Source organism: Centruroides vittatus, unplaced genomic scaffold (assembly GCF_030686945.1).
Source record: "Centruroides vittatus isolate TY-2023 unplaced genomic scaffold, ASM3068694v2 contig_602, whole genome shotgun sequence".
NCBI lineage: Eukaryota > Metazoa > Arthropoda > Arachnida > Scorpiones > Buthidae > Centruroides > Centruroides vittatus.
In genome coordinates, this window is record NW_027122368.1 from 300,239 (window position 1) to 361,990 (window position 61,752).

A 61,752-nucleotide genomic window follows, 5' to 3' on the forward strand; every position below is an offset into this window, starting at 1 on the left:
TCAAGATGGCAAGAAAAGGGTAATTGCTTATGCATCCCGGACACTTGCCAAGGCAGAAAAGAATTATTCGACCACAGAAAGGGAGTGTATCGCTGTGATATGGGCGATCCGCAAATTCCGTCCGTATCTCTTCGGTTAACCATTTATTGTGGTAACAGATCATCACGCATAATGCTGGCTAGCCGGACTGAAGGACCCATCGGGAAGACTCGCTAGATGGGCTTTAAGACTTCGCGAATACGATGTATAAAAGCGGACAAAAACATAAAGACGCAGACTGCCTTTCGAGGAATCCAGTAGATGTCGACACTTCTGTAGAGACTGGTATAGTTGCCACACTCACAAATATTGCCGTCAATCAGAGAAATGATCCTAAGCTGGCAGAAGTAATTCGTGCTCTCGAAAGGTCTGAGCCCATCAAAGAACCCAACGGCGTTCTTTGTAAGAAAAATTACGATCTGACCGAGAAAAAATGAAACTTCTCCGAAACATTCGTCGTTGATTATCAGTAATCCCTAAGCACTTGCGTCTGGACATTCTGCAACGTTTTTACGATGCTCCTACCACTGGCCACTTAGGGTTCGCTAAAACTTACGACAGAATCAGAAAGCGATTTTTTTGGCCAAGGCTGTACCGCACAAGAAGACACTATGTCTCCCATTGTCAAGAATGTCAGTACCACAGAAGCCACCCGGTCGCCTTATTTCCATCCCACCAGCTATAGCGCTCTTTTATCGAATTGGTATAGATTTACTTGGTCTGCTCCCAAAATCCCTAACAGGAAATAAATGGATTGTGGTCTGCACCGATTAGTTAACACGATATGCCACCATCAGGGCTTTACCGACAGCCGAGGCTCGAGAAATAGCTAGATTTGTTGTCGACAAAAGTCTGTTGAAGCATGGAGCCCCAAGGTTCTCCATGCTTCAACAGGCTCCAATCACCGATCGAGAAAAAGTTTTCCAATTAAGACTTGTGTCTGAACTTATTCAATGCTGCCAGGTAACACACAGCATGACGACCGCGTACCATCCACAAGCAAATGGATTAAGTGAACGCTATAACAAGACTTTAATAGATATGATGTCTATGTATGTCGATGTTGAGCAGAAAGACGGGCTCGGTGTTACCATTTGTAACTTTCGCGTAAAATACTGCGAAGCAGGACGTTACCGGATTCTCTCTATTCTTTTTACTCCACGGACGCGAAGTCGAGACAACCATTCCCATATCAATCCGAAGATCAACCCGACAATTACCTGGGGCACTTAGTCACGACCGCCGAAGAGTCGAGACAGTTACTCGACTCTTCGGTCATAGGTCGCTTACGTACATTAACGTTAACGTTTGAAAGAGGGGCACTTCTGATGTCACTCAAAGGTACAGCAGAAAGATCGAAGACGTTACGACGCTATGCACCGAACCGTGTCATATCGGCCTGGCGATCAGTGGCGACCTTAGGGGGTGGCGAGCGGGGCAATCGCCCGGGGCCTCGCTCAACAACTCGAGTAGAAAAAAGTTGATATTTAAAACTTTTTATTTTATCCTTAGCTATTAGTTATAAGCCGCAAACATCATTTTTAAATCCCTGCGTACATCTTTTAAGACATTCATGTACCTTAGTTTATCATTACTAATTTGTCGTCTTTATGACTCTTAACTTTTATAAATCTTCTAATATAATATTTTAACATTCCAAATTTATTTATTTATAACTTTTGCATTTCTCGTCAATCATCAGAAATATCTATTTTCAATTCACGTACTTTGCACAAAGGACGAGGGCCTCACAAAGATCTGCTGCCCGGTGATCTTGTGTGGATATTTACGCCTGTGCGCAAGATGGGTCTGTCCGAAAATCTCCTTAACCGATACTTTGGCTCATTATGTTTTCCCTATCGTAATTTATAACTTTTCTGGTGCTCCTTCGGTTAAAATATATGTAAAGTTGCTTCTAAATAACGAAGTTAAACCAATTTCCTTATAACGATTATTTTTAACTTGTAAAGATCATCGATCTATAAAAGTCAATTACGCTCTTTGGGTCGAGTTCAAATTTAGGTTTAATTTCGAGTATCTATTTGTAAGCCCTTTGTAAAACCGCAGCCCGGGTGTGAGAAATATTGGTGATTGGCTTTTAAAACCATCGTGTAATCTACCTCCAAGTGGTTAAAGGCATTACATCTTGTAAATTCTGACACCAATCTAAGAAACACGGAAAGAATTGATAAAAGAATTAGCTCAGGTGTAGTTTGTAGGTAACGAATCTATAATAGAAAATAACGAGGCGATAAAGTACACGTAGTATCCGACTTAATTTTATCAAAGTTAAAGACACGTTTATTCACGTAATTTAAATTTATAGCAATACGCGTTTCTTTATTTGTCGCCAAACAAGTCTTATTGATTGTAACTGCTGTTATACAAATAGAAAGGTATAAAAGAACTGTTGATGTTATTTAAAAAAACGCATAAATTCGAGATTTGTTTACATATATTTGCTTTAACGAATAAAGCATTTGCTAAATTCAGAATTGTCTTCCCTTCCAGTTTCTTTGACACGTGCCGAACATAGTTTTGAACAAAAGAGTTTCGATATTCAAAAATAAGCGAAACGATCGAAGTCAAAACAATGACACTTCTACACATTATTTCTTAGTTATAAAAAATCATTAAAAAATATACGCGTAACTCTTTCTCGTCAACATTTAAATAACCATTTACTTTCAATTTCAATGCTTTTTACCATTGTGCTGGTAAGCAGAAAACTTCATTACTTTTCTCCGAATCGAGCACGCGATGCCTTCTATTTGTTATTTCATTTTTATACGAATTTATTTTAATAACAATTAACTTATGCACGGTTCCTTTTACATATATAAATAATTGCTTCCTTGCGGGCAATTATTTCGCCGGACCGTCATTGAGCGTGCCTTCGTTTCTGCTAAAAATTTCTATTTACTAATTACTAACGTTTTAAATTGTATCCAGGATATTTCTTTGTAAGTAATTACAATTTACTACAGTTCGAAGAATTCGAAGGAGTTTTATGAATTTTACCTGGAAATTATCATACCACAAAGAGATTGTAAAGTTATTAATAATTCAATAAAATACTGGGAACGAGACGGAGAAACGATCTTAATTGAGGTAAAATATGGCGTTGTAAATGTTACTTTAAAATTCGTGTATTGCGAATCGAAAGGGCACGCGGAGTATACAATTTCCATACATAATGTTAATTGTATCGACGATGCATTTGTTGCCATTTAGACTGACATTGGGATCAGAAGGAGAGTCATTCGCCCTAGAAGACTTCTATATAATTTTTAGTGGAATGTAGGAGAGGTTTAAAGATACTTCTCGCACCGACCACCAAGGTCACTTCTGTATTGTATAAATAGTAAGGATGGTCAAACCGTACTTTATTATACGAAAGATGACCGTCCCGGCGCTTATCTTATGCTTTATCGCTAATCGAGTCACGAGCCAGTGTAAGTGGTTCGATAACGTACTTTAATCATATTCTCGAGTTACGGTGTCTAAAGTTTGGCGTAATTGCTTACCACTGTCCTTAACTGTTCACCAACACTAACTAGTAAAATACTTAATGTCTAGTAGAAGGTAGCGAATATTTGCGTTTTCAAATTTTTGCAGATTGTGGTCAAAATATGGAATTTCGCAACAGAATCGTCGGAGGCGGACACGCCGTTTATGGCGAAGTACCTTGGCAAGTAAGTGCTCTATTGTCGTTCGTATTTCTCATTTAAAGTTCGGTCCAATGGTTTTGGAATAGGAAAAGTACAACTCTTGGCTACGAAGTTTATATTCAAATTTTTACAACTAACAGTTTCTTTTGTTCCACGACTTCATTCACTACGGACAACTGGAAATAACTGGAAACAGTTCGCAATTGTGATTAGTGAGAATTATCGCATGTTTTTATAACTATCGTAAAGGTTAAGTTGCTTTTATATGGATGAAACTTATGTCGAGAATGGCATTTTAAGAAAAAATTTCAGTATAATTACATTTATGATGATATTAAAGCGTATTAATTCTGAAATCGCGTTGGAAATGACTTTTTTGGTCTTCCAGCATACAAAATAAAAAGACTAATTAAAACGAACCGACGGTAAACTTTGTCACAAGTTAAAAATTGTTCTCTTTGGCGGTTAAGGTATCGATCTTCCGCCCTGGAGAACGGGGTTCGAGTCGCCTACCTCGGCAATATTTTCGGGGGTGTTCTAGCCATTGGAGGATCCGGCCAGACTAACGTCACCAAGAGAAAGAATCCTTTCGTACCCCTCCCTCGGTCGAGGAGATAAAATTGTAAGCTTCGTCTTTTAACGGGAATAAATTCCGCACGTTTTATAACTGGCAACAACGAAAGCATTTGCCCCAATAAAATCTAAAGCGCAGTGGTGTCTACAGAAAATATTCTTTGTTAAAGTTTAGATACGTGAATTGCTGCCAGTTATCCTTCTACCGATTTACGAAGTGGAAGTAAAATAAAAATAATTACCGTCTCGGGTTTACAGTTTATAAATGTGTATACATTAATCTTTTCCATTATAAAAAAAAAATAATTAAAATTAGGTGTCCCTGCGTTTGAATCACCCAATTCGCGGTGTCGTCGATCACTTTTGTGGAGCCGTCCTCATTAATAGAAGATGGATCTTGACTGCGGCCCATTGTTTCGTCAGGTAAGAAACATTTCTCCGGTGTTTACACTACTCTACAGGAACTTTGCGAATCTTGCGCTGTTCTTTCAGTTCGAAAACAAATCTCCTGAGACCCGCTTATTGGAAGGCGAGATTGGGAGAGCACAAGTTGAAAAATAAGGATCGATACCAAAAACTTTACGAAATAGAAAAAATCTTTTATCATCGACGTTTCAGCGGTTACAATTACGATATAGGGATGATGAAATTTAAAAAGGCCGTTGTCTTTAACGATTACATAAGACCCGTTTGCCTCCCCACCACCGGCATGAATTTTGTAGGAGAATATTGTAAAGCATCCGGCTGGGGAAGAGTGGAATCGAGTAAGTGTTCATCTCCACCATCTTGTCTATTTTTCTAATCGTTTAATAATAACGTTTCTTGCAGATGCTAAATTGGCTAACACGCTACAAGTAGTTCATATTAAAGTATTCGGGTGGACGATATGTCGCAGCGCCTACTCGTCCACGTACAGAATCTCAGTTTCTAATAAGCACGTCTGCGCGGGAACTTTACAAGGCGGTAAAGGAACGTGCAAGGTTAGTGAAAGTTAATTCAATCGTCTAGAATTAAGAGCGATTCGATTGACATTTTTTCTTTTAGGGAGACTCGGGCGGTCCCCTCACCTGCGTGAAAAATCACAGGCATTACTTGATCGGATTGACGTCTTTCGGCTCCAACTGCGCCAAACCCAACTTTCCAGACGTCTATACAAACGTTGCCGTTTACCTGAACTGGATTCGAAGTATAATGTCTGGAAATCCGTAAATTTTTTACGATTTAACTTTAATGTTATTTATTTAATGCGGTCCCTATCCCCCGCATAAAAACAGGTTCTGACTGCTATATCGAATTCGACTAATGTAGACGAATGTCACGCAATAGAATAAATCTCGTCTTCTCACAAAACGTGTGTTTAAATTACACTTTTTAGACTAGAGCATGGCGCCAGGTTGGAAAAATCTTAAGAACTCCTTGCCGTAATTACGTCTTTTTGCAGATCGCGCATCACCCCACAAAAATGTACCTAACGTCGATAAAAACCTTCATCCGGAATCCATCCGCCGAAATTTCTTTTGCTAAGTCATTACGTCTATGGAATATATCGCTACTTGAGTTATTTGCTGAGGGCGGAGCATTATTCGTTGGTAGATTTTCCAAGAATTTCGCAGGCCAAAAAAAGTTTATTGTTTTTGGTCCGGAAACCGAAACGAGTTTTATAAATCGATATTGTTCGAAAAGATGGTCTCAAGTCCGTGGCTAACGGGTCGTGTCCCCCTTCAAACTGTCGGCTGGTATTTCAAAACCATCTGAACGATTACTTATTATAATCAGCTTTCATTTAAGCTACATCCACCAGATCCTAAAACGTAAAACGCCGGACGTTAGACTGGGCAGTTCGATCTGAGGTCAGATGAGTCGCCCGGTCGATTCTGATCAACGATCGTAGCTTTCCGCGATATATTCGATGAGAGACGTTACTAGGGGCGCCCGTACATTAGGCACTTGGGGCACACGTGCCCGTTCTTTTCTTCTTGGTTGCTCTTTTCCCAAACAACAGAGAATTCGTGACTTCTAGCCTATTCTGCGAATATGTTCGTTTAATTAAGTTACGGCAACGAAACACTTGGGCGATCTGCCAAGGGAGGTCTTTTTAAGGGAAACTGGCCCCTATTTAGGCGTTACAGACGTGGAGAAAAACCCGGAAAACTCCACGTGGCCAGCCCGTCCGAGCGAGGGCCGAACCCACGACCGAACTCCTAGTGTTCCCTTCCGTCCCAGAAAGTGATATTTGGCGCTTATAGTAAGCGTAGGTTATTTTGTATTCATTGCAGTATATTGTCAAAGTCTAGTCGTATGTCATCGGGTTTAATTTTAGGCATTCGATGATTTGTGCAGATGATTTCTTGTTAGGCTATTATTGGAGAGGATTTTTCCCGATGCTGGCGGATTTCGAACATTCATCGAGGCGGTGTATAATTGGTGTGTGTTTGGTTTAAGCAGTATCGGTGGTGCTGATTTTTCGAGTGTAAAGAAAGTGGTTTGTTAACAGTGAGTTAGCACGATTGATGAGGACGTTGGCAAATTTCAGCGTATTGTTACTTTAGTGAAGTGCCGATGGCATATAACCAGCGGCGGCCTTAATGATTGCGAGGCTCCGGGCGGCAGATCTTTGCGAGGCCCTCATCCTTTGTGCAAAGTATGTGAATTGAAAATAGATATTTCTGATGATTGACGAGAAATGCAAAAGTTATAAATAAATAAATTTGGAATGTTAAAATATTATATTAGAAGATTTATAAAAGTTAAGAGTCATAAAGACGACAAATTAGTAATGATGATAAACTAAGGTACGGTACATAAATGCCTTAAAAGATGTACGCAGGGTTTTAAAAATGATGTTTGCGGCTTATAACTAATAGCTAAGGATAAAATAAAAAGTTTTAAATATCAACTTTTTTCTACTCGAGTTGTTGCGCGAGGCCCCTGCAAGAGCGAGGCCCCGGGCGATTGCCCCGCTCGCCACCCCCTAAGGCTGCCACTGCATATAACACTCACTTTTTAACTTTTGCTTAACTTAGTCTGAATTTTGATTCAGATTATACGCGGCTCTTCTCCCATTATTACACCTAGAAACAAACACTCTAGCAACGAGTTGAGTGACTTCCCGGCTTTTAAGAGATTTTATTTTAAAAATAACATTTGTATTATTAATCAAAATAAATAAGAGATGGCGCCACACACAATTTTAGTTATGAGATTAAAAATATATGAACTTTTTATAACGCAATTATTATAAAATAGCAAAATACTTTATTTTGTAGATAGATAGCATTTACAGTGTTTTATAAAACGCATAACAAGTAAAATCCTCATTGAATCTGACTTCTCGCGAGATATGACACGTGACCACCATCTATCTCTCCATCCCCTTGACTTTTTCAATCAAAATTTAATAGCGCCAATGATCCTTATATACAAGTTACTGTGCCAAATTTCGTGTCTCGATCTTCACCCCGACCTAAGATATTAAGACACGAAATTTGGCACAGTAGCTTGTGTATAAGGGTCATTGGCGCTATTAAATTTTGATTGGAAAAGTCAAGAGGATGGAGAGATAGATGGTGGTCACGTGTCATATCTCGCGAGAAGTCAGACTTAATGAGGATTTTACTTGTCATTAGCATTTGCATTGTTTTATAAAACTCATCTCTAACCTGAAAATTAAGTCTTTTGCTATTTAATTAAACATTTAAATTATTGTAAAACTTTTTATAACGAAATCTTATAACAGATGGCGCAACACACAATAGATAGGTTTGTTTTGGGAGTTATGAGTTATTAAGATACAATCTAATTGTACGTGATGGATTTTTACTTCCAGTTATGGAATAGATATGCTAGGTCGAAATGTGTGTCTTGGTACTTTAAAATAGGTTCAAACCTGGTAACTTAAAATAACTTTGGAATTTACCTACGTGACGTAAGTTACCAGCCATTTTGTTGTGGTCATACAACGAACATACGAGTATTTATTTTTATAAGCCGCGTTTTAATAGTAAACTGTAGCCGCGTGCGTATCCTTTTATTTAATCGAATATTTCTGAAAAGAATAATCTTTTAATGTCAGAAGTTCGTTCTCGAATACCAAATCTTATCCGAAAATATTTTTCAATTAAGTAATTCGTATTAATAAATTCAATGGTCAGGTCATTTATGTATAAAAATAAAAAAACAGGAAACGACAAACGGTTTCATATCGAGCCCTTTCCACACAAAACGGTAAATCTACGTTTTATTAGAAACTACTCTCGTCTTTATGCGTAGACGATAACCAGGTTAACATCGTTTGCGTATTGAGGTGGACGAGGAATCTGTAATAAAAGGCGGAGTTGACCGAAAAACCGTCTGTGTTCCCGAGGTGTGTGAAAAAGATGCAGTGTGAAAACGTTTCTATTTCTTTTTTAAATATTTTTATAAATAATTCATTTGTATACAGATCTTGTTGGTTTCTAAAATTTCACACTTATATGTCGCGTTTCACTTATTTACTACCGATTAAATCTTATTTTATTAAAAAAAACTAACGATAACAGCACGATTATTTCATTGTTATAAATGATTTGTAACTATTGGTAATAACAATCAATAGTGACTAAATACATTTTTTCAGCGCAAAAGTAACTACAGAAAATTTTATCTTATATACCTTTTAATTATTACGAGTGGTAAAAGTGAAGAAACTCAATGGGCATTTGTGTACTCCATCGAGTTATACAATCTGAAAAATCTAAAAATGTACTGGCGCCGCCAGATTTTCCACCCAACCGGTAAACTAGAAATAACGAGTTAAATAATATTCCAGCCAAATATTCCTCGCAAACCCTTTCTCGATATCAATGGCAGATTTACTAATTTTCCGCGGGTTTTTATAACAAAATTTCGTCGCGTTAAACAAATGCGATATTTCTTTCCGCCGGAATTCCGCCAATATTCAGATTGCTGTATTTAGCTTAAGTACACGAAATATGTAGATCTACAAATTCGACCGAGAACGTAAACAGAGGCGTTATGGCACGAGCCTACGGCCGAGCAATCCGAATTTCATTCCCGTTAATATTAACAAAGATAACTTGGCTTATCCCGAGATTTTAAATCGTTCGATGTAAGTAGTAGATAGGAACGAATTATCGCCTTGTCTTAGAATAAGATAAAAATCGATTTATTCCTAATTACACTCCTTGGGTTTTTCTTACAAAGTACAAATCTCGATGCGTAGCAAATGTATATTGTGGCACGTAAATCGCTTAAGTAATGAAGAACTGTACAAAATACTCCGGGCTACATAAATCGAATGCCCTTTTATATAAACAGTTGGAGGAAATGATAATTTTACTTCTACCCGACAACGTTGGCGAGTAAACCCCTTGAAATTTTTCATTGGACTCGATCAAATTCCGCGCAATTCTTACTCTAGGTAAAGAATTGTTTTGTTTTCGAACGCGTTAAACGATGATTAGCCAAACATTAGTGTTTCGTGGGTTAGACAGAAGTGTAATGGATTCGTCTTCCCTGGAATTCTCCAGATTCTTTACTATTTTCTATATTAGTCTACTGCCTATTCAAATTTGAGGTATAAAATCTTCCTGCCGCCTTTTTTCTTCCCGGGACGATTATCGTAAGTGTTACGTTCGGTTTCTAATTACGAGAATCGAAAGTAAAACTAAGAATAAGCTAGTATTAATTTGGCCCCGTGAAAATGAATATCGTGTAAATTTTCAACGTATGTATCTGTAGATCCAGTCGACGTATTCGGATATTCTCGTATAAATGCCCGGGAGATTGGCTCTGGCGCATCCGACGCCCCAGGAAACCAGACCTATTAATACCGCTCTATTGTCCTTCTTTGTAACTAATGGACCGCCGGAATCACCCTAAATAATAAACTTAGTCTTTTAATGTGCGACTTTTACCAAATTCAATTTCTTAATCGTTAGTTGTTCTTACCTGACAAGAATCTTTACCGCCTTCTTTATATCCGGCGCATAACATAGTCGAATAAATAGTCTCTCTTCTTCCGACTTTCTTGTACATATCTTGACATTCTTTTAAAGAATAAATGTTTACCTCTACCTTCTGTAGTTCGCTGGGTGCGTTTCTGTTGCCTGAAATGAAAACATTTCTTGAAAATAGGCCTAGTCTATACGTAGATATGGCCTTTACATCATCTTCGTAAACCAATTATTACCGTATTGAATTCTTCCCCATCCGGTGACCGTAGCTTTCTGACCCGCAAATTCATCGCCTTTCTCTGGCAAACAGGCTGGAATTATGTGTTTCCTGTAAACAACTGGATGGCTCAGTTCGAGAAGGGCGATGTCGTGCCTGTACGTTGATGGATGATAACCGGGATTGACTATTTTTCTTCGAACCGGATACTCTTCGTGGGGGAGCGATTCGCTGGTTTGTCTGATATTATGTTCTCCTAATCGTACTTTCAGGTTTGAGGTGTGACTTCTGTAAAGTACAGTTTCTACTTCAAACATTAGATATTGCTCGGCATTGATTAGGATACCGACATATTTTCGACGCGTAAGAAATGGCAAACTTGACATTAAAGAAATTCAATATTATGAATAAACGATGCAGTGTTTTTTGCCGTAGGAGATCGAGCGGAGAAGTAGCTGGAGATTGTAGACAAAGCATCAGGGGAAAGTGTATAACCTAGTGCAGTGCAGTGAAACTCTTCAGGCCACAGAACATTTCAGAGGAGCCACAGGCCAAAAGTATACTTTGGGCAGCCGGAGCCATAGTCAAAATAAAATATTAAAATTACATAAAAACGATTAAATTTCAATAAGTAAATTATTAAGATATTATGTTTAACCTCTTAACGTAACTTTTAAAAACATCTTCCTACACTTATTTAACAGCAAAAATGTGAAAAACTTATAAAAAAATTCTTTAAAAATATTAAACTTGCAAAGTTACATCGACTGCTAAGGGATCAATCCTGACCTGGTTGAGAAACCCTGGCATACACTGAAATTTCAATTTAGTGCCACCATTTCTTCGCCTCTAAAATTGGAGTAAAATCGAGTGTGGAGCTAAACGTAAGTATTTAAAGAAGTAACCATTATATATAGGAATATCGTATGTACTGTACAACTGTACACACGTTTTGAATTTGAAGGTTGAAAGTTACGCGTTTTAATTAACATTAGAGAGGTCGCGTCCGACGTTTCCAACGCGAGAACGTGTACGTCGGACGTTCAACGCCGCCTCTCTGTAAGCCTAGAAGTTTGACAATAACGTTTGGAACGTCAGTGGAATCATGCTCGACGTTCCAAACGCCATTGTCAAACTTCTAGGCTTACGGGAACCATTGTCAACTTCTAGGCTGAACGTCCGACGTACACGTTCTCGCGTTGAAAACGTCGGACGCGACCTCTCTAATAACAATGTCGTTTGCAACGCAGAATCGTACATTTGATAGCTGACACAGGGACCGTTTATTATAAAAGTGGTGTAAGTCCATTTTTAATTAAAAATCCATTCTGTAATATTTTAAAAAGCAGTGAAATTTTTAAGGTTTAGATTTTAATTTTTTCCCGAGCTACTATCATGGGGGCCACAAAAAAGTATTAAGCTTAAAAGGGCGACGGGTCAAAAATCCAGTTGGGAAACACTGACTATTGTACTGATTATACGATCTGTCAAACGCAAATTAATTGCACGGACACTCGCACCTGATGCTTTGTCTACCATCACTCCCGCTCCCTGCACGATCTCCTATGCCACGTGACTTACGAAAAACACTATAATGAAGAGATCCAAAATATTGTAAATTTCCTTTTAAAACGTTTCGAATACATTTGAAGTTTTTTTAAAGCTATTTAATGAGAATTTATCAACTTTGAAATAGAAGAACGTAGGAACGATTATTTGCATTTTACCCTACCTGTAGACGCAATGAGCAGCAGTTACGACCCATTTTTTGTGTATCAAAGCTCCTCCACACGCTATCTTCCTACTAAGCAGTGACTGTTTTACTATCGCAACCTGTGTAAATAAATAAATGAATGAAAGAATCGTTAGCGTTACCTTTAAATAACGTTTTACATTTTAGATATACGTGAGAATTACCTGCCACGGTTGTTGTCCGAACTTGGCATTCGATCCTCCGACTATTTTCGAATTCCTTACGTATATTTTGCCACATTCTAAATAATAATTATTAAGAGAGTGCAATTATACGTCGGAAATAATGGATTTCTTTAAAATTTATTGAAATTTTTACCAGGGTCATCCACTAAACCGACTCGAGAGGGCTCCGCATTATTTGGTACGCAACAACTCCAGAACATCCCTCCACTGCAAGTATCCAACGGTTTCTTACCCTGAATCCAACAAGAAAGTGACGAGCCGCATTGGTAATTATTGCCTTGGTAAGTGCAGCTACGTGGGAGTGCTTGATAAAATAAAATTTTCCAATTGATTTTTTGAAAAATGAATAGGGATATTTACCGCCGAAAAAATCCAAAGTTATAAATACCTACTGAAGAAATACTGTGCTATGTTCAACAGATTTTGTGCCGTCTGATAATCGAATAATTTGGGATTTTGCGGAGAGGTGACGGTCGTTCTTTTCGGAGACGACCACGACCACCCGTTTTGCGCAAACGCCAGGTCCAGGAGGATGACTAGAATCAAAACGACACACGAGGACATCCTGAAAATATTCGACGGGATAAAAATATTTACATCGTCATCCACAACTTTTAAAGTATTATTAGTAATAGCGAATATACTGTTTAATCACATATGAAGGTAAATGTATTTTAAAATGTAAAACCTAGATTTATTTAAACCAGGGTTGTCCAACCTTTTCTTCTAATGGGCCAAATTAGAAATTTAGGTATAGTGATTCGGAGTAAGATGGTAATCGGGGGAAGATGCCTAATTTTTGTTATTTTCAAACGGTGACGTCAGATACTGTCACGTGTTTGTAGGATGGATCGTTGGGCCAATATTGAGTGCGGAAAGCTAAAGTTGGCTTACCGTTACCATTTTCTATATCCGAGAAGAATAAAAGCGAGATAAGAAGGAAGTTTCCTGTTGTGAAATGTTTCCAGAGTAATTTTAAAACTAAAAGTTAATATAGAATTTATTAAAAATTGCGAAAAACAATTAATGCGTGATTTAGTTAAGGTTCTAAAGTTTCCATTGTCAGATACCGCCGATCCCGATCTGACATGCTAGAACACATGAATCCACTAGGCATCTTACCCCGACAAATGGAAAAGATGCCACGTTTTTCTTGGGATAACATGCCTATTTTAAATAAATTTTTGTTTTTTCGTTTTATTGCAAGATATGCACAGAAGTTATATAAGAACTTCTCAAAAAGGTTCCTGGACTGAAGAATGCTTCCAGCTAGCTATAGAGCCCGTTAGAATAGGCTTAATTCTTATACTGTATAAAGTATTTTGTACTAAATATGTAATCAATTTAATTTGGTTAAGATATTCGAAAATTAATTTTATGCAATTATACTTGTTTTCTCATCATAATCCTTTAGACATTTCACCCGGATTGGGGTGAGATGCCTAAAATGCCAGACAGAGAAAAAGTCGTCATTGCAAACACAATACAATTATTTTTGATATACTCCAAAGTTTCATTTGAAAACATACTCAAGAATATGATATTTTCGTTAGAATCCCCAAAACCCAAATTATCGCTATAATTTCCTTCATAAGCAAAATGTTAGGCATCTTCCCCCGATCCACTCTATATTCAGCGGGCCACAAAGGTACAGTCTTCCTTTTATAATATTGTCAAATATCTGTTTTTATGGTACTAGCGTTAATTCTGTTAGTTAAATAGGAATCACTCACCTTATTCCTTCCAGTAGTTTTGATGTTTTTCATGCACAAAAAGAATTGTTCACAACAATATGTACAGTACTATTATAAGCCTACGTGCATAACGGTTTTCTAGATAAGTTGACAATTTCATCAAATTCATTGAAAGAATGAACTTTATAAAATTCTAGAAGGGAATGTTCTCTATGATAAGTTTTCAAAAATTCCCTGTTTTAAAGTTCAATGAGTTCTAGCTGGTAGTCGGACGGTGCTTCCATATAATTAAATGAAAATGAATCACTAAACAATTTTAATTTAATTATGTGGAAGCACATGGTGCTCCTTAATGCAGGGGCACCATTCTCTTCACATAAACTTTACTATATTCTTCAAAGTTTATAGGAAATTCTTCTTTTCCTTTTAATAAACTCCGAAAATGCACAATTTCACTATCTTTCAATTGTTATCAAACATTCTAACTTCTTAGTAGAATCTATTATTCGCTCAAACATTGTGTAGATAACTGATCTTTTTCTTGTAAATGCAAATTAAGTTTAGACAACATTTCAGTGATATCTACTAAGAAGGCAAGATCATTCAAGCATTCTTCATTTTCTAAAATGTCTACATTTTGCTTCTTTCTTTGCTCTTTTATTTCAGCTAACACTAATTGAAATCATTTCAAAATTGCTGCTTTACCGAGCCAACTGACTTTCGAGAAATAACGTCTTCATACTCACTCCAAGTATGCTTTGAACTACCATGTTCGAGCCCCGAGATCTGATAAAACTCACAACTTTCACAAGATGTGTCATCAACTGATTTATATTTAACTTTTGAGTACATAATTGCTGTTGATGAATCAAGCAATGGTAGTTAAGTATATCATAATCAACCGATTCTTTGAATAAAGTAATAAATCCATTATTTTTACAATTAATGCAGAAGCACTATCAGTTGTAATCGAATAAATTTTATTTCTATCAATATTGAACTTTTCAATGGCAAAACTAAAGTGTTCAAGTATGTCCCTGCCAGTTGTTGCCAGTCCCCATAGGTTCAACATTTCTTCAATTACATTAAAATTGACATCGGTACTTTCATCCAATGCTAAACTGTAACGAACACATTTAGATAATTGGGTGTACTCGTGTACTCACAATACCGTCAGCTATGTCATCATTTCTACCAATCGTCTGGTGTGAGATACTCGTTTCATTGAATAGGTTCACTTTCTCGGGACAATATTCATTAAAAGCGATTACAATACATTCTTTATTAATTCACCATCTACCAGTGGCTTATCTTCTGAGCCAAATTTTCAGCTATTAAATAGCTAACTTTTGTAACGCCTGATAAAAGGTACACATTTCTTTATTACTAACAACATCACTTCATTACAAAAATCTTTGAATCCGAAACAAATCAAAATGACAGACCACGCCACCTACTTTTTTTTATTGGTAAGTTACAAATTATGTCACCAATTACGTCATTACGACATCGAAGTGTATCCGGTGAAACGATAATAATTTTTACGACTTACTTTACCAAAATAAATGAAAATATACCTAAAAAAATTTAGGGTACATTGAGCCGCGGGTTGGACATCCCTGCTTTAAACTTCCCACCTAGATAATTTATTATGAAATATTATTCCAAGGCGATATTTCGACTTGCAATTTAATTCACAATCAGCAAACTTCAAATATAGAATACTGTAGAACACAGAAATAGTCATTTCTAGTATTTACGGTTATGCTTTGTGACATTTTTGTACGCATTGTTTTACCAATGACCAATTACCCAAAGTATGAATTTTCTTTCAAGTATTTTGTGCCGTTTTCTGCTATAATAAACCAATACGGATACCGACATGTGTAATTCGATGACATTAACGGTTCGAAGTATAACTGTAATTATTAATGTAATAAATTGGAACATTTAGGGCTTAGCAATTGCTTCTCTGTTTCTATTTAATTACCAATATTAGGCCTACACAAATGCATCTTCCGCAGCTCTCCTTATCTTTCTTTGTTTCGTAATCTTTATTTATTTAATTGCAAACTTGTATAATTTAATTACGATTTTTAAGTAATTTAATTTATTTTACTCCTTTCTTTTATGTTAATAAATAACCTAAGCTGGAACGTACGACGAAACACTCGAGTTTATAAAACTTCCGGTCCAATTCATTACTAAAAAATCCAGCAACGAGCTGCTTAACTTTTCCGGCGACATTTAAAGCTGCGTGTGTAGCGCCATCTCTTAAGATATTTTAGTAAAAGATATAAAAAGTTTTTTGATTATTATAAAATAGCAAAAATACTTAATTTTGAAGGTAAGAACGAGTTTTATAAAAATAAATAAATAAATGTAAACGCTAAAAACGAGTAAAACCGTCACGAAGTCCGATTCCACTCGAGATACGACACACGACCCGTTATCTCCGCACTCCGTCGAATTTTAACCACCAAAATTTAATAGCATCAATACCTCTAATACAGAAACCTCCCTAGAAAATTTCAGAAAGTTTTGACAAAAAGTTCAGGAGTTAAGCTTCAAAGAAGGTAAACAAAATCGTGCCCTCCCCCACACTAACGTCCATACACGCAGGAAAAAAAAAAAAAACCCCAAAATTTCTGCATTTCTCGATGATTAAAGGTCCTCCGAGTCCAGGAATGTAAATATCTTACGGGACCATTTTGTTTTACCGATGACCATACTTTCCCCGCGTATGCCTTTTCGCCTATATAATAGCCGGGAAAGTAATAAATAAACGACAAGCGATGTAAATTGTCAATTGCAGAAATGAATAGACCCGTCCTTATACCATGGCCAAAACGTACCTTTGCGTTTGACTCGTCCATAAGGAAAATCGTGTCGTATCGTCGAATTTAGGTCTTTACCAACCCGGATTCATTCCCATCGTATCCAGGAAATCTCGAGTTACGTCAAATTCCTTACCACAAACAATTCGTCATTAAATTAAACAAAGAAATTAAAGAAATGTTAACTTGTATTGTCAATCGGAGAATTTCTGGCCTGGAATTAAACCGTGTAAGATAATTGGAAATTATATTAATCCTTAAAATTAACTTACTTAATTAATTTTATAGCGAATCCTAAATACGTAACATTTTGAATAATACGGTAAGTAATTGGTAATTTGATAAGGCTCGACGTCCTCTAAATTATTAGATGCATTATACTTATTTTGAAATTTCCATTTGAATTAAATTTATTTTTACTTTCCCGGCTGTGTTATAGATAACAGAGGGAAAGTATGGCCATGGCTAAAAAAATGATCTCTCCAGATTTTTACATTTTTGGACTCGGGGATCTTGAAACGTCGAAAAACGCAAAGAAATTCAGGAGGTTTTCTGTATGTATGGCTGCTAGTGTGTGTTTATGTATATCTGTGTATACGTGTGTATAGGTGTGTGTGGGGAGCACGATTTTATTCACTCTCTTTGAAGCCTTTTGTGAAAATTTTCTGACATTTTGCAGAAAGATTTCAGTATTAGGGAATGGATGATATTAAAGTTTGGCGGTTAAAGGTCGAGGGGTGGGAAGATAGAGAGAGTCGCGTGTCGTACGTCGAGTGGAATCGGACGTAAGATTTTATTCTTTATTAGCATTTCAATTTTTTAAAAACGCGTCTCTACCTTCAAATTTAAGGTTTTAGCCATTTTGTGATAATTAATAATGTAAGAGGTGTTTAAATAAAATCTCGCAACGGATGGCGCCAACTCTTGCCGGGAAACTTACGCACCTGTGCTGAATTTTTATACTTTTCGCATATTAGAAATTGAATTCTGCAAGGAATTGTAATCAGTTAACCTAACTACAATCAAGCGTAAATGTCGATTAATAACACTGATAACAGGAGACATTTCTATTATCCGAAGTTTATTCGCGTGTAAATCAAAGATTATTAGATGCATCGATTAAATCAACCTATAATAATTAACGACTCGTACCCTGCCGAAATTCGAAATCTCTACGATTCAATTCATAGTGGAAAGTCCAAATAATTTGAGAAATTATAAGTAATTCGAAGCGCTTAAAAACATCAAAGACCTTTTATTAACAAAGTAGGCTAATATCGAACTTCCGTGGCAAAGATAATTCGAGAGGAGCAAAATATTGCAATTACTGAAGTTAAAGAAACCGTAATTTCAAAACTCGTATAAATTATTAAAGGATAATTAACTCGCGACCGGATATTAGTTTGTGGGTAGAAAACAGAATTTATTTTCTTTATAATAAAATCCCCTGGATGACCCAACAATATCTACCTGAAAATATCACCAATTTAGTTTGTGCACGGTCTTAACTTCGTTACTTGAAATAAATAACCGTAATTGAGATCAAAAAACTATTAAATTCAGTTTTAAATTTTCGTGTAACACACGACTGTTACATTCAGTTTACGGTTTACAAGTGTTTAATTTAAAACTCAACTTTGGGTTTATAGTCCATAGAATACAATTAATCATAAAAGTATGTATCTAAATTAAACGTCCACTGGCCCATTTTTATTATTATTATTATTTTTTTTTTAATGCACAACATATCTAGGGATTAATGACGCGAAACTTCATTTATACAGGAAACGTTAAGGCAAAATGTCGTTTTCTTACGTAAACATTTTTATTACCTAAAAAAAATGGCATACCGAAACAGGCTATTTACGCTTTATGCGGGAAAACGACCGTAATCGCCCGACGTTTTCTAACTAAATTTATTATTTTCGGGTACTTTTATTATATTGATAAATTGGAAGAGCGAAGACGATTGTTACATCGATATCCACGTTTCTATATTTGGAGATGCGAAGAAGATACCACAATTAAACGGTGCAGTGACCGTTAACGCCAGTTTAAAGCTTCGTCCCGTCGAGGGACTTTAAACGGGTTACGAGATAAGAGTGGCTGTCAGTGTGCGACAAAATCTCTGCAGGAGGTAATGCGGAAGTTCGTGACCTCCAATGCTTCCTTTATTATTAAATATGGCGACTCTACCCGCTTTAGCTAAAGTTAACGCGGGGGGGGGCCCCCCCCACGTCCGACACACGTGTGACGAAATGCACTTTTTCACACGGGCTGTTTTTCAAAACATGCAGCGTTACGTAACCACATCGATGGCAGCTTTGGGTATAATGCCCGCGAGTAAGACAAATCACCACCCGCATACTCGTATCAAAAAAATCAAACCGACGAAACCAATCATTAAAGAGAATTTAAACGAAAAATAAATACTTTTTTTTTAAATTTTGTAATTATTAAACCATTTTTTGAACTAATACAACAGAAAGTAAAGCATTTAAAGAATTACAAAGTTTTGGAGCAGCTTCCCGTAATGAATAGAGAAATATTATACAAACCTTGAACTACCCGGAGATCCCGTGTCCTAAAGTAGTCGAAGAAGATTAAGAAATGGCAAAATAATGCTTAGTACCTACACAGATATCCAGTCTACTGACCTTATTCTATATCTGGGTGAATGGACTTTCTATCAGGTCAAAGATTTTTGAGTTTCCTAGGGATTCCCTGCAGGAAAAAATTAATTTATAATAAGAATACAATACAAAACTTACTTGCGATAAACCCGTAACCTAATTCTGCAACTAAACGAATGTCCGAGAATGGTTCGGCGGATGTTAAAACCGTAATAAAATTTCTTTAACGGCCGTCGTTAATGGCGACGGTAATATTCTAAACGTTACAAATATATAAACGGCGACATTTTCCTATTTTTTTACTCGTTATACCGGCCACCCATCTTTAATTTTTAACTAAGATTAAATCGTTGTCGGTATTAAAAACGAAAATCATTGGTCGCCGAATTTGCTTTATAGCTTTAAAACAGTATTTAATCACTGGATTTGTGGCGGTTTCGTTGGAAAGTTTTAGATAACAGGACACAACATCCGATTGTTGCAGTGTGTTTTGAAAGAACCGCACGCGTCCGTTACTATTGCGATGTTGTGTAGGAGGGACGAATTAAAATTAGAGCAAATATAAATCTTTTCCTTCTTTCTCGCCGGAATTGAATCTATAAAGTGTAAAAGGAAAGATAGAAACCGCCAAATCTTTCCCTAAGTAGAACATTTCTGGACGCCATTCCTATTTAAGGTTATTTCGATGTATCGCTCGGTAAAAGCGTGGGCCAAATCTTTATTTCCTTTATTTCTACCGTGTGTAAAATTTGCGGGAAAAGACTGTATAAGCTACTTAAATGCTTTGCATTCGCCACACAATGTTTCTGGAAGTAGAACAATTGATAAATTGTTATCAATTGTCAATTGTTCTACTTCCAGAAACATTGAATTACATCTTACTCTGTCGCCAATGAATTGGAAATCGTCACTTTCGAAGATGTTTAACTAATCTCGAAGTGACGTAAGACCATTCGCTCGTTTATTCGTCACCGGTGTTGACTTTTAAAGAGCCGACGTATTAGGCCTTTCGACCGACATTCGATAAGCAATTGGTTACTTTTGATACTTGTAATACTGCTAAACAGTTGCAACGGTAGTTTTAACAGAGGATAATTATAAAAACTATTTACATAAAATTTTTCTCTTATTTTTAACTATTCAATCCTATTACATCATTTATATTGACTTCGATGCTAATTAATTTTCCACATGGTGAAAAAATCATATATTTTTTGGATTGTCTTTTAATAATAATTTGATTTAATATATTTAATTATATTTTAAATCATTTAAAGAATTATTAAGAACTAAAATTATATGCACTATATATATGATATACAGTTTTGTATTCAATTAACGGGATATTTATAGGTCTTATTGCGTATCGAGGACTTTACCACAGACTCAATTGAGTTGCAGTTTTACAGGAAATAAGCAAACAATATTAATTTGCATTTTTGTGGCAGAACGACATCCGAGTATGTAAGAGGAAATGGCGCATCCTTGTATGTTAATATAACATGTATTAATTTACCTGGTTATGGCAACGCTACCACATTAAAGTTCGCCATGTTGGTAGAAGAGATTGTAAATTACCCACCTTTGTCCCTTCTGAAATTGGTAATAAACCGATGAGTTTTCGGCGTAGGGAAATAATAAAAATAAAACTAGAATTTCTTTCCGAATTTATTAATTTACCGTAACATAATTTTGTAAAATTACTAAAAATTAACGTACACAACTGGCAACACTTAATTACAAAGGCGCGTTGGAATATTTTCCTTTAGGCAGATCAGAGAATATCGACAACCCAAAATGGTTTGCAGCTAAAACGAAAGTTAGAAATAACGACGAATTTGAAATGTTGCACGTAAACTGTATCATTTTGCAATAAAACTTTTCTCAATTTCAAAATGTCGGCGTTATTAATATGCGCAGAAACTTAAGTTGCGCACATACAGCCTATATACAACCGATAATTTCTACTTTAAGCGGAACAAAATCCAATTAATTATCGATTAAATCGTAATAAATCGATTATTTCTTTATCGATAAGCTTATCTACCAGTAAAATATTCCAAATAATTGTTAACTAGTGTAACTAGTCGTGCGTTCAAATTTTCAGGAAATTACCAGCTGACTCGTCCTCATTTATAATCTCTTTCCAGTTTACAAAATTGTTTACATTTTTTCGTACGCTCAATAAAACAATTTATTACGGCTTTCGTTGAATACGTAATGTGTTACTTTGCATCATTTGTATTAATTACACCGAGCCGAGTAATTAATTAATTTTTACTTTAACTCGTGTTAAGAGCCAATGAAAGTTAAAGCTCTAAACGTAAGAGCCAGCTAATGAGACTCGAGGCCAATAGACTACACGTCACTACCGACGTACCCTAACACGCATATTCGTACACATAAATATTACGTTCTGTACGTAACGTTGCGTACAGAGCCTAACGTTAGAGTAAGTACTGTACTGTACATATTAGAATAGAATTATACATTTAACGTACGCGTATCCCACTTTAACTTTTATATGTAAACTTCGATAACAGGAAATGGATGACTTCAATTTGAATGAATTTCGTAAGGCGTTTTAGGCATCACACCAGTTATCGAGACTTTAAATACTCTTTATTTTATTACAGTTTTAAAAGTCACACTAGACAAATCGAGTGAGTTATCAGTCACCAATCGCAGGCGTTACTTGACCTTTCAAACTCTTATTTATTCCGTACAGTACATTTAAGAGGATCAATTATTATAAATAATAGTAATCTTACATAATAATACAGAAATATAACGGTCCTTACAACCAGAAAAAATTCATATTAATTACTTCTAACACGTAAACATATTTGTACCTGGTGACATAGTTTTATAATTGTTTTTGTATATTTATACACAGTAGTTAGCATTGATACCAGTTTTGTTTGTCAAACACGTATAAAGATGTTCGGTCGTCCTACTTTATGACCTTATATCTGTGTTTTATAAGAAACTCTGTGGCTAAATATACCTTATAAACATTCATTTTCTTGGTTTAAATATAACCCCAACGCTATTTTAATATCGCCGTGTTAATTAAATACGTCGATAATTGAAATTTCTGTACAGTTTTGCATATTGCAATAGTTACAAAATATAAACTTTTCCTACAATTTAACAAGTTTTTATTAATTAATCATTTAGGAATCAGATTAATTAACATTTTCAGCGTTTAAATATAATTGATTATATTTTACTTAATTAGGATCCTTTCTGCAGATGAAATATGAATGATTACGGAATGGAATTTTTCTTCTTTTCCCAGAAATGCTATCAAATGTTTTTATTTTTACCACGCTCGGAATGCCTAATTTCGTAATGTTTCATTTTATTGTAAAGAAAAAAAAAACACCCGAACAATTTTTCGACATTTATCTTACTTAAATATATTAATTATACGATTTTAATTAATGTATTTAACAGAAACACTTAAATTAACAAGTGGAATTAATTTTTTTTTGCATTAATTTCTCTATTTTATACTCCAATTGTCGCACCGTGATTACAATTAACTTTTTGTGCTAATTACTTAGGATTCATTTCTAATTAAATTTTTCCACTAAATTATAAAAAAGAAAGAAAAGCGAGGAAAAAACGTGTACTTACATGTCGTTGGGCGGCAGTGGAAACGTTGGATGGCGGCGTTATTCCATTCTTTGGCGTTGCTTCTGAACCTAAGTGGCCACTACCAGGAGTAAAGTTAGGATGCGCGATCACGTGATGGAAGAAGTAGGTTACGGTCACATTACGTGCTACACACGGTCAGTAGCGCGCGCAGCGTTAATTTTTTTCAGTCTCTCGGCGAATATCGTCATCCGGGTGTTCTACATTCCGTGCCCTCTAGCGGTGATTCGCAGAAAGTAGGCTGATAAAGGTGCCTTTTTACGACTCCGCCCGCCGTCGACTCGGCGCGAATGCTTTGTTTATCCTTTAATAAAATACTGGAAATGACGTTTTTTGCTGTGTTTAAAGATATTTTGCAGTTCTCCCATGGTTTGTCCGCTTACACAACTCCTTCCTCGCTCTCTATTGTATAATACAGGAAGAGAAAATTGTCTTCGCGACTCGTTTTTTCACCATTTGATAATTACCTCTTACATAATTTACATAATTCTGTGTATCCTTTGTAAGGTGCAATTTAGTTTTTTGTACGTGAAATCTTAAAAATAACAGTAGACGGGTGTTTTGTCTGTTAACTTTGGTCCGCTTTGCTTCAGTAATTCTTGATTTTCATTACTTAGTCGGCGAATAGGTCTCTCGTCCGCATTTTTTACTTTAGCGGAAGTTAAATATCTTTACAATCGACACCCGTCCCGGATAGTCCCTAATTATAATTATTTATTCTCTTTGGACTGTCTGAACAATAAAATTACCGAACTTCCCTCCAATTCGTAACTTATAAATAATTTTTCTGTTGATTATAAATAACTTATAATAAACAACTCGGATTACCAACGTACCTTCGGTTGCCTACGCCATTATCGTAGCACAACTGGCATAAATTATCATTGGCGTATATTGTCGTAATGTAATTTATGCCAGTTATACAAGTATGGGCCTATACATGAATTATGTTTAAATCACTTTTTAAAAAAATTACATACATTTACGTTTTATGTAATTTTAAACATATTCCTAAATAACACAAAGTGTTTTTTTTTTATGTTATTTAGGAATTCCTTAGACTTATTTTTAAAAAGTTTATTGTTTTAAGAGCATTTTCATAAATTTTTCATTATTATTATACAATAACGCGATAATCTATTAAGATATAAGTGATATGAAGCAAAATAATTGAAAACAACGATAATGCAAAATTGAAGATGTATAACGTGTATATTGCAAACGAAGCTTTCTTTTCCGTATTTGCTCCGTATTACAATGTCTTAAAGCTTACTATTATTATTATTATTTGGTTTACTTAAATTTGCGACATCATCGATAAGAGAGGTCGAGTGTTTTGAAAGGAAAGAATTCAGTCGTCACTTCTTGTATGAATTTTCTATCGTAATGGAAATGCAAACTTTTTTGTTGACCATTCAATTTTGCTAACGCATAGTTTAAAGTCTATTTCTAGGAACCTAACGGCGTTTATTCCACAAGAAACGACGGCGTTCCGGTATCCAACGAAATGGCAAAAGAGGACATTTCTGTGTATATTGTCTACTTTGACCTTGTTTGTTAGTGGGACTTACACTGGTGTAGTTTCTGATCAGAAAGAGAGGAGATCTTAGTCTAAAGTTAAAACAAAATATATTTATATTCACCTGTACACTGTTTTTGTATGTTTCGGACCCGAAGGCCCCTCTTCAGCAGGTTTACAACAGGTAAAAGAAGACATCCGTCACTATCTTTTAAATTCATTTCACAAAATTGCGTTAATTTGAATTGTGGAAACGCTTTCAGTTATTTACGGATGTTATTCTGTTTACCTCGCGGCTTCTTAAAATAAATTAGAAGCGAGATTTTTCACGTCGCCACATTGTGTTCCAGTTAGATCGGAGGAAAAGGACCTAACTTGGGATCGTCGTAACTTACACCGGAGCATTTCCACGTAAAATACCAATCGCGTGTCTTTACTCGTTTCATTAAAACCATAATGCTGAAATTTATTGGCACTTAATAAACACGGATGATGTCATAAAATGTATTCTGTAATATTTAAATATATATTAATCAGAAAATAATTATTTTAAATACAATTATTTAAATAAATCGCCAGAACATCTGTAAACAAAGCCAATTTATCCGTGATTTATAAATAATAAATAGAATACGAAGCGAAGTTCGACAAACCGCGGGACGTTTCCTATCCAAAATGGGTCTGCGATATTTATTATACATTTATTTTGCCGTAATTTTAATTGCGGTTTAACGAACATCCGTTATATTCGTGGAGTCGACATTTCTGTTACGAATATAGGCCGTTATTTCATTCGTTACGACAATTGCGTTGTACACAATTCGATAGAAAGAAGGTTAATGGCGTACTTTCCACCGATTTCTTACTATTAATGATTCGACCTACAAACGATCGGTTCAAAGAACTAAAAAGTCCTTCGCTTAAATATGCATACGGCGGTATTTACGGCGATCGTTCAAGGTCGTGACTCTCGGGTAATTTTAGAAATTCGTTTGTTTGCCAGCGCCAATCCTATTTAGGCCTAATCGAAAAAGGAACTGGGATCAAAAGTTTTACCACAGTTCTTTATAAAAATGAAATGAAATATATATTTTTCGTGTCGTATTTAGATACCGACTCTTTTAGTAGTCGTGTATTTATAAATAATAAAAATGCCCTACCCAAAGTTCTTTCGACATAACACGTCGCGTATTTTAGTGCAAAACGTGAAAAACTTTGCATTAAATGCAAAGAAGCACGTGGAATTGACAGTTTAACTTAATTAAAACTTAATTATTACATTTTACTTATAATTAAAACTAATGTTTAATCACTGTTAACTGGTACAAGATTTAAATTAATTTCATTCGACGACGTTTTTTAACGCGTGTAAATTGGGATATTTTAATTTTCAATTACAGATAAAAAAAAAGACTTATTTGGAATAATAAAATTTGTCTTACTAATCGATTTTCATATTTTAAATGGAGCAAAAATGCAGTGGAGCGAGTATTGCATAATTCTGTAATCTGTAGTGCGGGGTGCTTCTATGCTGTTAGTCACTAAGTAAATATCCCAGTAATCTCGTCAGAAGTTCTATTTTTTAGAATAATAGGTTAGATGTATTCGAAACGGATCTACAAACGGGACGAACAGTCGATAAAACTATCTTAGATAATCTTTAAGTAATATATCAATTAATAAGAGATAAATTTCACCTCTTTCGGAGCTGCTTTGTAATAAATATTACGTAACACAAAACGACATCATAATAGTTTCGCTGCTTAATTAATACTTAAAAAACAATGGAAAATATTTGGAAGTATCCTTGACTCGTTTCGATATCGTCTTGGCCCACTTGTTCGTCTAAGCGAAAATATCGGATCCATTTGAGCCATACGTCTCTTAGACAATACGTTATGCATTTCTTTATTGCCTACTGATCTCACCTATGCATAAATTATAGCTAGTCTAATTCCCATGCAATAAATGAGAACAAAACTATAAAAGTCTTTCATTCATTCTAAATACGGTAGGCCTGTATTTATATATGTACGAGGCGAAATTGAAACGATTAATAGAAGAGAAATCATAAATCGTAGTTGATTGGAGAAGCAAAAAATCTTCACCTGGCTCGAAAAGATCACAGAATATCCGGCTAAAGCGAAATCTTAAATTATTTCCCAGCTTTATTCGAGATGTAGTGGATAAAGTTTGAATTTTAAGTTTTCTTCTGGCTTCCGTCCATCCGTTTTTGGATAAATTCGGCTTTATGATTACATTTTACATTAAAAATTGTACAACTGTTTTTCGGGTTTCGGAACGAGGAGGACGGTGGGGGTGCGTTCATCTTCCCAAAATATTACTAAAATGCATTGTCGACGTATCGAGATACGTTCTGAAAACCCGGGCCTTTTATCTTAAATAGAACTGGGCGAAACTTCAGTTGCAGGATTTGGGGTCCTTACAAAGCAAGTTAAATAAAAGCGTTTAATAACTGAAAATACACTATATAGCTAAAAGTCACGGGGCACCTAGTTCTTTTAATTTGAAAGGTCCAGATCATGTATTTAATAGGAGGTTAGACCGCCTTTGAGAGTCCTTTCGCTGCTATAACAGCATTCACTCTTCTGGGTTGAATTTCCACCATGTTTTAATACACTGCCGGTGGAATTTTCTTCCATTTGTCCCTTAACACGAAATGTTCGAGGGTGTTTTTAGGGTGGTGAGTCGGTCTGGCCCGCAATCGGTGCTCCAGCTTATCCCAAAAGATGTAAAGTACTGGTAAGTAAGTAAGTAAAGTTTATTGTACAAGGTGTAAACATGTTACAAAGGGGTATCCAACCTTAGTTGATTTGTAATATAATACATTAATTCCAATATAATCTACTTCTTGCCAAAAACCATTGGCATACATTTTTGAGCGCTAGAAACTTAAATATATGACTTCGTCTATCATAGTACTCAACTACAGAAATCTTTTAACCAGATTACAGAAATCATTAATAAATACAATTTCTAACTATATGGAGAATGATTACATAAACTTATCATTGTTGCTCTTAACCTACGTACGGACGGAAGTTGTATTAATCATACCAATCGCAGCTTATGACGGAATATTGAGAAATTTTTAAAATAATATTATAACTTGTCTTCTCTTCACGTAATCTTATAGCATAGATATACTCGTATATAATAACAAAGACATAAGCACAAAACTCTTAATATCAGAATATATTGTTATTATATTATATCTCACAAAATTACTCGAATTGTAGCTCTCCTAGATATCTCGACACAAATAATTTCAGATACATTTTATATCTCCCGAGAGCTTTGCTCTATTATACACTATAATATCATGGTACTTATTATACATTACTTGTCAAACAGAACATTCAATAGTTGTTATCATAAGGTATGAACATAGTTTAAATATATTCTTTAAAATCCTATTTTCACGATTGTAACAATCATATGACTAATACTGCTATCCTTCTACTTATCTACCATTTCGAATTGATAATCGGATCCTATTTAAACACCACTCGATTGAAACACTTTCTCCAGGTTGATATCATATGAGTATTTTTGTTTATCCTTAATGTAGTAAGCCTTTTTTGATTATTTTATTCCCATTAAGTTTTTCCTCTTTGATTGTTGGTAATAATTTTTTTCTCCTTATTCTTGATTTTTCTCTGTATGACCGCTTGACTCACTTCTTGCCAAGAATGGGGTAAGGGACCTGGATTTGGTTCTATCCCAGCAATTAGTATTAAAGATATAGGCTAATTAAGTCTAAGGATAGACTATTAAAAAAAATCCTCTTTTCTGAATTACTCATTCCCATCTATTTACAGCCTTCCAATTCTCCAATACACAACACCAAGCTCTACTCAAAAGTCCGCCAACTTCTCCGACGATCAGCACACGCCTCCCATCCTAAAGATGTTCTATGGAGTCGAGGTCGGGACTTTCAGCAGGCCAGTCGAGCTCACCCGCGTGATTTTCCTTAAACCACGTGGATCCTGCTAGATCCTGCTTTACGGGGTGGAGCATTATCGTGCCAGAACAGAAAAGGGCCAGTTCCAAACTGCTGTCCCAATGCGAAAAGCGTGTTATTATCGAAAATGTTCTGGTAAACACTGGCATTCACTGCGCCCTTGACTGAAACCAGTTGCTCACATCCGTACCGGGAAAAACGGCCCCAGACCACGAAACTCTACCCCAAATTTGAAAATTTGCATAACATACTCCGGTAAATGCCGTTCATTTGGCATTGGCCACGTCTACACGCGTTCGTCCGAGTGCCAGATCATGTAACGCGAGTCATCCCTCCCGGGATCTGTTTCCACTGTTTCACAGTCCAATCTCTGTGTTGCTCGCACCACTCCAAGCGACGTCTTACGTTAGAGATTGCGATGATGGGCCTGTGAGCAGCGTCACTACCACGAAATCCTAGTCTTATCGCTGGCCCGTTCCGGAAATCCTCGGCGATCGCAGTTAGCTCGCACAACACGCTTCAACGTTCGGCAGTTCCATTCGGACAATATTTAGGGTCCACTAGAGCAGCGATTCTTAACAGGGGTCCGTAAGAAGTTTGCCGGGGGGGCCGCCAAATTATGCAAAATTTCCTTCGGAATATAATAAAAAGAAAATTGATGTATAACCGAATATCGTATTGAAAAATGAAATAAGAAAGATGAAGTTTTCCTATTTAGTTTTATTTATTTATTTTTTATTTCTTCCTACATACAACTTTGTTAGTACAGAAGAAATAAATGCAAATATGCTACTTACACCGCAGTATTTACTTCTTTTATTCCAAAGTAATTCTAAGAAACTATTAATGCTTGGAATTTTAAAAATAATTAGGAAAAATAGTAGGCTTTGAAAATTTAAATATTTTTGCAAAAGATACGCAAAATCCTTACCACAAGTTGTGGGTGTTTTAGTTTTAGTTTTAGTTTTAGCATCGACTTTGGATCGATTTATCGACATGTTTCTTATTTTATTTTCTGTTAAAAATTAATGAGTTTTCGTGTTTAATTGTGAAGTTTGAATGTTATTTAAATAGATAATGAAATAATAAAGTTAGGATTTACATTTATTATATAAAAAATAAACCAATAATAAAAAATCAATTTGTTATAGATAATTTAACAAATATAAATTATTATTTAAAAAATGGGGTCGCAAAAAAATTATGAAATATTTGGTGGGCCGCGAGTATAAGAAGGTTAAGAACCACTGCACTAGAGCCAGGATCAGAGTCAGTGATTCCCTTTTGATTCCATTTCACTATCACTTTGCCGATTGTAACTGGGATTTCTAACTGCTGCGAAATCTTCCTTACAGAATGTCCGAATTTCGGGGCTCTTATAATCATCCCCTCGTGAACGCATCCAAGTCTCTCCTTCGCGTCGTGTTGCAGGAAAATATGAGTAGGATGCAACCGCACACGCGTCTTAATCGGCATGCCCTAATTTGCATACCGCCATATTGTTTCGGGCAAGTTCTTTCTAACCAAAGAGGCACATTACTTTTGGCTGCATAGTGTAAGCTTAAAATCCTCTCTGTACGTTTTCAACTTCCGCTTTGTTTTCGAGATCCAACCTGCAAAAGTACTATCACTAGAGCTGTCAACTGTTTAAACTAATTTCTTATTTCTTTACTGCCCAACCAGATCCTACCCTAAATTTTACTACTTTAAGATTTTGCAGTAATCATCCTCTTTATAGGAAAACAGTCGAAAAGCGACAGTTTTTCCACGTAAATATACTTCGAATAGTAAGTATTTCGTGTGTTACGAAATGAAACAATAATTTACAAGAACCGTTAAAAAAACAATTCAACCTCAACACTAGTATTAAAATAAAGCTTCAATTAAAGTAAAGCAGAGGTCTACCGACAAATCTTTACGTAAAAAATATATATATATTTAATACGGCCGTAAACAAAAATTAAAAAAAAATGTTAACGGAATGTAAACTTTGACCTTCCGCATCCGATAAATACGAACTTTTCATAATTATTGTATGAAAAAACTCCGTTTTTAATGTAATAAATTTTAATAATAATGTTATTATTAATGCTATAAGACAAGTGTTTAACATAAAATTAAAAACTACGTAATTAAAATAATTAGTTTATGAATTTTATTTTATAATTTTCATAATTTTTGTTACAAACTTAAATGATATTTTTAATAATCTCGACAATAACGAACAGTTTGTAAAATAAATAAATTTCGTTTTCGTACATTATTCTGTTATTAAAATGACGAATAGAATCCATTCGTAAAATAATTAAATATTAATTTTGACTTTTTAAAAAATATTTTTGTTTGTACAACGATTCGATTATTTTACACAGTTTAATGTGGAAAAATACGTAAAAACTTTTTACTTCTAGTTCAATATACAATAATATTACAAGGTTTGTGTTTCTTGACCTTCACCCCGTTCATTCAAAACCCAAAATAGCGTTACGTTAGAAGAAAGACGGTTTTGCAATAGGCGAAACGCCTTCTACGGATCTAATTGTATGTGTGAAATGTTTATCTACAGAATAAAAACAGCCACCGGTTGGTCCGCAACAGCGTAAACTACAGACCGGATGTGTCCAAGCGGACTTGGAGAATGGTGAAACGTGTGCCACGTGAAGATAAACTGTTGGGTTGCACTCTTAATGAAAGTGTCTTTAAGATTCGAGCGTCGTAATGCCGACGTCTAGAAATGATGTGCGAAATTAAAAGTGACTAAACTCGCTGCGATCATCGTATATTCGAATTGATCCAGTCGACGGTGGTCGAAACACTATGATATATTCCGGGTTGTCTCCATTGAGCGCAACCGAATCCCGCGGAAGTGATACCCACCAAAGTCCATTTTCCGTTCATGTTTACCATTAGTGGTCCTCCCGAATCACCCTGCAATGGTCTCCACTTAGTTTTTAATGCTAAATTTTTCCATATCTATAAGGATACGTACCACGCAAGCGTCTTTCTTCCCGTTTTCGTAGCCGGCACAGATCATTTCCGGATATATTTTAAGTTGTATTCCTCTCGAACGGTGCCAATATTCGCATTCCTGATTGGAAATAATGGGTACGTCGACTTTCTGAAGTAATCTGGTACCGTAACGGTTTCCTGGAAGTTCAAATCCATACGTGGTTTAACTGGTAAACTTAGAAACTCGACACTTTTCACAGTTCAAATAAACTATATTTATTTCGTAAAATTCTTTAAAAAAAAGTAAATCGAGCCACTTACTGAGTGCCGGATCCGTTTTACCCCATCCGGTGACGACGGCTCTCCATCCTCTGAAATTCCATCCGTAAGGTGGAAGGCAGATGGGAAGAATATTTTCTTGATAGTTGACCTTCCTGTTGAGCCTCAGTAATGCTACGTCGTATCTATCGGGATGAGAAGGCGAAAATTTAAACTTTGGATGTAGCCTTTTCTCGGCCACTTTCAAGTAGTGAGCGGGTTGAAGTTGGTAACTGTGATCGTGGATGTCGTAGGCTCCGAGTACCACTGTGATTTGAGGTAGTCTGGCTCTACGGAATTAAAAGTAATTACATTTTGCAATAGCTGTCGAAGTTTAAGCTTCTAAGTTTGTAAATTATACCTATAAACACAATGAGCCGCCGTTACTACAAAGTAAGGACTAACTAATACTCCTCCACATTGCTGTTGAATAATCTTGATGTGTGCCTAAATTTATAAGAAATTTTTAATGTTTCGGGCATAATACGGGAACGTGCTGCATAGAAAGAGATTTAAATTTCACACCTGCCAAGGAAATTCTCCGTAGAAAGCGTCTTGTCCCCCGACAATTCGACTCCGTGGCTTTACGGCCGATCGTCCACATACCGCTAAATATTGAAATTTTAAAAGTTGGAAGATAATTAATATTCTCGTTTTCCACCCGAAAAAACTGTCAAATTATTCGATAGCCAAAGTTACGGACAGAAATGTAGAATAACGAGCGATTAAAATAAAAACTTGGGCCAGTTTAATAAAGTTACAAATAATACGACCCGTAAAAGAACTAGTTTAGTTATTTTAAGCCCTAACCATTACAATACCATATTGCTTTATCGTTAATTTAAACTAAATCCCACACACACGTACGGTTCAAACGTGTAATCGTTTCCCCTTATTGTTTGTTATTCTATTAATAATCGTCTCAAAATAAAAAAAGAGCGAAAATACACCTAATTTTCTTCTTTAGGCGGGTTAATATTAATACTCAGTTTTTTCCTTAATGTTATCGAGTATTATCGGAACTATTATAATTAAGATGTGTATGTATATAAACACGTCAACATATATATATATATCACATAAATACGCTGATATATTTTATCTCGTGTGAATATTTTTTAAGAAACGTATATCCTACTGCGCGTTTTAATATCATTTTCCGCTTTCTTTCACTCGACTAAAGCTGCGATTCTTTTATTTTCCGACGGTCGAGAAATGTAGGAAGAAGAGGAAATAAACTTTTTTATCCTTTGTCTGGACATTCGGAGAAAATTTCTAATTAAAATACCGATAAAATTTAGTAGAAAAATAGCGAAGAAGCTTACAATTGGTCTCCTTTCTTAACGTTCTCTGGTTAAAGTTGGAGGGTCGAGATCTTCGTAAATTCGGTTTAACGCAGCACGTGGACAGTAAATTACCTCTGCAATTACCGGCCGAAGTACCTCCGCTGAGTAAACAGAAAAGAAAAAACTGACATTGATGAACTTCTCCGTTACGATGACAAGTGTCTGTATCTGCTCTTCGTCGGAAGCTAAATACTGGCAGACAAACATTTCCTATTAAACTTTACCTCCTTTTATACCGTAAAAAATGTCAAATATTCATACAAATTTATAATTTACTTTAATAACACCCGATAGGGTTGGATATTAATGCTTTCGTTTAAAGTTAAATTAGTAGTGGCTTGCCTCCTGTACATTATACTTTCCCTGTTGTCGATGAAGTCGTGCCGGTCATCCACCCAACCCCTTTCGAGGAAAATATTTCAATTAAAATAATGCGACTCGCGGTAAAAGCCGGAATTTCGTGTATAGTTAATCCGAGCCTTCTGTGCCTGCGCTTTCCACATCTAATCTGATATCTTTGTGGAGATTTAGGAAAGACAAACGGACGGACGGACGGACAACCTAATTTTTCTACGTTACGAGGAGCGATGCGTCGATACTCGTAAACTGACAAAACTTCGATTTTGTGTTAGTTTATAAGGCATAAAAATAACGTAAAACGTTAGATATAAAGAAAAGAGGAAGCGATGGTAAGCACTTAATCGGCCGAATAAGTATTTCTTTACATTTTCCAGATTTATACAAGCGGATTTAGGTATGGTATTTTAGATGGAGGACCTCAATAACAGGAAAATTTGACATCATTTTCTGCATTCACGCTCCCCGGAATTTGGGTTATAAGTATACTTTTCATGTCGCGGCATTTTTGTATTTTAGCTTCCTTTTTAAATATGTTTTAAGTACGTAATAATCGTTCGTGCATACACGAAGATAGAAATTGAAACTCCTTCCTCTCGAAATTTGGGCCTCCGATTGTACTTTCCAAGCCGTATTTTTCTCTCTTCCGCGTTTATTGTTTATCGGCGATGGGGATTATATACAGGACACAGTCGAGGATGTACTTTAAATTCTTACGCCTGCGTACAAAGCCAGTTACGACTTTGTAAAGAGGAGAGTCGGACGAGTTGACATGGAAGAGCGGATGTTTATCTTTCTCGATGTACTCGATGGAATGAAGTAAATTTTAACAAAGAACGAGCAATGACCCGTTTCAAATATATTTCCGACGCGGTTCCTACGTAAAACGACTATTGTTAATAATTCTATACGTAGAAGACACGTGCATCCACCTTGCGTGATGTTCGTTTCGCCATTAAGAATGACTTTTTTTTTAATGTTTTGCTTGTGATTTTCTTTTCTAAACCTCGAATTTTCTCCGATTCACACGTAAAAAATTTAATATTTACTGTTTGTATTGATGAATCTTCGATTTCCTATTCCTAAATCGGCGTATAAACACCTCGATGTATTCCTTAAATGCTACAAACTTTGTGTTTTAATATATATATATATATATATATGAAATCAATAAGGAAATAATTACACGTAACGAACTTGAACTTTAATTAAATTCTGTCACGGAATAAGTTCCTTATTTTGAATAATTTCGTTGGTATAGTTGCATTGAACTTTATTTGTTTTTCTATTTGGCTTTATATAAGCAATTTAGACTAATTTAACGTCCTTATTAGTAAAATAAATTCCAAAAAATCAGGTAAGTACTAATTATATATTGCGGGATGTGGAATATAATAATGGTTGACCTAATAATAAATAAAAAAAAGTACTTTCAAAGAAGAATATATATATATATATATTTCTACACAATTCGAGTTTTGTTCTATTAAAAATAATTTATTTTTTAGAAAAGAGAAATCTAGATTTTCTTGTTTAATAGATTGGAAAATAATTTAAGGTTATACTTACATTGCGCATTCGAACGTTGATTTATGTACACAAGATACACTAGTAAAATGTATATTTTGGCATCTCCGATGATACAGTGCATCTCACTCTTTATATTTTATATACCTGAAATACGTACGAATTAATTTTAATAAAATAATAACATTTGTTAAGTATTTTTATTACTCGACGGGTTAAATTTAAGATTTAAGTTATAATAGTATTTAATTGAAGAGAAATATAGTAATTAACATGGATATTCGCAGAACTTCACACAGTTCTATGCGAGAACTTTACAGTTCTTCTCATAAAAATGCTTTGATTCCGGTATAACTCAGTGTAATAATTTCGGGCACTTTACTCTTAAAGTCAAAATAAAGATGAAACTTACGGGACTCGATATCCATAAAATGGACAAAAAATTAAAAAGATATTAATAAAAATGAAGTTAAGAGAAGAAAATTAGGACAAGTAAACCAGCAGGAAGGACTATCAAAATATTTTGTAGCCTCGAGCGACGAAATAATCTGAAAATTCAATTTTGAACCTGGTAAATGATCCATTGTAAGGAGACGAGCAGACAAACGGACGACTAGAAGTAAGATAAAATATTTATTGTATAATGTCACCTCACAAATTCTGTAATTGAATTATTCCGTCGACCTATTTTCCGTGTGTTTTTCTGCTGCACTTTTCTCTTCGGTTCCGCTACTCTACATTACTTATATACCATTAATCGGGTTGCGTACGAATCGTATTTTTAAATCATTTTTACAGTAAGACAATATGAAAATCTGGAAAATTATCAAAAACTTTTAATAGTAAATTCATTTCGAAGCGTCAGAAACAATTTAGTAATTGATTCGTCAAATTTTAACCTTTATCCGCCATGTTTGCCGATGCTCTTCCCGTCTACACCAATAAATTTACGCGTAATAAAATGTTAATACCTGTAAAACGGAGGGTGTAACCACTTACGTGTAGACGATATCCTACGAAATATTACGCCGTCCACGATCTTACAAACCTTTCCGGTCTTATAACTTACTTTGTAAATTTCGACACGGGCTATTTTCGTTAATGATAAATTTCTAGTAATTACCTTACGTAAACTTAGTGAATAAATAAATAAATGTAATAAATTAAAGCCAACTTTAATAATAGAGCGAGCACACAACGTAATAGAGGACACGGGGTAAAACTTATTTAATTTCCTTCTTTCTTTATACTTTAAAACGAAACGCTTTGTTTATTACAAAATAAAATATTCGTCGATTTAATTTTGTTACGTAAATTTTAAAGAATTTTATTAAGTAAAAACTTTCGATTTTCAATATTTAAACAAACGTTTCTTTGTTTAACGAGGATCGAATTCCGTATTTTTAAGCACCGATTTTAAATTAAAGATAAAAGCTACAAAAAAGGAGTGAAAACGATTTCCGTGTCCCCGGGCATTTCCGTATTTCTCCAGTTCATTTAAATTTAATTCGGTATCTACCGAGAGAAAATATTTTTTATTTTTTTTTTATTTTATACACATGACACAATTTACCGCTATTGTTCGGCACTTTCGAAAATCCGGAAGACAAATTTTTGCCAAATTTTTGATTTATATCTGAGCAAACGTACGATCGAACGTTAATTGCCACCGACGAAGATTTGTAACGAAGATAAATCATTTATTATTTTTTTCTTTTATTGTTTCGTTCTACTTTAGCGGAACATCGTCGCAATTTAATTTAATATTTACCGAGTTATTACGTCTATTAACTCGTCGTGTCTACGTAGGACCTACTTCCATATAAAGAGCGCAAACGTTTGTTATAACGGAGACTTTATTCGGGATAACCGAGGTTTCTCGCTTCGAGGAAAGAATTTAGAAATTGGAGCCGAAAATAACCGAGTTTTTTCATTTTCGTTTGTTTATGTGTCATTTCGGATTCGTCTTCTTTCGTAGCCATTCGTCCACGTGTTCCAAATATGTCAAATTAATTAAAAGATAATACGACGAATACGAGAAAAGTATTTCTTGGTGGCCATAAATTGGCATCGATTTCACCCGTTGTTTTAAGTTATTTATATCATATAATGCGAACGTAATTTAGGTTGGCAGGGTTTTAATAATTAAAGGTTTCAAACATGGCGTGTATTTTGAAAGAATATAAATAGTTTTTCGCTCGGACGTAGAATTAACGAGTGCGATACACTTTATCGCTTAAGGAAAAGTTAGAAATTAAATTTATCAGCAAGAGTTCTTTTAATTAACACTTTCTATTTATAGTACAATTGTGAAATTTCTTAAAATATATTTATATAAAACAAATGTTAGTAAAAATTAGAAGATCAATTTAAATATTTATTTATCAAAACCACGTCGTAAATGTTTATTTTCTTCGGTTTAACAGTTATTGAAAATTTACACGAAGAGGGGGGAAACCCGTTACTCGATAGGAAAATAGTATGGAGTGTTTTCTCAAAATTACAGAAGAAAAGTGGTAGTGTGTAACGGATAATTTTTAAGTTTTTAATATACGTTGCACTAGTTTTGTGTATAAAGCATACAGAGGTAGTCAAATCTGAAAGTGTCGAGTCGGGTCATTCACTGAAATAGAAAGCACAAATATGTCAGAAAAGCGTCGGCTTCGGGCACACATCACGAAAAACAACGGCTAACTTCTGCTTTCGACCATTGCCAAATAAAAGAATATTTTGTCCCCCTTTTGACGATTCAAATTCTTTCTTATTTCGGTCGGTTTGAAAAATTCTGCCGACGGTCTACTTTTAAAAATTGCATTTAACCACTTCCTATTGCGATAATGATTTGGGCTTTATTAATAACTATTTTTGTTATAAATTTAGATCGATCGGCTTAGTTTGTGGGCGTGAGTAAAGTAAGTGGGAAGAAGAACAAAAATAGAAATTATATCGTATACACACACTTTATAACGAAAGAGAGCAATTTACTGTGTATAGGCCTACATTATTTCAAATTTCCATGTCTAATTATTGTTTTCTGATCTTTTCAAACAGAGAAAAATTCTCTGTCGTAATTTTAAATTGTAATGAATGTAAAGGAATGGATAGAAATTACAGATTTACCAATCTTTGTAATTTTTCATAACTATAAATTGTCAAATATCTTATGAAAACATCACAAAAATTTCTACTTTTAACATCATCCATGGCTTAAAACTTGCATTTAAACTCTATACATGATTAAAAATCCCAGAGAAATCCGTTTTTTTAATAATTATTAAGCTTTTCAAAAACAAATGATAACCACGAAAAGTAAAAATGAAAAATTTCAATATTTAAACGCAGTTTTCTTATTTTGTGCTAAAAATGGACATTTAATAGCAATATGACAAAACATTTACGAATTATTAAAGAAAATTTACCGCTTCGTAAAGGATGTTTAGTAATAATAGTATTTTAAACTGCGCAAATTATAGATGACAAATCGTTTACCGCTAAAGCGTGGCAAGGAATAGATAAAACAACGTCGCAACGTCTCGATTTCTCTTGAGTACACGGCGTAACGAGCAGCTGAATCGACAACGTCGATACAGAAGTTGAGAGAAACAAAAGGACATAAATTGCTTCATTTCAATATCAAGAACACGGAAAAAGCATTGTAACTCGCGACGATAGACAATTTGAAGAAAATATACTTCGGTGGTAAGTTCAACTCAATCCATGTTAATAGATTTAACTTATCCTGTTTTTCCTGACACTGTAAGTAACCGAGATGGAAAAACTGTCCTTAATCGACTAGAATAATCGATAAGCTAACTAGAGGATAATATGATTTTAAAAAAAAAGGAGTATAGAAGCACGTGAATAAGAACAATCTTGGCGGGTTGATAGTCTCCGTATCACGAATTACACACCTATCTTCTTTTGTTAGATAAGGACAAATATTCCAAAAAGTACATCAGATTAGCATTTTCTAAGCTTTTCTCCTTCATTTATGTTAGTGTCAAATGCTTGCGATTTAATATATTTTTATATTAAAGCATTCTATTATTATTCTTTTTTGGACGTTTTACGCATCAGAAATTTCAGATAATCGGCACAGAGAATTTTAACCACGTGTTTAGAGGTCAAACTCGATATATAGGTTCAAGTAGAGACCCAGTTTAAGTCTTGGTAATGTTGCAATAGAGAAATTATCTTAGAACTTTATGTTATATAATAAACGTCTTTAAAAATGTGTCTATGTTAATCTATTTAATAATTATATATTTATAAAGATATTTATTCCGTATTTAGTACTTACAAAGCATAATCATTTTATAAGTAAGAAGTAAGTTTGGACACTACTTTTGTCCAAACAATTAAAATAACACTTCAGAAATTCAACTCACCTTTTATTATATTCTTTTCAAACCTTTATATCAACATGTTGTCTGTAGATTATGACCTACTGGGTCAGCATCTATGCTAGATTGACACACAGACCCACAGCCGTACGAGACTTAACGCTCCACATTCACGACTGTAGAACGACTCCACTCGACTGACGGGATAAGGAAGTGGAACACGTGGTTTGTCTATACTTCGGTGTTCTAGTAGCCGTCACTACACCCTCTATTCTTCTATTGCCTACAGGCTCTTTAGGAAATGGGTTGATGCTAGTTACATTTGTAGAATAACAAGAAAAAAATATAATAAAACCTTTCACTAGTCTGATATTACAGGAAGTAACGGCATTCGATAATAAATTGAATGACCACGCCACCAAGAAAAAGCCAAGTTTAGAGGGTAATTGTCCTTGCTATACAAGTTTATAACTGTCATTTTTATCCGTGTTTTTTCACCTTTCTAAATCTAGCGGGGTTTATAAATAAACTATTGAATAAATTTGCCTAAGAGAAAATAAAGGAAACTGGTAAATATGAAAATTAGCATTTTAGGTACGGTGTGAATAATACGTGGAGCAATGAACTATTGATAAATACATATATTAATTATCTGATAACTCCAATAGTTTTTGTAAAAAGTAGAAAATATATAATTTTTTAATACAAAAAGTGGCAATAAATATGTAATTTTGAAGTATGGAAGTTGTGATTTTAATCTCGAATTTCTCCACGTTTAGCTTTTAGATAACGAAATTAATTTTTATTTCATTTTCAGTTAGGATTTACCTGTTACATAATTTATAATTAGATATAAAACTTCCAGTTTTAATTTAAAAATTTTAATCGAATTTTTTTGTTTTTATTTTTTAATTTTGCATTACCTTTAGCCTTACAAAACGCATTTTACACTTTGTATCGTCTTTAAATACATTAAAACATCACTTAAAAGGTGGAAGAAAATTCAAGCTTTACATATATACAACCCCTTGTACTTTATTCGAGTTTAAACATTATCTCATAATATAATTGAAAATTTGGAAGAAAATGGAATTATTTTTCATAAATGTAAGGAAATTGCTTATTGTCCTTACAGGTTTTAAATTCGATTCCCATTAAGCGAGCCTCTCGCTTCGTAAACACATTGAGCAATAATCACGTTTTAGAAACCAGTTAAAATAGGTCTACCCATTTAACAACAATTAAAAGCATTAGAAAAAAGAACACCAAGGAAATTTAACCATCAATAACACAGATAGCCTAGTTGATCAATAACGCATCAAATATTGTGACAGTGTCGTCTCTATTATTTAAATTATTCAAACTTAAAAATTCCTTACTACAAGAATTTTCGGTGATTTCTATTAACTTAAAATGGGACAATTTTTAAACAAACAATATTTACCTATAACAATTCTGTAGAATAAAATGTCTCAATTAGCTTGTGTCACAAATAATACGTTAAAAAGATCTTTCTCCTTCTTTTTCTAGAAAAAAAAATCCTTTTACTTAATTCATTATTTTCTGTTTGAATAAATAGAAGATTATTTTTAAGTATAATTGCCAAAAATGTACAAATATCAGAACTTTTTAAAACTAATTGTTATTTTTAATAATCGACTTAACTCTAGAAAAGCAAAAATATCCGAGAATTTTTCAAATATTAATAAAATAATCCCCAAAAAATACGATATAAAATAAATTCGGAGACACTTAAAGAATAATTTACAATTTACGTCTGAAATTTTAAAAATGCGGCCGGGGAAGCCCAAACTTTTTTGACTGTCAAGGATTCCTCGATCAAAAGGAACCTCCGAGGGTCCTAGACTCCAACTTCTTTTGCTAATACAGTTAATAATAAGAATAATAAAGTTATAATAACAATAACAACAACAACTAATGACACTACACACAGAAGTAATTAACACAGAAATTTATTACAAGGAACACTCAGTAAATTTGAGGGTTTCCCAGACCCCCTATTCGCCTGATCTCAGTCCGTGTGACTTGTTCTTGTTCCCCAAGATCAAAACCCATTTGAAAGGACTGGTACTGGACAGTACCATCTCGGTACTGTCGATTTCGATTACATCCAAACAGTGGCGTAGCTACATATTCGGCGTCCTGGAGCAAGTAGAATCGGTGCGCCCCTTGTTCCTCGGAAGAGGTCTCGCGAAATTTGTTTTGAGCATTTAATTTAAAAACATATATCTAATTATTTAATTTATTTGAGATTCGAGGCATTTCAACAATAAGATATTCAATTTAATAAATATATAACAATAAAACAAAATACAGTAGAGCGACGTCCGAATAAATTGGGAACTGGGGTCGTTCGGATAACTTTTTTCGGATAACCGATTATGTACGAAAAAATATAGGCCTATTAACCTATCTCATGTTAAAAATTTTCTCCGTTGCGTGTCGCTTCGCGTTGAATTTTCGTCGATTTTAAGCCTAACGAAAATTTTTATAATAATAATTGTGGCTATTGTATCGTTAAAAATTATTTCTTTATTTTGTACAAACAAAATAAATATATTAAAAAATATAAAAAGAAAAAATTATACTTTAGAAGTCAATCTAGTATCAAAAACGTTCGATTCAGCACGACACAGTCCGACTGGAAAGCTTTCGGTTAACCGACGTTTCTATTGATCGGCTTTCGGATAAACGACGCCCTACTGTAATTCTTTAAGTACGGAGTATCTAATAATATTTACTACACACTATATAAACTGTATTGACAAAATGTATGCAAGTTTAGTTTCATAACAAATACATAATAAGAAATAAATAAATAACAAAAAAACATCAAAATTGTTGTTTTCTCGCTTTTTCATTTGCAAATTGCTCAATCACTTTCTCCAGATCAAGTTGACAAACTATTGTTTTTTCAATTGTTATAGCCAAAGAACTAAGACAGTGTTGTGACACGCTGCTTCTTAAATAAGTTTTGATTAATTATTAAATGCAAACATTTTTTACACATGTTTTTACAAGTTTTTATTTTGTCCTTTCTAACTTGGCACCCTCGTGATTCGTGCGCCTGGAGCAATTTCCTCCAATTGCTCCACAGCCTCTGCATCCAAAGGAGCGTAACCGCGTTGCTGCAGACGATTCTAGTTGAAGCCTTCTTGCACTGCTACGAAGACTGGCAACAACGCCTCCACCTATGTATAGCTGCCCAAGGGAACTACGTTGAAAGGGATAACATCAATGTATAAAAAATAAAATTGTTGCAAAAAGTTCGTCTCATTACTTTTCTGCCACACCACGTATTCAACCAGAATTAACACTTTCATACATACACATTCATACATTAGTGTATTTTGATGCCGTCGTTGTAACTACGTGCTTTGGCCTTAAGCTACAATCAGAGAATCAAACACAGACAAATCATAAGCTTGAGAAAGAAGACTAGAGACACACATAAATAACATTCGACAGCAATTATATAGGCTGAATATATGCTAAAATCAACGTAACACCAAACTACGTGAAAGAGGTTAGGAAAATATTCAGAAAAATTAAAACACACTCAGCTTGAACAGAATACACACGTACAGCTATACGTTGACACTCGAACAAAAACTACAGTCAAGTCGCAAAGCCTGTACGTTACGAAAACAAGAATATAAATTATTCATAAAAATGAGGCACTTTCTACAGGAAACTACATACGAAATCCACCACAATCGCAGCACAACGGCATGCCAACAGAAAAACAAAATCATAGACTATTGGTCTGCTCTTTGATTCATTCCAGTCACGCAACTAGATCAAAAACGAAGAAGAAAACGTGTACGATTCATACCCGTGTCTAAATAAGCATACATAAATCCAGAATATAGAATAATAAACATACAGTTGGAAAACAGCTGATGCAGAAACATTCACAATTTCTGGTAAAAAATTTTTACATGCCTGCAATCATTCGTAAAAATGACGAAAGAAATACGTCGATGTCTCGGAACTCGAACCGTTCTCAACTCGAATAATTCGGTATTAGAACAAAAGTTCTGGGGGGGGATTGCTCGATACTCGACTGAACAAACCCGACTCGCTAAAACAAATTTTTGATTAATGCTTTAATAAACATATTTCTTTTAGTAACGAAAAAGAAGAGTATAGTATTGTTAAGTTTTGGAACCTAACCATGGACGGTTTTTTCGGAGCCTAGGGCTTATTGAAGTCCAATGGGGCCCCATTTTTTGTTACATTAAGAATATTTAAATTGGGGTTTAAAATTCATTTTTAATAATATCAAAATTAGAGTTGAAATATATTTATTTATGAAATGATGTAGAATGACAAACTTTGTATCTTATATAAAAAAACATAAGAAATAAAGAAATATTATTAACAAAAACGTATAAACAAACAAGTTTTAATATAATAAAATAAATTAAAATAAATATACCATTACGCCATTTACCCATCGCTGGGTGCTGGGTGTGGCATTCTGCCCATAAATTATCATTATTATTATAATATTATTAATATTAACTATTTTTTACTATACGATAAGTGCTCATTGTTAATGAAAAAGTCTTAAAATTTTATAATAATAAATCAATTTTTGTGGGCCCTTGACACTTGGAACCCGAGGCTTAAGCGCTATTAGTCCCTACGTAGATCCGCCCCTGAACCTAACCTTGTGTTATGCAGTAGTTTTTTTTTCATTTTGTTTCCTATAGCACGGCACTTTCTCTGAACGTAACTACTGTGTTATACGAGGGAACATGAATACCATTGCATAGAACAACGCACAACTAGGATTTTTCCAACGGGATCCCGACTGTTTTTAACCCAGGAAATCCCGCAAATTTCTTAAAAATGTAGAGAAAATTTTGCAAATAAAAAGTATAATCAACTCGTAAACCGTTAGAATACATTTGTATTTATTAATGTTAAGCCCGCTTCTTAGTTTTTTAAAATTTTCCTCGTTATGGCAGGTCACAAATAGTCAATAATCGATACGTAGCTTATTTGTGGCAGGACTCTGAAAATTCCTTACTTGTCAGAACCTGTAATATCAATAATAATTTTGCTTACGCTGTCTTAATTTTTAACCATGCCCAGTTGCTTAAGTAACTGCATTATGACAGGTTGAGCAAATTGGGCCAGGATACGAACGAGTACGAAGTCTGCAGTATAACGTTTTTCTTCATAAACCCGATTATTAAAGCCAAACCAACTGCCGAATTTATCATGCTGTAAGCACGATGCCGCTATTAAAGCAGCCGAGGTAGAAAATTCAAGAATACTAGACGGCAAAAGAAGTACTGTAACGCATGTGGAAAACGAACTAGAAATCTTCCAGGCTACGACTGAAAAAACACATAACATTTGTCTTCTCTTAAATTCATTAAAGACGATTCCACCCACATCCATTGAATCTAAAAGGGCATTCTCGGTTTAGTAAAATAAGATTCAAATTAAGTGATCGGAGTATCGATCATCTTTGCTTTTTAAAATCTTATTATAAAAATTTACAATAATATTTTGTTTTATGTTTTATTTAAATTTAAAAAAAATTTTAAATATTAAAAAACTTACTCATGTATTTAGTCATTGTACGATTAGCACATAAACTTCAGAAACCACGAGTAGCGTACGTAAATTATTGGCAGGTATTCGACAACATACCACACACATGAATGTTACATATACTATACCTATGCCAAACACATCCAATACTCATTACATTTTTAGAAAATATAATGCAACCCCGAGAACAACAGTAAACATCACGACACATACATCGAAATCAAATAGACATAAGGCGAGATATTTTCTAGGAAAACTCATTAAGTTCACTTTGGTTTTGTATGACATTAAACCCGTAATCCGATAGGTTAAACAACACTAAATACGGATACAACATTAAAACAAACCAGAAAACAGAATATATATTGATATTATCTTGCTGATAGGTGAAATAAAACCCTACGCATCCACATAACACACACCTAAATCACCTTATAGAGATTACACACTGCTTTGACACTCCAATGGAGTTTGATCTGGACAAGTACAGAACATTAGAATTCACATTATTCACATAGAAAAAGGAATTCTGAAGAAACGAGTTTGTACTGAAAAATGGAAACGTCATTGAATCCATGGATGAGAGCGAAGTGAAAGGATTCCGGTAGGCTGAACTCGCAAAATATGCACAAATAAAACAAGGAAACAAAAGAATACAAGAACAAGCGCAGATAAAAGTTGATACTGCCCTAACAACATAGTTGAATGCAAAAACACATATTTAAAGCAATCAACGCATAAGCTTATTGTAGCCTCAATACTGATATATTTATTTGGAGTTATACATTGGGCAGACACAAAACTAGAACTCCAAAGAAAACAAAAGAACATTAAACAAAACACAAGAAAAACTGCCCCAAGTTTTCCGTAGGAAGACTGACGACTCTTCCTTGTAAAAAGGAAGGATGTAGCCTCACAGATATTTTAAACCTGCACCACAAACAAACGCAGATACTGCGAGTTTTTCTACCGAAAACGTCATAAATTTCACAAAGCAGTCGCAGACAAAAACAGTACACCACTAAACTTACATAACACTGACTTGGATCTAATGGATTATTAGGCATTCTTGGGCTCGGAGATGCGCGCCTGACGGTCTCGACCAGAATCAGGTTAATAGAACTGTGTCAAACTGTCGGCTGACTCACGGATGCCTCTTTACAGAGACGAAAGGCCTCGTGATTTCCGTACAAGATCAGGTGATCAATACAAGAAATTATAGAAAGCACATCGTAAAAGACAACATTCACAGACGACACTGCAAAAAATGCCACGTCATGCACGAGACTATACAACACATCACATTGGATTGCAAGCTTTTAACATAAGGTGACCAGACGTCCCGGGTTGTGCGGGAATGTTCCAGATTTGGATTGTTAGTCCCTCATTGAACGTCGTCCCGGAAAGTGTTCCGCATTTGGTCATGTAACATTTTCAACATGTTCTCAAGTCGTCAAGAGCACAAAGTTGTTTTATTTTACTACTAGTAGCCCGGGACCCCCCTAGTGGGCATTCTAGCAGCAACGGTGTCATTCCGTGGTATATAATCAAATAATAAATTTCTATTGCAATAATAATATACTGAATTTATTGTTAATTTAAATAATATCTAGGGGCGCCCCTAGTGGCCGTTCTAGGCATACCGTGACAGATATACAAACAGCGCCATCAATGGCTTATACAGGTATATCTCGCCTTACGTCGGTAATTGGTTCCAGGAGGGGCGACGTAAGTCGATGTATACCTGTATGTATAAATAATATGCATGACAAGTTTGTGCTAAACCTGTCATGTCATGTTGAATAGAAATGCGTACTGGAGAAGTATAGAATTTGAATTTGATATTACAGTTAACTAAACAAACTTAAGATTATTTGATTTATATTATATTTAGTGAATGTGCAACAGAGGATATGTATAAATTTTTAATATTAATTAATTAATTTTTCGGTTTATTCTAAATAGATAAATAAAAACTAATTTTAGATAGCCATGTCGAAGAAACGAGCTTGTACGTTTACAATTGAATTACAAAAAGAATTTTCTTACATAAAAAATGATTAGTGTAAATACCCCATTACACTAATCATTAAAAATGATTAGTGTAATGGGCTATTTAATGAACCGTCTTTAATCGACTCTGGAAAATGCTTTATCGACAGCTTTATGGACCCCTGAAGAACTGGACCACTTTGGCCGACGAAAGGAAGAGAATGAGAGGATGAGAAAGTCCTAGCGGGGTTCTGAACAGATAGTGTGAATAAGAAACTATGAAAATAAATATATTTGTTGAGAAATGTTTATATAGCTTAGTAGCTGTAACGACATAAAGTAACAGCTTTTCTATAAGAATATAGGGGGATAGTATAAACGCAAAAACATGTCTAAGTAGCACGAATGACAGAAAACAATAAAGTCACTGGATTCCGTTGACGAAATAAAAACTAATATAAAAGGAAATATAACGTGAGGCGTGTGATAAAGAGATGTGCCCATTTCCTTTATATTAATAAAAAGAGTAACAAAAAAATAAGAAAATTATATATGCCTACAACATTTGAATAAAATAAATTAACCTGAGAATCCGAAAAAATAATAAATACATAGCAGATGTAGATACAAATTTTAACAACTTGACTGTAATGATAAAATGGAACAGTGTACATAAGGTCAATACAATGCGTGAATTGTATAAGATAGCGAATTACACCGAGTCAACTACGATAGAATTGTGGTTTCAGAACTTGTGTGGCATTAAAGCAATCAAATTCTGATTCTATGTTTAAAATTGAGACAAAAACAAGTATATTTTATAACACAGGAAAAAAAATATTCTATTTTTCTATTCGACAGTGGCCCCAAAAATTCTTATTCTTGCTGTGTACGAGTGATCTTAAAACAGTATGCACACTTTTGCCAACGGTGTTTCCAGGCTTCCGAATGAAACGTTTTGTAGCAAGCTCCCACCACATTAAAAACGTGTTCGCCCTTCTCAAAAAGTTCTGCTTTAGATTCAGAAACAAATGATGGTCCCAGGGAGTAAAATCGGGTGAGTGAGTAAGAGACTGTAGTGTTTTAAATCCACATTCACGTAGAGTGCTAGGGCACCTTTGATGCCTGGAAACATTATCCTGCTGAAATAACGGATTGCCTTTCGCAAGATTATCTACCAACACCACTTCCACTGTATTCCAGTAGTGACAGTCCTTGCCTTATTTGGTATCGGAGAATCAATATACTTCCGATGTTTTGATCGCTGCTTTGACTCTAAAACAAAATGATGAACTTAAGCTCCGTCTGCTGTTACAAATCGTTACAGAAATTCTTGTGGCTCGACTCGAAACAATATAATACAAGAATGTTAAAGTTGTCGGGAGTTTTGGAACGAGCACGAACCGTGCTCATTAATTAACAGACATTGTGTCAGAATTCGATCAACTGTTGTTTACCACACGTCCCGTCAGTAATCCGCCGAATGTTTATGAGTTAGGTTTCATCTCATCGACAGACTTCTCGGAATCTTATTTTTAACTCGAAACGAAAAAATTCAACAATTTTAGATGCAGTATGTCTTTCAACCCAATACTATAGATGCGGAATACTTCATTTCAAAAACAGAAGTTGCTTGACTAAACGAAAAAAAAGAACCCAAAGAAACAAAAACTAACTTCCTTAGCACAACTTCTTCCTTCTTCCGAACACCATAAATTACCAAATTGTTTCGACTCAATTCACTCGATGCACAATATGGACTATACGATATTCACCGGCTACTATTAGTAATTTGTCATTCATTTCCCAACTATGGATAAACTTCGATTAAACTCATTTTATAAAGCTGATATCCCATAAGAAATTTCCATACAGGAATTTCGTAAAATCTCCAATTTAACATTATCTTTTTAGGTTTTTATTAACTTTCTCCAGACATCGCTTCCTTGGTTCTATAAAGTTATACACAACGCCTCTAATCCATTTTTCTTTGTGTGAGAAAATCTCGGAAATATTCTTGGAAAAGCTTTTCTATGAATCTCACACTTTGTGTCCTTACAAAACATTGTTGTCGACACGTGAAAACCATCAAACGCAACGTTTCTTCTCATCCGTTTTAACAGAGAAAAGGTAAACCTTGTCATCAGTGACCCCAACCTTCACCTATGGTCACCGTTCGATACTCTGCCTCCAACGTCCTCTTGCCGCCCACTTGCTTCTTTTCGCCTCGTGGATTTACTCACCGCTCACAAGGGGACGGTAGCGCCCACTTTGGGAACCAAAGGTCCAAAGTTAACTCGGAATTCTCAGCCCGCTTCCTACAGGGAGTAAAATGTCAGGTGAAGAGATGAGGAAATTTATTTCGTTAAGAAAGAGGAGAAGAAGAAGGAGGGAGAAACATTGGCACTTCCTGACGGCTAATCACTTCACGAAATATCTCATTTCCATCGACGAAGGTCGAAAGCCACGTATTAACTCTTAAAAGATTGACGAATTTATGATTCTTTCCCAGTCAAGCCTAAAAATTTGATAAAAATTTATATATTTCAGAGTAAGATAAAAACCGTGTATTATTACAACGGCCGTCTTTTATATTTTCGTGGGGGACGTCAGAGTTTGACCATATTTGGTAAAATCTCGGTCTAATTTTATTATGTAAAAGTAGTGTAATAAATGGAAATAATTAAACGTAGAGCGTTTGGGGATAATTTTACGTAAGAAAGAATTATACTGGAAAGAGAAGTATCGAAGTTGAAAAATTTCCTTATTAATAAAGATTAAGCCGATCTACCCGAAACTCAATGGCATTTATCTCACTTAAAGGAAAACTTCTGACAGTATGTATACAAGAATTTTCGCCAATGCATATGTTTTTTTATAATAATCGGAATTTACGGCCTTTATTTGTTGATTAAGGAAACTTTAAATAGTTCAAAGGAAAGATTAGTCAAGAAGTACAAAGAATTGGCTGTCGCACCTTAAGTAATAGCCTATTTTACTGTAAATTCCAAACGCATAAAAATAATTAGAACGTTATAATATTATAATAAATTAAGGACATTGAGGCATATTAATTTAATATAATTAGAACGTGTTTTATTCAAATAAAAGAAACCAAACTTTATTCACCTATTTACTCTCAATCTATACCGTAATATTTTTCATTTGAGTTTGATCTTTGGGTGCCGTAAATACATAACCCAGTTACAAAGTAGGAAAGTATTACAAAAATCAATATATACAGTTTTGCGATCAAGGAGTTACATAAAGAGTATAGCAGGTATGGTTACATGAAAACTTAAAGTAATAACAATAATACAAGATGGAATAAGCGAATTACGGTAAAGTGGAGTGCAGTACAAAAATCAAGTGTACTAAAACTATACAAATTCAAGAATATACGTCACGTGGTAAGGTAATAAATATATACAAATATGTACAGATGGTTGTGGCAAAAAGTAAACATGAAAACGTTCGAAGAAGGAGAGGGTTATGACAAGGCTCTCACGGAGGTGCTTACAAATACTCGTTGACGAGTTTCGAGAAGGCGTCGTGGTCGAATACGGACTTGCAGTCTTCCCCATGCAGTTCAATTGTAGACTTGAGGTAATGTCTCTCGAGATCCAACATTGGACAGTCCATGATATAGTGGCGACTGCCGTCCTGATCGCCACACAAAGAACAGTTGGGGCTGGGTGCGTTAGCGAACCTGGCCAGATATTATATACAGTGTAACAGTCAGGAAAGCGAGAGTAAGTTAAATCGTTATCTTTTCGCAGGAAAGTTTAAAACGAAATCGTTTCTTTTCAAATTCGCCCGTCTTTTTTGGGCTACAATTTGAAAAAGATGTAAACAAATAAATTCCCACTGTTGTCCGCCTGTGTGTCCTTCCTTAATCTCGAGAATGGCATAAGAGAGATGAAAGTCAAGACATTAGGGATAGGAGGCTCCAATTATATGTACAAACATGCGAACTTCCGGTCTATATCAGAAGTTACTTAAATTTAATTTAAAACTTTTTTCCTGAATGGAGTTACATAGATGACCGGCACGACTCTGTTGTTATCGGGAAAAGTATAATGTACTACAGTACATGGACACACGACAAATTTGAGATAAGGAACACACATTTTAAATTGAATAAATTAAGAATATGATTAAAAATTGCAGCCCGGCACTGTGACTATGTCAAAATAAATAATTACTCATTCCAATTGATTTTTTGAATTTAATAATCATTTATGGATAAGTGAAGAAACTACGCCGGATATTTTCACACCTTCCGTCGGTTTCGAGATGTTTATTATAGATAAAAATGGAAAGAAGGAAGGCATAAACTGGATAATAGTTTTAAAAAGTTGTCTTTTCTCATATACTATATACTGTATTTATATATACAGTATATGTATCTGTTCTGTGTATGTGTCGCAGCCAGATTGTTAATTTAGCCACTTTACAAAGAGGCTAAACCAAATCCCGCCGGATTGAGTGAAATCTTACGTTCTACTATACGACTGGACGAACCATTAGCCAGCTTTACAATGCGACGTTACATAAACCGCCAGGTTGTCGTATTTTTTCCCGATTCTTACCACTTGAGATGACGAGAGACATTCACCGATGTGGCATCGTCTAGTAGGTCTGTTCCGCTAGAAATATTGGATATTACAACAAACAATGGCATGGAAAAATATGTCTGAATACAGTGGGTTTAAAGATTATTTCAACAGATAGCTAATGGCGTTCTACGCAAAACAGCATAGAAATTTGAAGAATCCATGGATTAGAAAGAGAATTTTTCAGGTTATTAGACATTGGAAAAATGGTAAGCTGGCCATAGATTCCGTGCACAGCGGACGTCTATCGAATATTATTGGTGTTCAACGTATGATGTCATAAATACAGCCAATAAAGATTATCTTATTGTTAAGAAAAAGTTAGTTGAGAATCCTACAGTACGTATCGTACCAAGTGGACGGTATTCTGGTGTATTGACGGAGATTCATAAATCCCGTGAACACGATGGTCGGGTCAAAATGATATACAACATTATAAAGATTTTAAATACAAAAGAAGCTGTTGAGATATTTGTTGTTCTATGTCCCATTGCGAAACCAAAGGTAATAATAATCTAGAAAAAGTATTGTCACCCGTCCAATAGTTTCTAAACACTACAAGGAAATGAAAAAAAATTCATTTAATTGATTTACAGTCATCACCAGATGGTTAGTGTAAATGACTGTTAAACTATCAAGATAAGGCTATTAAATACTTACACCTTACACCACTTCAATGAAAGCGGCGAGGCTGAAGTAGCTGCACAACTGTTTTTTTTTTTTTACAATTTGTAACTCCATATACCCTACAGTAACAATCACCGAAAGTTCATCGCAAAAGTCCTTGATGAATTTGAAAATATGTGGTCAGAATGTAATTCTGGTCACATGCAGTACGGCCATGCATTCTGGCCACATACATGGCCGTACTGCACATCCACAAACACAATACAGTAGCAGTATAAAACGCAGAGTCGAAGATGGCGGAAATATGTCTGGATCTTGGATGCTAAACAATAATTCGACAAAGGGTTGGTCGATTGGGAGCTATTTTGTGAAATATAAAATAATGCATCGTATCGTCGAATCATTGGCAGATCACCTTACACAGCTTTATTTGGTAGTAAGCCTAAAACTGGTTTACAAAGTTCTGATATTCTTGATATTCTTTCACCTATTGAAACCGGGGAGGATGTAAAAACCCTCCAACAATGATGAACAAGTTGTCAAGGACAAAGAAAACATTCAATATGATATTTCACAAAGGATATTTCACGGTTCTTATAATCTGATTAGTGAAAATACCTTTCTAACATAATAATGAGAGAAAATAATGAAAAGTTATTACCTATCCTAACCTACAGTGGGTGATCGGTTAACGAACATAATCCGTTCCAAGACTTTGTTCGTTAACCGATTATCGATTTACCACAGGTTTTATTAGAATTTGATTAATTCGTTCTGGAGATTCCAAAAAATAAAAAAATATATACTTTCTTACTACGTTTATTTATATGTAATAATAAAAATACATACATACACAGTCTTGCATTTTTATTAGTCACGTATTTTCCGTTTGTGGGGGTTAAAGAATCTCTCCAATGTCCATTGCTTTTCTTTCTTCTTCGGGATTTTTCAGAAGTAATTAATAGCATTGTAATTGTAGAGATCCCTCAGCCTATTTATTAATTTTAACCTCAACCTGGTTTGGATGCCATTCTAAGACGTTGTTCTGACATCTTCCCACATCTTTATACACCGGGTATATACCGGGTTGAGCGTCGATGTCGACGTCTCCCGCGCTCCGAAAAGTTTCGAATTGTTGCCTGAAGACAAGGGAAGACCAATCGGTATTAATTATTTTACGTCTCTTCTTGTGTTTGTTCTGTCAGGTGTTCGTTGTCCGAACATAAAAATCTTTCGCGAAAGTGTTCATTAACCGATCACCCACTGTATAATAAAGGAAAAGTATGTCGATCAGTCAAAGAATGACTCTTCAAGATTATTACATTTTTGGACTCGGGAGACCTCGAAACGAAGAGAAATAAAAAAATCGGGATTTTTTCGACAAAAAGCGCAGGAGTTATCGAGCTTCAAAGAGGGTAAACAAGATCGTGCCCCACACACGAGCAACCATAAATACAGAATAAATCACCAATGTTTTTTTTTTCTTTTTGTATTTCTCGACGTTCGAAGGTGCCCCGAGTGAAAAAATGCTAAAAATAAATTTGATTTACAATTTAAAACTTTCAAAACGATTTTAAAACGCTTTTAAAAACATGGTTTAAATTTTCAATTCATTCGATTTTAATCTTAATTCCAATTAATTAATTCTGATTTTATTTTCAATTTTAGTTTTAATTATAAATGTGTTAACGTCGATTGAATTATGGGCTACCCGGGTCCGATAATAGTAAATATTTGGCAGAAAATGATAACCGTGGTTTAATTGTTAAAAACAAATAACGCAGTTCGATGTACTTTCTAATTAATCTATTGACAAATTACTTTTAACGTGGTCCTGGCTTCAACCGCATAAGGCGAATTACGAGTAGAGTAATCGACGTTGCCGGGTGTGTTAGGGAACTGTTAATAATCGTATCGTTTTCCTATGGTTTGTGTGTTGTTTTTAGAAAAAAAATAACACGTACGCTTTATTTCTTTGTCCGTTTTTTTCACGCGTTGTGTATTTGTTTACGCGTGACATAAGCAATTTCTTTACGCACTTTTTACCTATGTCTGTTCGCGCGATGTTAGCCAACCGTTTTGTTCTTCGCGCCTCGTTCGCCACTCGTTTGTCTGTCATCTATAAACGATATTTTTCTTTACGTATTGTTTCTGTATCGTTATATAAACGAACAATATTTATTGGCTTTTTTGCAGGAAAAAACTATTTTTAGTGTCGCTTCAGTAATGGCTTTGGTAAAAAAATTAAAAAATATTTGAAATAATATGAACAGACATGTTGAATTTTTAACAATATTAATAAAATGTATTTTCGAAATACATTTAATTATATTCGAAATATTGTATACTAGCAGGTAGGCCCGGCGTTGCTCGGGCAAAAGTAACGATAGCGAAGATTAAGATTATTACGTTATAGTCACAAAAGAAAGAGAGTAATTTCATCAACAAACTAAGTATTTCTAAAGAAAGGTCGAATTTGAAAATCGAATGTTCTAATATTGTTTGATTTTCACGACCTGTTCTGATTATATCGTTCGATTTTCATCGAATGTTCTAAAGAAGAAAAGTCGAGAAAAACCGAACTAATCTGTTTAAATTTGAAAATCGAATATGTTCTAACATATTACTCTTTTTCTTTTTTTCTTCCAGCGCCCGTAAATCTTGCACGTCGCTTTCTCTTGTTCTCCATTGTTGTTTAACACTTTGGTACTTAAATTTGGTACCCTATGTACCGAATTTCAACTTTCAACTCCTAACCGTTTTAGAGAAAATTAAGATTATTACGTTATAGTCAACCTTACCCTTTTTCACAGAATAAAAGAATTGGGACCCCTGTTTCCAGACTAATTAGAGAATTTTTAGATTGGTCTAAAAATATGTTCGATTTCCCGCAAAAGCGAAAAATCTGCATCTGCGTCTTGCACGTCGCTTTCTCTTAACACTTCCATTGTTGATATTTCCATTGTTGACACTTCCATTGTTGATGGAAGTGTTAAGACTTAATCTTGTCCCTCTCCCCCGTGGGGAGGAATTTCGAAAAATCCCTTCTTAGTGTGCGTTCTCGTGACGTACCCTAACTGTGTACCAAATTTCAACTTTCAACTCCTAACCGCTTGGGCTCTGCAATGATTATTATTATTATTATGTTGGGTTAAGTGAGATATACTCGGTTAACACCGGTGGCTGTGTACTATGCCGGACCAAAGTCAAGGCATAGTTACCAAAACAGAAATTAAAGAAGTGTATCAGTGTGTGTGTCTGTATTCACGAATTTTCTCACAATGTGACATGTATTCAATATAGTGGCCTTCTGTAGCGTGATGTATGTGTTTCTATTCAATTGTAATGTGCCCAGGCTTTTGTGTAGTGTGTGTGATATGACACCTGTAGCGGAGAGAACAACAAGTACAATAAGCACCCTATCCATCCTCCACAGATGCCTTATTTCCTGGGCGAGTTCTGTGTACTTGCTAATTTTTTCAGTGCATGCGTTTTGTATATTGTGAGTGTTTGGAATGGATATGTCTATAATGTATGTGATTTTATTGTGTTTGTCAATGAGTGTGATGTCTGGTCTGTTGTGGTAAATTGTTTTATCTGTGATTATGGCTCTGTCGTAGTACATTTTGTGCGTGTTGTTTTCCAATACTGTCTGTGGAATGTATTTGTAGTATGGTTCATGGATGTCTACTAATTTGTGTTTCTTTGCAAGCTCTTGATGTATTATATTTGCTACTTGATTATGTCTGTGTAAATAATCTGTCTGTGCCAAGAGCTTGCAACCAGAGGTGATGTGTTGTATAGTTTCTGGCATGATGTGACATTTTCTGCGTGTGTCATTTGTGAGTGTTGCATCTTTGAGTATGTGTTTTCTGTAGTTTTTAGTATTTATGACCTGATCCTGTATGACGATCATGAATCCTTCCGTCTCCCCAAAGAGGCATCCCCGAGCTAATCAGCTGTTTGACGCAGTTTTGTCAACAAAATCCTGGGCCTGATCATAAGGATGCCTGCCATGGAGTGCCTTTTGAGCCCACGCTTGCTTAATGGTGTCTATGCTTTTTATATGTTGTGTTGTGTTCATATGATATGAGTGTAAGTTTAATGGTGTGTTATTTGAGTCTGCTAGAGTTACTGCTTTATGTAATTGTAATGTTTCTTGTTTAATGTAGAAGAACTCTCGCAGTGACTGTATTTGTTTGTAGTGAAGGTTAACTATGTCAATCAGGCCACGTCCGCCATCTTTACGTGGAATTATTATTATTATCAACTCGTCTCGATTATATATATAGATTCGTTATTGTTGAAATTATTAACGTAATTTTGACAAAAATATCAACACGCCAAGAAGGAAATATCCAAGTAGAACAAAATTTGGTACGTTTATTGTACGTGTTTAAATCAGTTGGATGATTTACTCCAGATAAAGAGCTACACACAGTGAGGTAGTCAGTAAGACGTTAGACCACCTCTTGTCCGAACACAAGCTGTTATCCGACATGACATGGAATTATAAAGTTGACAGAGGAATTTTCTACTAAATAGTGTCGAAATGGTGGGCTAAGTCGTCGACATTCCCAGATGTTTTAGGCTATGCCCTGTCGGGCTCCAAATATGTTTAATTGGAGAGAGATCTGGCCGGGAAGGGATGTGACAACCACCAAGTCATTCAGTTTGTCGTGTTGGAAAGTATGCCCCGGGTGCTGCGAAAGGAACGGCATCACAATAGCGAGTTGAGGCCGAAGTTTTCAACGCGAAAACGTGTACGTCGGACGTTCGGCGCCGCTTTCCCGTAAGCCTAGAAGTTTGACAATGGTGTTTGGAAAGTCGGTGCTCGACATTCCAAACGCCATTGCCAAACTTCTAGACTTACGGGAAAGCGTCGCTGAACGTCCGACGTACACGTTTTCGCATTGAAAACTTCGGCCTCAACCTCGCTAATAGCTCTCGGAACGTCGTCAACGTATCGCTGTGTTGCGAGAGTGCTACGGACCACCATTAAGAGACTGCCAATCTGGTTATCAAAAGAAATGGTGCCCCAAACCATAACTCCCCGTTCCCGGCAAGTGTGACGTTCGACAGTAAAAGCGAGATTCCGGCAATGGCCAGAATGTCTCGATTTACGTCTGCGGGGGGCGTCGGAACGCGGTTCAAAGAGGGACTCGTCACTGAAGACGATTCGTCCCCAATCAAAATAGTTCCACGTTAATCGAGCCTGGCACTGTTGGGCGGTCGACAGTGATGACTCTGGTGCTTTTTTTTTTTTTAACTCTTTCCGCCCTGTGGGCACTAAGAGGGCCTCTTTTAGTAGGCCCATTATGGGTTCGGCCAGGCCCACAATGGGGCGACCGGGTGGTGAGGGACGGGGCCCGACATATCCGAACGGACCACCCCCCGAAAAATTCCTGGGGATTATTCGACCCGTTCGGATTCGTTCCCCAGAGCGGTAGGCTGCCACCTTTACCGCTCGGCCATCCGGCCGTCTGACTCTGGTGCTGTTACAGTTGCTCGAACGATCACTCTGTCTGCACGTTCTGTCGTCACTCTAGGCCGTCCACTGCCTGGTTTTTTTTCTGGATTTGCCATTCCAGACCCATTCGTGCAGGCATCGTGTAATTACCGCATCACTCCGACTCAAATGTTGAGCGATATGTCGATTTGTGCATCCACCATTTTAGTCCGACAACCTCTATCAAACTCCGTCATGCGATTTTAGTGGGCACGAATTCGACGGCGAGGTATTGTATAAAATTGATAACGATCGTCGCAATCAAACTTCACTGAAAGTTCGGTTCTTCAAAGAAAGAATACACACTATCGTGATGGGCACTTCCAATCTGTTGAGGATCGGACCATTCATTCATTGGGTACGAGGTACCAATACATAGAGGCACGTGCCTCTTTTTCGTTTATGTTGCCTTTTTCCTAATTCCCAAGAGGAAGCCAAACAACGCAAAATTCGTGACTTTTAGTCTATTCTGAAAATATAAAAGAATTTAACGAACGATATTTGTCCAGTGATTTATGCAACTTCGCCCAACGTGGCTCAAGGCTCCATTCCTTGTTTTCCAGGCCAGGTCTCAAGCAAGATGGTAGAAGGTAAGGTCGTCTCATAGAGAAGAAACGCTTCTCATTGGTTGCTTATTTGACGTCACATGGATTCCAAAATGAAACATCTTACTACGTCTTTATAGTAAAACATTACCGATCAGAGGCTCGTAAGTTTAATTACACGCTAATATTTCGTTAATTACCATTCATATTTATTTATTGTAAATATGTATTTATTGTAAGTTTTTAAAAATAGTATTTTATTGTCGGGAAATTATTATATACAAAGTCTTATTTTATGGTTATTTTTTAGTGTTTTGTAGTAATACTGCTGATGAGGGGCGTGAAGGCCCGAAACACGTGTAATATGTATACAGGGAAAATTACTACAGGTGATATAATAAAGAAAATTTGTTTTTTTTTAACTATTTCTCATTCTTGTGTCAAATCTAAACACCAGTGTAAAGTCCATGTAGACAATTATAAATAACCATTTATATTTAATTAAATGTAAATAAAAATGGATTATAAATAAGAAAAATCCGGAATATCGAGCAAATCTTCGTTTAAATTAAAATGCGGTTTACTACTTTGTAAATGAAATCGATTTTATCTATCTTATGATATAATAATAATTTCTTAAAAGATTAATTTTGGTAATTTATGTATAAGTAAATTAATTTAATTTCTATGGTCAAACCACTTTTTTTAAACCAAAAAAATATATTGGACTATTTTTTTTAATTATTAACACTCGTATACCGAAAACGATATTATTTACTCATACATAAACAAAAATAACTTTGTCAAGAGAACAATTTTCTGTCATAGACATATTGTTAATATCAATAAATAGAAATTAAATGTTACGTAAAAACAATTAAATCGGGCACAAAGATTTTTAAATTTTCTATTGTTATTACAATAGAATTTAATTGGCATTTAATTAAATTGTTTAAAAAGTTCAATCTAATCCATAAACTTTGCTTTACGTACGTATATATAACGTCTTGTGGCAAGTCAATTGTTTGTTTAATTAATGATGTTATAGACGAAACCGTTTTACCTGTGATAGTCCACCAAACGATAAATGTTGAATATAAGGCATTATTGTATAATTATGCTCGTTTTTACTTTAGTGATCGAGACTTTTTAAATATCTTTTAATAGCAATAGCTGTAGAATTAGAAAATAATTCGCAAGCTAATCTAACATTTTGTCGCTGAAATTTTTGACAGGTAATCTGCTCTTCTTTTAATTTATGGCAAACTTTTATTTCATCGGAATCTATTTGAAGTAACTGTCGTAACGAGTCCTCGTTCATTGAAGTTAGAAAACCCGTATCTAAAAACCAATTTCTAATGAGTTTTAACAAATGAGGTGTATCTGGAAAATAGTATATATTATTTCTATTCGATGGATGTATTAATTTAGTATCGAATATATTTATACCTAATTCCTTCCATAATCCTGTATTTTGTCCACCGCAGTCAATAACACAGCAACAACAGTATATCTTGCATCAAAAAGTTTTCAAATAACGTTAAATAAATGTTTTTTTCATTTTAACATCAAAATCACTATAAACTGGTTGTTTCCACGATACAAATAGTCCTCTTGCCATCATTATTAAAACTTGATTAGTGGGTAAAATAAGTTTATCTCTCGCTTTATCATATTCGTATATACGCTTTACCGAAATATCAGTGAAACTTTAAAATAGAAAATTAAAATAATTATTGAATTATGTGCTTTCGTCAATACCAATACAGTATACACAGTATTTATTCATTACAGTCTCATCATACTGAAGAACAGTAAATTTTTCCTTCTCTGAAAGCTCTAACCCTTTAATTTTCACGATGTTTATAACATCATTTAATATGCCTTTGAAGCCCATCGTCGAAGTGTCGAAACTGAGGTAACGGGATATTCATTTGATTTCTTAAGTATAAATATGATTTTACGCTTAAATATCTCAAAGTAAATGGTAAATTCATATCTTCTTTCTTCCATTTAAGTTCGAAAGAAAAATTTATTTTTCATCTTGGCTTTGAATTTACTTAAATCTCAGGAAAAAACCTTTTTCCATTTTATTACCGGAGGATGAGTGTATTTCTCTCCCCCTGAGACATTTCCTTTCCCAGGGAACTCAGAATGCGTCAGGAGGAACTAAAACAAAAATTTCACTATTGGTGAAAAAGGCTAATGTCTAGGGACTCAAAAAAGTCGGTGAACTTAAGGCTGTCAGGGTCCCCCGCAAAGGAGGGTATTAAAGGAATCGGGCCCCAAGCCCACCTAACGCGGCACTTCCTGCTGTGTCTCCACGCGCACGTCTTTCTCGGGCCTCCATCCTATTTCGCTTTGTCTTTAGTTATATCGAAAAATCGATCCCACGTCTGACACCAGTGTGACCAGAGGGTTGGTACCTCTTTGATACCTTGTCGGGATTGACACCACAGTGTCCCGGGTGACACGGAAGCCGAGACGGCGTATAGAAACGGTCGTGCAAGCGGTCGCGTACACAGGTTATCGGATTCGGGGTGGAGATGAGAGGAGAGGAGAGGCAGCGAACCGAAAGTGACTTACTCGACTAAAAGATTAACAGCTCAAATAACTAATTTAATGTGACGGAAAAGAATACATGGCTGATCGATCGAGAGAGAGAGAGTTTACATGACATCGCGTGTCTTATAAATACCTGGTGCATTGGGTATGAGTTTTCAAATGGTTGTGGAGTCACTGGTTGAGGTCTGGGATTGTCTCTGGAAATGTCTCTGTGGACTCGATCGGCGATTAAAGTCTGTCTGAAAGTTGAACTACGTGGATTCTTCGGAGGTGTTCCCGAGGAAACATAGAATATTTGGGGAGGAACGGGCGGCGACGGGCGACAACGATAAACCTTCTCGGGTGGCACTAGGGGATACTCTTCTAGACTCTCGACGTCCCCAGTTCCTCGAGTTCTTTCTTTTATATTTCCAAGCCACGTTGTCTTTTTTCACCAATAGGGAAATTTTTGTTTTAGTTTCTCGTGATGCATTCTGAGTTCCCTGAAAAAGGAAATGACTCCGGGGAGAGAAATGCACTCATCCTCTGGTAATAAAATGGAAAAAGGTTTTTCCTGAGATTTAAGTAAATTAAAGACCAAGATGAAAAATGAATTTTTCTTTCAAACATTTCGTCGAATTCGATCTCTCACATAATATTCTGAAGAAGAAAAAAGTAGTATGAACATATCTTACATAAAAATTATTATTCGATTAAATAACACTGCAATAAATTTATACTAAATATATTAAACATTTTTATATTTT

At 35.2% G+C, this 61,752-nt stretch overlaps 2 protein-coding genes across 2 annotated transcripts; one reads left to right on the top strand and one right to left on the bottom strand.

The window, feature by feature from the left end:
• Positions 1–4,923: 4,923 nt before the first annotated feature.
• LOC136979321 (testisin-like) lies at positions 4,924–5,492 on the top strand. The gene is made up of 3 exons (XM_067275267.1): positions 4,924–5,047; positions 5,112–5,263; positions 5,328–5,492. The coding sequence occupies exons 1-3, from the start codon at positions 4,924–4,926 to the stop codon at positions 5,490–5,492; spliced, it is 441 nt and encodes a 146-aa protein (XP_067131368.1).
• A 3,939-nt stretch (positions 5,493–9,431) lies between these two features.
• Positions 9,432–39,858, bottom strand: LOC136979322 (transmembrane protease serine 9-like). Its single transcript, XM_067275268.1, has 16 exons — positions 39,606–39,858; positions 35,260–35,364; positions 33,313–33,525; positions 32,513–32,595; positions 32,349–32,434; positions 31,991–32,277; positions 31,710–31,867; positions 31,502–31,648; positions 19,695–19,777; positions 12,785–12,957; positions 12,526–12,696; positions 12,372–12,448; positions 12,187–12,287; positions 10,474–10,742; positions 10,233–10,390; positions 9,432–10,159 (listed from the first exon to the last, which is right to left on the bottom strand). The coding sequence occupies exons 2-16, from the start codon at positions 35,339–35,341 to the stop codon at positions 10,004–10,006; spliced, it is 2,244 nt and encodes a 747-aa protein (XP_067131369.1). The 5' UTR covers positions 35,342–35,364; positions 39,606–39,858; the 3' UTR covers positions 9,432–10,003.
• Between the last annotated feature and the right edge of the window lie 21,894 nt (positions 39,859–61,752).

Coding starts and splice junctions, on each gene's coding strand:
- LOC136979322 (XM_067275268.1), bottom strand. CDS start 35,341: ATGCACTGTATCATCGGAGATGCCAAAATATACATTTTACTAGTGTAT. Junction 12,449..12,525: donor CGGTTTAGTGGATGACCCTG/GTAAAAATTTCA, acceptor ATTATTATTTAG/AATGTGGCAAAATATACGTA. Junction 10,160..10,232: donor GCGGTAAAGATTCTTGTCAG/GTAAGAACAACT, acceptor TTTATTATTTAG/GGTGATTCCGGCGGTCCATT.
- LOC136979321 (XM_067275267.1), top strand. CDS start 4,924: ATGATGAAATTTAAAAAGGCCGTTGTCTTTAACGATTACATAAGACCC. Junction 5,048..5,111: donor CTGGGGAAGAGTGGAATCGA/GTAAGTGTTCAT, acceptor CGTTTCTTGCAG/ATGCTAAATTGGCTAACACG. Junction 5,264..5,327: donor GCGGTAAAGGAACGTGCAAG/GTTAGTGAAAGT, acceptor TTTTTCTTTTAG/GGAGACTCGGGCGGTCCCCT.